Below are 72,089 nucleotides of genomic sequence, written 5' to 3' on the forward strand. Positions count from 1 at the left end.
TCCTTGGGACATGCCTTATTTAAGTCGGTATAGTCGACACACATTCTCCATTTGCCATTTTGTTTTTTGACTAGCACTACATTGGCTAGCCATGTTGGGTACTTGACTTCTCTGATGAAGCCAGCTTCCAGGAGCGCCTGTACTTGTTCTTCTACTATTAGGGCTCGTTCTGGGCCGAGCTTGCGTCTTCTTTGCTGTACAGGTCGGGATCCCGGATAAACCGAGAGTTTGTGGGACATGAGCTCGGGGTCTATCCCAGGCATGTCAGAGGCCTTCCAGGCGAAGAGGTCAGAGTTATCTCTTAGGAGCTTAGTCAATCCTTGTTTTAGAGTTTCCCCTAGGTTGGCTCCTATATGAGTATTTTTCCCTTCCTCTTTACCGACCTGTATCTCCTCGGTTTTTCCTCCCGGTTGTGGTCGTAGCTCTTCTCTGGCCCTTACACCGCCGAGCTCTATTGTGTGGACTTCTCTGCCCTTTCCCCTCAGATTTAGGCTTTCATTGTAGCATTTCCTTGCCAACTTTTGATCTCCTCTTACCGTTGCTATTCCTGCTGAGGTCGGGAATTTCATGCAAAGGTGGGGAGTGGATACCACGGCTCCGAGTCGATTAAGGGTAGCTCTGCCGATTAAAGCATTATATGCTGACCCCACATCAATGACTATGAAGTCTATACTCAGAGTCTTTGATTTTTCCCCTTTTCCAAAAGTGGTGTGGAGGGGCAAAAATTCCAGTGGTTTTATTGGTGTGTCCCCTAATCCGTATAGGGTGTCGGGGTAGGCTCTTAATTCTTTCTCATCCAACCCTAGCTTGTCAAAAGCAGGCTTAAAAAGGATGTCCGCTGAGCTTCCTTGGTCTGCTAGGGTTCTGTGGAGATGGGCATTTGCCAGGATCATAGTTATTACTACTGGATCATCATGTCCAGGGATTATTCCTTGCCCATCTTCTTTTGTGAATGAAATGGTAGGGAGGTCGGATGACTCCTCTCCGACCTGGTAGACTCTTTTGAGATGTCTTTTGCGAGAAGATTTGGTGAGTCCTCCTCCCGCGAACCCTCCTGAGATCATATGGATATGTCTCTCCGGAGTCTGCGGCGGTGGGTCCCTTTTATCCATATCATCTCGCTTTCTTCTTCCCATGACCGTCCGACCTTTCTATGAGATACCTATCAAGCCGACCTTCTCTAGCCAGCCTTTCTATCACATTTTTAAGGTCGTAACAGTCGTTTGTGGAGTGACCATATATTTTATGGTACTCACAGTAATCGCTGCGGCTCCCCCCTTTTTTATTTTTAATGGGTCTAGGGGGTGGCAGTCTTTCAGTGTTACAAATCTCTCTGTATACATCCACTATAGAAGCTTTCAGAGGAGTATAAGAGTGGTATTTTCTTGGTCTCTCGAGATCGAGTTCTTCCTTTTTCTTGGTTTTCCTTTCCCTCTCTTTTGTTGAGGGAGGGAGCCCAGGTCGCCAACTCAGGTCTCTCAACTTAGCGTTTTCCTCCATATTGATGTACTTTTTAGCTCTTTCCTGTACATCACTTAGAGAACCTAGGAGGGATTCTCCGACCTCCTATTTTATTCCCAGGAGGCTCGGTGCATGTTTCACTTTGTCTTTCTGGATAGAGAACCTCATCAAAAACTTCCTTGAGAGGTCTTCAAAACTAGTAACCGACCTCGGGGGGAGGCTATCGAACCACTTCATCGCTGCTTTCGATAGAGTGGTCGGGAAAGCTTTGCATCGCGTAGCGTCGGAAGCATCAGCTAGGTACATCCGACTTTTGAAGTTGCTTAGGTGATGCTTTGGATCCGTCGTTCCGTCATAGAGGTCCATATCAGGGCTTTTGAAGTTCCTCGGAACTTTTGCCCTCATTATGTCCTCGCTGAAAGGATCCTCCCCTCCTAAGGGCGGCTCTTCTCTTTCGTCACAGGAGTTGCGACCTTTGAGGGAGGATTCTAACTTTAAGAGTTTTCTTTCTAACTCTTTTTGTCGTTCTATCTCCTCTTTTAGGTTCTTTTCAGTTTCCTTTTGTCGCTCCCGTTCTTGTTCTAACTGTTCTAGGCGACTGTGGACTAATCCCATGAGTTCAGTTACATGGGATGGTCCCTCTTTCTCTGATTCACGCCCTTCTGAAGAGTTTACCTTCGGGTTTTTTACTCCGGAGGTACCTTCCCTGTGTTGATCATTAATTTCCTGGTGGAGGGTGAAATCCGCATCGTTATTGCCTGTGTCCAGGTTCTCTTGCTCAGAATCTGTCTCCACATGACCTTCTTCGTGGGATCTGTCCGCCATCAGTGGTTGAACTCTCGGGTCCCCGGCAACGGCGCCAATGTTACGGTGGGTAACCGAATATTGATGGGCTAAACGGCGTTGATTGGCCCAAATGTGTGAAGGAGGAGGATTCCGAATGGGTCTGCAACTCGGGGGTCTCCGTCCGACTTGTTCGTGCGAGGAGATGGGGGTGGTACCTGCAAAGACACTCCGATGCCTAAGTTAGCAAGAGTGTGAGCAGATCTAGAGAGTATTGGACTTAGAGATACCTGAGGGGTGTCAGTGTATTTATAGTGGTGAACCAATAACCACCGTTGGAGTAGTGCCATATTTTTAGGGTGTTAACCGTCCCATTGTCTTAGGGAGGTTAAGATATGACTCGTGGAAGTGGTTAGAGAGATTCTAGGGGCAGTTACTCATTTGAATGAGTGTTTATCCGCCAGCTAATCTCGTGCCTGACTTCTATAGAACAGGTCGTGGTGGGTACCGACTTCATAGGATGAGGATTGGTACTGGTGAGGCCCAACCCTTTGGATTAGGTCTTTTCCTTGATCCTGAGCCTTTATTATTGGGCCAGAGTATGAACAAGTATCTAAAATATGCACAAAATCCATCTTTCCTCCAACAGAATTGGTTTTCATCCATTTAGAATATCAGAAAGAGTTTAACTTGGCCTAAAAAACAAAAAATATTTTTAACGAAATGAATAATATTATACATTTAATTTTTTTTATAAGCTAAATTTAATTAAATTAGTCTAATATAATAATTTTTTATGATTAGCATTATTGCAAGTTTTATTATTTAACTTGATAAAATTTAGTTCATAAAAAAATTTAAATATATAACATTACTCTAACAAAACACTAATCTGAATTATTAGTGTATATTCACTAAATAGTTTAAATTTGTCTTATTTAACATTCATTAATTATAATAAATACTAAATAAGATTTTTAACTATTTTTTATTTTTTTTGTTACCAAACATTTTGCTAACTAATTTGGTAGTCATCAATAATAAATAATAACATTTGAAAAACAATAAACAAATAGTAAAAAATTAAATGATCTTATTATTTAATATTTATTAATTATTATTAAAATTATTATATAAATTTATATATAATAAATATATAATTACAAATATTATGTATATAAAATTATAAATATATTTATGTTATATAAAATATAACTTTAGAAGTCTCTTTCAGACATTATCGAACGATAAATTTAGTGTCTTTCTCTATTTATAACCTAATCCTAGGAAGGCCTTAATTAATTGTTCCCTCATTAATTGGTAAAAAAACAACATATCCATTTCCCTTCTTATATATTATATATTATGCTCACACACACCTCTATTGAAGAGTCATGCATAATAATTAATATAGCTAGCTAGGACTACTAATTTTATACATAACAACAAATTTCAAAGGTTAAATTGGTCAATTAAAATTCAGAGCATCAAATTAAGTTTTACTAGACTATTTTACTATGCTAATTAAATTAATATATAGAGTAGTAATAATATTGTATCCTACTAATCTTCTGGATATTCTTTGAAAACCTTTCAGATAAATTACTAATTTCTCAAATATATATATATATATATATATATATATATATATATATATATATATATATAATAAATAAGAAAGCTCAAGGACATTTATATATTATTTAATAACTACAACTTAATTTGGCGTTTCAAACTGCACCAAAACACACATACCCATTCATCTTGTTCAGAAGCTTCTGCATGGTAGTGAATAATGGAAATATTATTTGGATTATTCCAATGAGCATATTTATTATTTTCTCTACAAAACTTTATTTTTATCTTTTATAAATCATATACTTGAGGCTTTTCAATTCCTTTTCAATTTCCATGGTTGGTTGGTATGTAACTATGAATGTTTAGCCGTAAATTATTGAGTGCCTAATTAATATTTAATAGTAGTGAAATCTAAAGGAGCTCAAGATCAAGTCTTAAGCATTGAGCAATGTCCATACATTTGTCAAAGAGATAATATTATTGTAAAATTCAACAATATACATATACATATTTATTATTGCTAAACTCACAATGAAATTTTGATCAATTTTGTTACAAAATAATGGATGCATTTTCATTTTTAAAGTATGAAAATTTGAATAAATTGCTAAATTCGTCTCTAAAAAATTACTCTTTCTTTAAATTGATTTTCAAAATTTTTTTTTAATCAAATTCGTCTTTCGAAGATTTTAAATTAGTCATGTTAGTCTTTTCGTCACTTCTATTGCTAACAACGTCAAAAATTATTTATGTGACACGTTAAATAATACCACACATATTACAATACATATTTGACATTCTTAATTAGCTACTAACATAATAAATTTATACAATTAGATTAAATCAATCTTAGATTAATGAGTAATGACATATATTTTGAGGGCATTAAAATTTTTTAATTTAAAATTAATTTGTTCTAATTTCATAAGTTTATAATATTAACAGTTAATAATTAGGATAGTCAAGTACATAATATATATGGTGTCACTTAATGTCTCGTATCAACAAATTTTAATACCGTAAATAACAAAAATGACAAAAAGAATAATCTGATCATCAACTTAAATTTTTAAAGACAAAATTTAATTAAAAAAATTTTTAGAAAATCAATATGAAAAATGAATGATTTTTTAAAAATAAATTTAATTATTTACTCATGAAAGTTTAGATTTGTATTCGTATAAAACTTTTGTTTGTTAAATATGTAAATTAATCTGAAGTGCGTTGTTGCGTCCAATAGTGTGTTGTTTTAGACTTTTGGAGAATAGTTTGTGTGTCATTATTTTATTTGTAGCTTCAACATACTAATTGTGTCATTATCTCTCAAATCTCTCTTTCAAATATTTTAGTATAATGGAAGAACACGTGTCCTAATACTCTTTAACATCTCTTTTACTATGAGGGTTGCAAATCTAGAGTAATATAATTGAAAAATATTATATAATTTGTCAATTATAAGTTAAATAAAAATTTAGTTTGTTGAGTTATTTATCTATTAAATTTTTTCTGTTAGCTTAAGTTTTAAAATAAAAAAGTTTATAATATAGTATTAAAATTTTTATGATTAAAAAAAATCTAAAATTTGATTCTTCTTAAACTATAAAAAAATTTAATATAAAACAAATAAAAACTAAAGCGAGAAATAAATTTTATGCAAATTTTATTAAGAAAAATTATTTCATTGTTATCATTTAAAATATATCTATGAGGAAAAGTTTGAATTTTCCCCCTGAAATTATTAGTTATAAGTTTTATTTTATTTGTTTTTGATTTGCTATTCCTTATATCTTAAGGATATATACTGCTGTAAAAAGATGCATTTGATTTACTAGTCCTGTTTTTATTATTATTAATAATGCTCCACATTCATATAATTTCCGTAATCAAGTCAATCAAATTATTTTTTATTTATGCGCTCTCTTTCTATTAACGTAAAGCTTTTTTTTTCAACATAGAGCTTTTTTTTCTTAACGTAAACCTTCTCTTCGTTCTTCTATCTCAACGTAAACCTTCTCTTCCTCAACGTAGAGCTTTCGTGTTCTTCTCTACTTTGATTTCTATAACATAAAATTTCGTATTATTCTTCGATTTCTTCTTCATTTTCTTCTTCGACTTGTATTGCATTTAACTTCTTTCTATTCTTCTTTGTTTTTTTTTTTCGATCTGCATTGCATTTATCTTCGTTTTCAGATTTTAGATTTTTTCTTTATTTTCAGATTTCAATAGCATATCAAAATATTGAATGATTCTACTTCAAATCAATTGAATGAGAGCGACTTTGATTATTCTTCTAAATCGAATCAAGCGAACAAGGTTCGAATTATTCAATTTTGAATTGAATTGAATGGAATGCAATCGCTAAATCCAGTTGTTTATGAACACAATTTTCTGTTCATTTAGTATTGTACATTGGTTTTATGTTGATGGTATTTCTCGGTTCATTCTAGACACAGATGTTCTGAATTTGAATTTATATAATGAACAATATTCAGTTTATTTAGTATTATACAGTGGTTTCACTTTGATAATATTTTCGGTTTATTCTAAACGCATGGTGTTTCTGAATTCGAATTTATATAATGGACAAATGTTCGGTTCATTTGGTATTATACAATAGTTTCGCTTTAATAATATTTTTGGTTCATTTGCAGTTTAAGTATGTTGTCGATGAATAATTTGTCCCAATGGTTAGAATGACTTTCAAGACAAATTGAATGGAATGGAATGAAATCTAATACAATTGAATAAAGTGATAATAAATAATTTCATTCTTTTTGGTTAAAAAAAGGCTCAATCATCAACAAAAACACATTAAATTTATTTTTAGACCCAAATGAATTTCAATTAAACTAATGAATGAACCGAAATTACTTAAAGAATAAAAAATTTAGTCAATACTTATCAACAGCATCAACTGAACCTCAATTATTACACAAATAAACCGAAATAAATTAAGAAGAAGAGGAGGAGAAGAGAAGAAAAACCTGCATGTACGAAGAAGAAGAAGAACGGTTTTCATATTAAAGCGCAAAAAGTAACGTTGGAGATATTGAGCACGTGTACACGCTCTTTTAACTAGTGTGATTTTTGTTGATGTTGGACATGCTTAATTCAACTTGAATGACAAAAAAATTTGGATGTGTATCTGATCCGTTTCCTTATATATCAAGAGATTTAAGGCTTCATTAAACTAATTAAAAAAAGAAAAAATAAATAAATGTCAAATTATTTATAAAATATTTGTCTCTATCTTTCTTAAATTGATCTTTAAATTTTATAGTCATATTACACACACATGAAAAATCAACAATCAATAATTAATTATATATATATATATATATATATTATAAATATGTATAAATACATGATAATTAATTTAATAATTCACTCTTTGTTATGCGTAGAAAACATTAAAAAAAAAACCTTCAGGGGAAGCAGACATCATGACGATGCTTTAATAGTATTTCAACATACATACATAAACAGATAAACATATATATATATATATATATATATATATATATATATATATATATATATATATATATATTTCAAAGATAAAAGAAATGTTTTATATATAAATATGGGGAGGGAAAAAAATCAATGCAAAAAGACAATAAGGATTCCTGTTTAGTGATTGAGTTATTGGGGTCTAAAAACTGTTCAAACATGGTGGCCAGAAATTAAAGCAGTGTTGCTCATTGTTTTTTATTAAACCCCACCAAGAAAAATGACGGAAAGTGAATAATTGACGAAGGTGATGATGCCTCTTGTTTTATACAAAAAGGATAATACATAAAATCAACAACTTTATTATGATTATAAAAGCAAAGATTCCACATCAAAATGGAAGGTAGAGATAGCGTACAACTTAATGAAATGATGTATCTATAATATATATTTTTTTCATTTTCTTTTTTAAAAATTCTTTTAAGGGTGTGATTAATTATGACCTTTTTCTGTTGTTATTAAGCCTTTTGAAGAATTTGAACGATAGTGCTACTTTACTTATATACTAGAGAATTTGCTTATTGTTTATTAAGATAGTTTTCATAAATTTTATATTTTTATTTATTTTTTATATATAGAAGATAGGTATAGTATTGTGTTTAAGTTAGACTTTCATTCCTAGTGACATATTAATTTAATTTGAGTCACTCTAATAATTAGTTTATTCATCAATTTAAATAAATATAAAAAGTTTAAATTTTGTTTTGTATATATAATAATTATTAATCAATAATAAAATTTTTAAATAAAATTCAGATCTACATAAGTTCTTTATCTATATAATAATAATAATAATAATAATAATAATAATAATAATAATAATAGTAGTAGTAGTAGTAGTAGTAGTAGTAGTAGTAGTAGTAGTAGTAGTAGTTTTATTTATGTTAAAGTTGTATCATTGATTTGGGACTTGATGACAACCCTTTCAAGTTTTTAGCAAGATTTAAAAAATCTCCGCCTTTGAACTTGCTCAATAATAGTGTGAGTTCTTGATTAAAATACAAATATATAGAAGTTTACGTGACTCATAATATCTATCAAAATATGTGTATGATATAATATATACAAAATTCATTGCGTCTTCTCCCAAAGAAAACGTCAATTTTTGTCATGTCATTTTCTTTGGTGCATGCTTGTGCATGATCGACCATGTCCTTTATATATGTGTGGGTAGGATTGGAAGAAGAAATTTGTTGTAGAGTTATATGAGATTGTAAAAAATATAAATGTGATTAAATTTATGATTAGTATTAAGAATTCTTTGTGTAGTAATATATTAGTATTTTTATTCGTAATAATATTACGAAAATATAATTTTTTTAAAATTATATTACTCTTGATATTATAGATTATGATACAAAAAATTTATAGCATTAAATTATTTTTATAAAAAAATCGTAAGGGACAAAAGTTTTCGTCGACTAAGAAGACCAAAATTTCTGTAGATAAAAAAATTGAACAATAAATTTTTTAGTTATTATTTTCATATGAAAGAGTTTAAATTTTTTTACTAATAATTAATTTTAATATTCGTTATCTAAAATTTAAAATAATTTAATATATATACTTTTATATTTGATTAGGTGTTAAATTTGTTGCACAAATAAAAATAATTAATTTTTATACTTGCTATTTAAAAATAATATTTTTTACTCTCTATATATAAAAATATAATTAGATATTAACATAAAAAAATTATATTGATAGTTACAAAATTAATTCAAATTTATTTTTTAAAAAACAATTGAATCTTAATTCTAACTTTTAATAACAATATTAGTATTTTCTCCAAATTATATGTAATAAATATTTGAAAAAGAAAGAATTGAAAATACAGATTAGAAAGATAAGTAATACAAATTTAAAACTAAATAAAAAAATACATATAATAATATTTTTTATTTAAATTATATTATATTATTAATTTTATTTTTTGTAGAACAAAAATGTAGAGAAAAATAGAGAATGAGAGAAAAAAGAGAGAAAGATAAAGAAGAAGAATGAGAGAGGGAGTTTGTTAATTTTAAAAGTAAAAAAAATATTTTAATTATAATAAAAAAATATCTGGTGACATATTTTAATTTGTCATATTACAAATATAAAATATAAAATTTTAATTATATATAGAGTGGGAATGATAGATAGAAATAGAAAAAAGAGAGAGATAGATAAGAAAATGTAACAAGGAGGTTTATTAATTTTAAAGAGAAATATTTTCTCTAAATTTTAATAAGAGAGTGTCATGTGATACATTTTAGTTATTACATTAGTTAATAATGTATAATATAGCTATATTTGAATTTTAACATTTTAATTTTAATTTTAATTTAATTTAAATATAATTAAAAATGCTATATTATTTATTTTAATTGTTAAATTTATAATTAGTAATTGATAATGATATATAAGAGAAATAGAATGAGTGAAGGAATGAGAGAAATAAAAAAAAAAGAAAAAAGAAAAGATGAAGAATTTTTTAATTTTAAAAAAATATTTTAATTACAATAAAAAATAACATATAATATATTATTAATTATAAATTAATAATATATAATAAATATTTGTCCTTTTATTTTTTTTTTTTTGAGTGTTGGATGTATAGTGTTTATTTAGTCTCCAAAGTAAAAGTCAGTTTTGAAGGCAATAGCCTCTCTATTGGAAATCTGTTTCCAACGTTGTGGGCTATATGCTGTGAAGAAGAAAAAAACATGGCCCAAAAGGAATAATGGTATGCAAAAAAAAAAACGTAATAAATCCATCCTGACCCAAAAGAAAAAAAAATCCACCAAATAACTTAAAGGGCGACAAATATTAAATAAAACTGCATTTAAAAGAGAAATTAAGATTAAGATATAGAGACTAAAAGATAAAGATTAAGAGATAGAAATTAAATTAAGTATTTGTATTGTATTTTATATAAAATCTATTGAACTGAGTTACAGTTTAGTATTATATTTAATTTAACATAAATTAAATATAGAGATTAAAGGGTTGATTTGAAATTTAAAAAGTTAAATGAGAGTATTTTTAAAAAATATTATTTAAGTTTTAGTTACCATTTTTAAATATTTTAGTTCTCTGTGTCTCTACTTTTTAAAAGTATTGAAGAGACTGTAATTTTTGTGTCTCAAAACTAAAATTTTAATTTTAATCTCTAATCATCAAACACAATACTCAATCTTAATCTCCTAATTTTAGTTCTAATACCAAAAAACAAACGCAACATAAATGCCTTTAAACACTGGTAAGAGAAAATAAATGCTTTCTCCATACAAATTAGAATGTCAAAATACAACACATTTACAGGAAAAAAAATAATAAACCATAATATAGGCTAGTTAGGTAAAAAAAGCTTAAAAGTAAATTTGAGATTCTATTTTTTTGATAGCAAAAATTTACATATAATTATTTTTATATAAAATTGATAGTTGAAAATTATTAAAAGATAATTTAATTAAATATATTAAATTATTTAACAATTTTTAACTATCAATTTTTATTAAGACAACTATAATTTAGTGTCTGTTGATAATTATAGAGAGGCGTTATTTCTCTTTTTTTTGTGAGATTATTACCCCTGTTATTTTTACTTTGTAGTATATTTAGTTTTTTTTTTGGGCTTTTAGATAAAAAATTAGTGAAAGAATTAGCCGAATTAATAGTTAACCGATAAACCTTCTAAACTAGTCGGTTTATTTAAGGATTTTCAGTTTGGTATCAACCTTCTCAAAATAGTGCCGTTTAACCTAAAAAAAACTGTAATATTCCAAACGCAGCCTCTCAGTTCCATTTCTCTCTTTCTCCTTGAAAATTGAATTTTTTTTTTTTGTTGTATCGACTAAAAAATTGCTGCATGTATAAGATGAAATTTAAATTTTTAGTACTTATTTAAGCGAAAGAGTGAATTGACCACTCTATCAATCTATATTAATTAAATAATATTGATGTTGTTGCTCATATATTATTGGCTTGTTGCTGATAATTACTGATGAGTAATAATTAAATTAAAAATTATTGAATTTAAATATTTAAAATTATATATTAAATTTTTAATTAATATTTAATTAAACCGATCGAATTTGGATTGAATTTTGATTAACTATTAAACTAGTGAACTAATTATTTTACTGGTTCAGTGATGGGTTTGGTTCTTGCAACCTTCCAACCCTAACAAACTCAGCCACCGTCCCATCGCCGAGCTCTTTTGCTCTGGTAGAGGGTGCTGTTGCCGCCAACTAGAACAGACTGTGGGTGCCATTGTTGCCTGTGGAAGGTCTGTTCGCTTCTCCTCAATCCTCTTCTCGTCGACGTCGCACGAAGGCTTGCTCGGAGTTGTTGGAGTTGCCGCCACAAAAGGCTGCTCTGTCGTCCCCTCTGCTCGCCTTTCCGTTCTCCATCGCGAGCAACGTCTGCTTGCTTCTTCGAGTGACGTTGCCGTTCTGTTCGTCTCTCTACTACGATTCTACTTGTTTTACTCTATTCTTTATCACTGTTTTTACTTTTCTTTTTTTTTATGATTTCATTTATTTTATTTTTAAAATTATAGGTTAAACTAAACTCAAATAAATTCGTAATCTTCATTAGTTCGGTTCTCGCAACCTTAATTTTTGTCTCCTTATTTATGATCTATTGTTTTTTTCTTACTAAAATTGGTTTTTGGTTAAAGCATTTTTTCTTTAGCTTGACTGGTTTGATGCCTGGTCCTGTTTTCAAAACCTTGTTGCTGATACAACCTCTGTGATGAAGGTCGAGGAGACCGCAGTACAAGAACAAGAAGTTGCTGCATTCACCAAATAAACAAGAGGACGACAAGTGTAGAGGAAAACGAAAACCCTGATATTGGTACACCTCACCACCAGACGAACCTAATTGCGTTAAATCTAAATTGAAAATGAAGAATAAGAAGACTATGGAAGTTGCAGTGAAAGAAGAAAATGCCGAGAATGAACCTAATGGCTCAGAATCAAAATTGAAAGATAAGAAGAAGAGATTGTTGAAGGAAGCAGAGAAGGCGGACAAGCGAGGTGTTTGCTATCTGAGTCGGATCCCCCCTCACATGGACCACGTCAAGCTTCGTCACATTCTCTCTCAATTCGGAGATATACAACGCATCTTTCTTGCCCCTGAAGGTCTTCTTTAATTCATGTTTTCACTTGTTTTTCTCAATTTTTGAAATAATGAAATTAAAGCACTCTAATACTTGAAGCGTTTTTATTTTGATTTTGCAGATTCTAGTGCTCCAGTCTCAACTAAACGGTCGCGGGGTGCACGAGACCAAGCGTACTCAGAAGGGTATTTGTTTTCTTTTTGGCAAAATAGCAAAAAACCCTGCACTTATAGATTTTGGGAAGATATAAATAGCTCATAACATACTAACGGCTCTTTGGTTTAAGAAAATGGTGAAGACCATACCAAACAGCCTTGAAAAGTAGCATATTTTGACGAGCTTAGTTTTGTTGAGTTCAAATGTTTGTGTAGATAGTTTTCAAATTGTAGTGAGATTTTCTGTGCATCATTTGTGGTCTGAGCCTCTGGGAGAATTTCTTTTCTCTCACGTGTACCTTTTTTCAGAACTGAAAATTGGTATATAAAATGTTAATGGTTTTATGTTGGTAGGAATTGATCATTGGTAGGAATTGATCATTGGATCTTTCTCTGTAACTGCGTAGGTGGGTTGAATTCAAGAATAAACGTCTAGCAAAGAGGGTTGCCAATATGTTGAATGGTGAACAGATAGGTATGCATGTATGAATTTGAGTTGTGCTGGCTCTTTGTTCTTGATTCTCAAATGGAAAATCATAATGACTTCTCATTGATTCTATAATATCAGATTCTTTACCTCACATCCATTGCTATTATATGATGTGGTGTTTAGTTTTGCTTATAGTAGATAGTAGTGGAATTATTATATACTTCTATGGAAATAGGAATTTTGTCCGATCAATGCATGTCTTATCAACCTTTCAGTGATAAGCTTAATATGGTGGAAAAAGAAAGGAGGTCAAGATTCAATTATACATATGCTTAGACCATGCTGAGATCAGAGTCCTTAGGTTTTTGGACTCTGTCTGGTGCTCAGTTCATGGTTTCTTAAAGGACTTTACTATTTCTAATTTATCTAGAAATTGGGCTTCTGTTATCCACTTTATGGAGGACATCTTATCCTCCTGCCTTTATAAGTCTCTTCTTTATAATTAAATTTCTTCAGTAAAAATATACAGGAAATAAATAGTATGCGATGTGTTTATTCTGGTGTTCACTTGTAGTAGCAGGACTATTCATTGAGTGGTTTGTTCCTCATAGATTTGGTTGTCAAGTTTCAATTTTCTGATTTGCATAACTTCATGTTCTTTGTCCAGGGGGAAAGAAGAGGTCATCGTTCTACTATGATCTTTGGAATATTAAATACCTAAGTAAATTCAAGTGGGATGATCTCACTGAAGAACTAGGTAGGACTATACAATCCGTATCTTGTTTTCATTTTTTGATTAACATATCTTGTTTTTATTTAGTTAAAGCTTAAACGAGTCTTGTTACAACAGCATTAAAGAAAGCTATTCGGGAGCAAAAGATAGCTTTAGAACTTTCTGCTGCCAAGAGAGAGAGGGACTTATATCTTTCCAAAGTCGATAAGTCACGTGCTTTGAATGCAATAGAGGAGAGGCTAAAGAAGGTACTCTATCCAGTCCAAATTCTATTGAATACAATTTTGAAGGTTGCATTTGGAGAAAATTTCATGTATTAATATGTCAGACAAGAAACTTATGTGCTGGTTAAAAACTGATTGGTGAACAATCTCACTAGCAAAAAAGAGGATAAAATAAAAGTAAAAAAGAAATATGCTGCTGTCTCTAATCTTCATTTTATAAAAGACTCACACCTTTGCCTTACTTAGTTTGTCCTATACTATTTTCTAGTAGAAGAGTAACTGAAGATTTCCATGAGGAAATAAGTTAAAATATATATTGAAATGGTTGTCCAATAGTTGGTGCTTTAAATTGAGCAAGCAATGAAGTTTACAACCAGGACTAATTTGAAAGTGTCATGCTGCAACAACAACAACACAACAACGACAACAAAGTTTTGTCTTATTAGGTGGGGTCGGCTACATGAATCAAACGACGTCATTGAGCTCTGTCACGTATCATGTCTACAGAGAGACCGTTTATATGTAGATCTCGTTTGACCACCTCATGGACGATCTTCTTAGGTCTTCCTCTATCTTTCACCTTTGTCTATCTTCCATCTCGTCCACCCTCCGGATTGGGTGTTCTGTCGGTCTTCTTCTCACATGTCCAAACCACGTGAAACGCGCTTTTACCATCTTTTCTACAATGGGTGCTATTCCAACTCTCTTATATCTTCGTTCCTTATTTTATCCAATTGCGTATGACCACTCATCCATCTCAACATCTTCATCTCTGCCACACCCAACTTATGTTCGTACTCCCCTTTGGCCGCCCAACACTTCATACCATAAAGCGTAGCCAGTCTTATAGCCGAACTTACATTTTATATATTCCATCTTGCTACGGCTTATGCGCAGACCATACACTTCTAGAGTTTCTCTCCATAAGTCCAATTTCTTATTTAGGTTTTCCTTTGACTTTTCCATAAAGACGATATCATCGGCAAAAAGCATGTACCATGGCACAGGCTCTTGGATGTGCTCTGTGAGTACTTCCAAGATTAATGTAAAAAGATATGGACTTAAGGATGATCCCTGGTGTAATCTTATACCAATAGAAAATTCATCTGTCACACTACCTTGAGTCTTCACATTTGTTGTGACCCTATCATACATGTTTTTAATTGTACGAATATATGCAATTCTTACTTTCCTCTTTTCTAAAACCTTCCATAAGATCTCCCTTGGCACTCTATCTATCGTATGATTTTTCCAAATCAATAAACACCATATGTAGATCCCTTTTATTACTACGATACCTCTCCATCCCTTGAAAGTATCATGCTGCATAGTAAGAAAAATAAGAAAACCGACTCAATGAATGTTGGCTAAAACCTATTGGTCACTTAGATTTTCCCAATTTGTGATGTCACGTATGCTTTACTCATTTGGCTTGTAATTAAAGTTCCTTGCAAGTTCTGATATTTACTACTTGCCTAAGTTGCCTTTAGTGCTATGCCTATGATTATCAAAGTATTTTCAAACAAATTTCAGACAATTTATGCTTTTTAATTAATTCAAATTCAGATGAATTAAAATATTTTACAAGTATGGAATTCCAATGCTTATATCTCTGTTATTCACAGTAAACTATTTTTTGGATCCGTTGGATTGCTTTGAATTTTGGCTTTTATAACTTATCTTTACGGGGACTATTTAGCTCCATAAAACTAGGGTAGATTTACATGCTGGCTATGATTTTCATTTGTAATGTAAGATCATATTTTGGATTATTGATGTATCTAGTTAGTTTCCTTATCCTTCATCTGTATTTGTGAAGAACAATGTACTTGTGGAAGTTTGTTATTTTCATTGCCATACACCCCATGATCTATAATTTCAAAGGGTAATACTATGGTGAAGATTGTTTTCGAATGAAGAGGGAAGATAGTTCTTTTTACAGGAGTAAAGGTCAAAAACAAAATAAAGATCATGTGCAATGCACATGTCCTCTATTAATTTAGTGAGAATCTCTACTCTTGGCCCAATTCTCCTCTTCACCAAAGAAATTTTCAATTTCAAATTCACATTATGATTATATATGGAGGTTAATTTCTGATGCCATTTCAATTGGTCTCAACAGAAGCAGAAGATTCAACAAGACTCTGGACAAGTCGCAAAAGTGATTCGCCATTTCCCCCAAACGAAGCCAATAACCGCTACTGCTAAAGAAAGTAAACCTGGACTCTCTGATGATATACTGGATGCTGTAAGAATCAATGTGATTTTGATTTATAACTAAATAATTCATGTTTTGGTGTATCTCTTTCATTTATTTAGGCCGTAGCTTAATGTATTACACCCTTTACAGGTATTTGGTGGTTCGTAATCCATGTATTGATACTTCAACATCAGGAGTTCAGAACCCAAAGAATAGCACTGCCAATTTTGTAACATGCATATAGCAATTTTCTGTATTCAACTTTTTTTTGGGTAATATCTAGAAGATATTGTTCTTAGTGATTGAAGGTTTTTGACGTGGAAAATTGAAGTAATCTAGAAATATAATAGTGTGTTTTTGTATGCAGTGAATTTTGTTATATTGCTATACGCCTTCTAACTTTTAGTTTTAGCCTTGTAGGCTCCAATTATATTAACCGAAGTTCGATATTTGGATTAATTGTTGGTGGAAATTTAGGTGCAGTTAATTTCAAGTGAAGTGACATTGATAATTGAGGGTCGTTAGATGAAAATTTAGTTAAATTATTCAAATCATTTAATAATTTTTAGCTATCAATTTCACATGAAGTTGATTGTATATGAGTTTTCACCTTAATTGTTATATTGAATTTTGTTGTGTCATGATTCACATTTTATATGTATACTTTAATTTTATCCTCAATTAATAAACATATCAAATTTGCTTGCTAACATTTGCCGAATGAGTTACCAGTAGCTTCTAAATTTCTAAATTTGTTAATAATAAAAAATATTTTAAAACGTGACTACAGTATAGACACTAAAAAAAACTGTGACTACAATATCAAATTATTAACAATATTAAACTATTAAATATATATTTTCACAACGATTTTAGAAACCAGATTTTAATGTGATGTTTTATAAGTATAAATAAAAAAAAATTTAGAGAACCAATTTCATATTCAATAACTTGAACAACTTTTTAAATTTTGAAAAAAATTCTTGTAAAAATAAAAAAATACCTAAAGAACCAATCTAATCTAATGTTCATACATATTCACAGTACGCGCTGAAAATAAAAAGCGCACAAACTCTTGTTTCGCTTTAGCCACGTCTGTGCCCTATCTAGCGTTGGCGTTTGCCGCAACACGTAGTGCCATCCATTCCCAAAATGTGATTACAGTATCAAACTATTAAAAATTATATTTTCACAACAGTTTTAGAAATCATATTTTAATGTGATGTTTTATAAGTATAAATACAAAAAAAAGAGAAAGTTTAGAAAACTAATTACATGTTCAGCCAACTTGAACAACTTTTTAAATTTTGAAAAAAAAATCAATAAAAATAAAAAATCCTAAAAAACAAATCTAATTTAATGTTCACACACATTCATAGTACGCACCGGAAAAAATAACCACACAAACCCTTGTCTTTTTCTCTCTAGCCACGTCTGTGCCTTACCCAGTGTAGCCGTCTGCTGCCGCACGTAGTGTCATCTATTCCTAAAACCAGTGCCGCCGACCCTGCCGCTAACCACCACCACGTTCATGTAGCACCCTCCCTTCGCGAACGTAATGCCACTGACCACTGCCGCGTAGCACCGCCGCAGGATCCTCTCGCGAACACATCACATCCGCCATCGAGGAGACCGCCACATGTCCACTATTGTTGTTGTGTTGAGGTCGCGTCGTTTCTTCTTCTTCTTAGTTTTGGATGCTCCTTTTTACAAATTTTGGATGTTTTTTCTGCTAAATTTTGGATGTTTTTTTTATCTTGTTCTGGATATTTCTTTTGTGCTTTAGTGGATGTTTCTTTTTTGTATTGGGAGATTTTTTTTATATTATATTTTTTATTTTTCTTTTGTGCTTTTAGTGGATTTTTTTTTAGCTCGTTCCGATCTTTCTTTTCTGCATTGGGGGATGTTTCTTTTGTAGGGGCTTATGAATGGCTCAGTTCGCAAGTCAAATGGTTAGTCGCGATCGACATCAAGTGTCCGGTGGTGCGACGAAAGGTGTGGCATGGAGCGCCATGCGTGTCACGATGGGAGAAGTCGCTCTACAGATTGGTTTTTTTGCTGGCGCGTGTAATCCTAATTTTTAAAACTTAAAAAAAAAACTGAATGGTTTTGAAAACTTGTTCAAGTTAGCAGGTACCCTAGTTGGTTACTCAGATGCATCGATGAAAAAAAGATACTTTATATATACAACTTAGTAATTTTATGTCAAGTAGACAATTTTAAAACAAGGTCAGGAGCGTTAAGGTTGCATTTGTGACAGTTTTCCGCATAGAGCAAAAGTTTGGTTTTGGGCAGGGAGGAGTTGGTCACGTTCATAATAGAGACTGTATAAGCAAAAACTTGCTTGCTGTTTTGTAATCCTATTTTTAATGAAACAATCCTCTCTAATGAGTTTGTAAAGATTTGTAACATTCACTTTCAGTTTAAGAAAACCATTATAGGCTGTAAATTGGTTGAAAAAGGATTCTAGTGAGTTATTGATAGATAAATTTTTTTTCAATGATCATGATTAAAGACTTTAGAAAAGAATGTGAATTTCGTCCTACTTGCGTAATGATATTGATTATGTTTAAGTTTGGCATTTTGGCAAGGATGACGATTTCATCACGCTTGCTCAATACTATAAACGATGTGTGGATATGATTGTTTTGTTTCGTTCATATTCTTTCTTGATGTAAGGTATGGTTAGACATTTATACCTGGATCAGTTGACCTCTATGAGATTGTGACAAGATATCTTTCCTCCTATGGTAGACTTTTGGTAGGGCTAGCAAAACAGACCAAATTTACCGGGCCGATTTGCCAAAATCGCCAAAAAAGTGGGCCGAGTGAGATTTTAAACTCGCAGATTTTGGTGGCTAGGCAGATTGGCTCAACAAGCTTGCTATATTATTTTTTTAAGGACATTCTAATAGTTAACCTCAATCATATAAATGTTTAAATGGGAGAAAATTAGGATTTCAGTTTCACAATCTCAAAGTTTCACTGCTTAACCACACTCTTTCTCGGACACACAATCTCACTCACGGTAGGAATAGATTCCCTCGATTTTCTTTTTCAGTTGAGAGAAAAAAGTACGATTTTTAACCTTTTTATGTTTTCTCTCTCGTATTTTCTCTTGATCCCACATATAAAATATTTGGTGAGAGATCAAATTTACTCTCAAGTGAAAAAAAATTGAGAAGATCTAATCCTACTTACAGCCTTGTACCCTTACTCACGCTCTCATTCAGCCATTGTCATGCTCTCTTCCATGGCGGTCGGCCACTCCGGATCTCCCATACGGCTCCCGCTCTCCAGTTGTCGCAGTTCTCCAGCGATGTGGTGTGCTCTGTCGGATCTCCTTTGTGTCTCTCTTTGCTCCGTCTCTCTCTGTCTCCATCTCTCTCACTCTAGGATTTCTTCTCTATGGCGACGTCTCCCCTTCTCATTTGTCAAGCACGCACCAGATCTCTCCTTCGTAATCTCGCCGTCAGAATTAGATTCTCCACCCTAAAGTCACAGCCCATTGCTCAAAGTCACAAAGTTGCAAATTCGTCGTTGCAAATTCACCGTTGCAGATGTGCCCCCTTTTCTGCAATAATGTCACGCCTCTTCCTTTACGGCGACATCAAAGCAATTGCAATTCACCATCGATTTTTTCTGCTCCTGCTTCCTCATCCTCATTTGTTTTGTTTCTTGTTTCAGTTGCGTTTTGTTCATTGATTATACTAAAAAAATTTGATTGTGCAAGAAATTTCAAATTGAGTAAAATACTAAAATAGTACTCGAAAGCTTACGACGTTAACAAAAATAATTCAAAAAGATACTAACAATTTCTGAAAGATTTAAAACTGCGACAGAAAGTAGATATTAAAAATATATTTTAAAAAAGATTTTAGAGATCATATTTTGATACAATTTTTTACAAATATCATTAAAAAAAGTTATTTCCATCCTTAAAATTTGGTTAATTTATATCAAGTGAATTTTTTAAAAAAAAAATTAATTGTAAATGACCAAATTTTTTTTTTGAAAAAATAAAAAATCTAGAGATTAAATTTTACTTTAAATTTTTTGTGCATTTTATAAATATTTATTCAAATATTATCACAAAAATTCAGAATAAATAGATAAATTATTTATTAAATACGAAAATTTTTTTTATCACTTATAAAAAAATAAATATTTAATTATTATTTTTGTCATATTTTTAAATCATTAAAAAACTATTTTATTGATAATATTTTTTTAAGAATTTTTTTGTCAACGTCTAAATTTTTTCGATACTGAATTAGTAGTTAACTCTTTCTTTCTAATGATGTGTTCTGATGATGTGTTTCGATAGTGCAAAAAAAAAACTAATCATACCAAACTGTTCGCTGTTAATTACCAAACTTCATAAATGATCCATGTGACTTTATTTTGTCAACAAACACTTTCCATGCGGGAGAAAATACTGTTAAATAAAATGGATTTTTTTTAAAATTTTTATAAAAAGAACACTTTATTTACAACATGTGTAAATGTTTCTCACCATGTGTAAAGAAACTATATAGAAAGTCATGTACACATAAAATATTTGATGGAATAAAAATTAGTGTAAAATAGTTTAAGATTATTTTATTTTATATTTTTAATTATTGTTTTTCTTTTGTATTAATTAATTACTACTAAAATAATTGAATAATATTAAATGTAATGAATATGTAATTATAAATAATACAATAATGACGAAATTTAGCGTGGATAATGGAGAGTCATGATCCCCAATATTTTTTTTTTAAATTTAGTAATAAAATTACATAGAACATAATTAGACTTCAGTTGGTTAAAGTCCTATATAACCATCCTAAATACACTCTGTTCAAGTATAGTTCTTCCATTTAGTTACTATTTTTTCTTCGAATTGCTTGGACTAATATTAATGGGCTAATTAGAATGATTATGAGATTTATTTAGATTCATACGCAATAATTAGAATACCAATACAATATTAATATAGATAGATAACAATGAGTATATGCCGGAGGAGCTTAAGTTGATCATATGATTTTAGTTGTGAAATATATAAATGCATGAATGTTGGTATTTGAAAACACACTTTCTGTTTAATTTCTTACACGCGATAGATTTATTAGTTATCAAGAGAATTAAATTATGATCATATTTTAACCATAAAAAACTCAAATAAAAAAATATACATTATTATCGATCTCATCTTATTATATACACTAACCATAAAATTTACGACTCAATAATTTATAGTGACATTTAAAATTTAAAATAAATCACTCAATTATTTATAAATTTATAAGAATGTCAAAAACTCAAAATAAAATACTCAACCAGTTTTATCAATGACAAAAATCAATAATTAATAAGAATCCACCACCCTATAGAAAATTCTAACAATAATATCATATTATTAATTAAGATTCCGTTAAGGAGCCAATAGAGTATTTGTATAATGTGTACAATAAGCTATTTATTTGGTTCAATATGAGTTAAAAAATGAACATTCAGGATAAAATATTACTAATTTCTCAAACACAATACACCCATACTATCCAGAATAACCATTCGGATACCCAAAAATAATAAACATCTGATATCCTATTGAATCGAACATTCCTAAATCCCTATTGTACATATCGTACATATATTCCATTGGCTCCCTATACTTCCGCCGTTAATTATTTAACATGCATCAATATCAATGAAAACATTAAAAACTTAACAATTGGAACCAAGAACTAATTTGTTCATGGTTTGCAAATTGCAACTTGACATACTATAATAATAAAATAATGATTAAAAAAATTAAAGTAAAAATTTTAAGAAATTAAAATAAATCAGGCATGTAATAATTTGAAGGATTAAAATAAAAAAACTTTGCTGTTTTTTATTCCCCTAAATTATAGTCCCAATCTTATAAGCTACTGGTCGAAAATTTTCATTCATTCAATTTTAATTATATTAGTAAAATTTAAAATGTATTCCCCTATATAATAATGTAAATCATCGAAACATCATAAAATTATTCAACATAAATCAATAATATATACCCACAAAAATCTTTCAAATATCTTCTACTACGAAAATTCCAATAATATTTAAATACAACAAATATATGAACGAACAATTAACCAAGAATATTAGATACATATACAAGTGGACAATATAAAAAGCCAAACAAACCCCAATCATAATGTCCACGGTCCTCTGAAAGAAGACACATCTTGAAGTATTTCACGTGTTTGGGCAAATATTATTATCACATCCCAAATTTTTGGCAATATATTTTCATATCATACATTAATTTGATAATAATAGCAATATATATTAATATGTACCTTTTGTGTTTTTTTCTTCAATCTGGTGTATTCACCAGCCTGTAGTTCTGGACACTTGACTGGATGTATAGTGAAAATCACAATGTTTTGGGACCTAGCTACATATATAGCTTTACATCAATTATTAATTTATTATTGTGTACAATTTTGCCTTTCTCTTAGAAAAGACAAATAGAAAAGACATTAAAAAATCTTAAAATATTATAAAAGAAAATGCTTGTATGGAGACACACAAATTAAATTATAATCATCATTAATCATTGTCAGAAGTTCGTTAATGTTAGGAGAAAAAAATTTAAAATTATTTTATTTAACTCAGCATTTTATGTAGGTGCGGTCTCTGGTGGCCCTTTATGTTCGGTGACTATGCTGGCTATAAGCCAGAGACCAATCAAAAAGTGACAGGTAAAAGATGGAATTGCAACTGACCAAGGATTTGACTTGGTTAAAGACAGGGTAAATTTTCTAATGAAGCATGGTAAATGAGTTAGAGAAGAGTTAATTACCAGCTGATTCTTTTATTTTTGGACAATATCCGGACTGGGCAGCCCAATCCGAACCAGATTTGGATCCATGACCTGTTTCCTACCCAAACCCACATTGGCAACTCTCTTCTTCTTCGACTTTCTTCATCTTCCTCCTCAAGGTTCCATCACGCTGGCGCCCTGCATGGAGTTCCGCGCTGCCACCTGTCCTTGTACGAAGCTCTTCCACGTCGTCGCCCGTCCCTAGCCGCTGCTGTGCTGCTGCAAGATCGGATGAATTGGCACACGTTCCTCACCTGTTGTGGTCTTTCCATGGCCGTCCAGAGCTAACTCCAAGACATATCCGTTGTTTTAATATTATATATTTTCGGAATAAACTAATATGTTAGAAGGTCTAAAATCCACACTGAACTCAAAAAATTAAAGCCCAAACAAACCCAACATATTATCCTTTTCAATCTCTTCCTCCCAACTAAGGAGAGGATCACCACCAAAGTGCCCTGCATCCTCCTCCTCAAGTCTTAGCCAAATTCAGAACCGTACTGTTTCATCCCTTCAGGGAACTGTTCAGCGCAGACTCTCAAACTACAACCGTACGTTAACTCCTTTTCGTTTCTCAGATCTAGAGATCAGAGTCATAGTAACCTCGTTCAAAGTGAAGTTCGAAGATAGAGAGTTGTTGATTTGTTAGAGAAGGATGAGACTTTATGATAAGACCCATTGCTAGCGGAAGTTAGATTAAATTTCTAGTACTCTATAACAACTGAATTTGGTGGATTGCTTCTTTGGCTTGGGGTTTGACTTGCCCAAAAAAAAAAGGCTATCCAAGATGAAGGTGGCAATGCAGATCGGTGGCAGTAGCCACGAAAGAATTGGCTATGGAAGGCGATAAAGGGACAACTATAATGACCTTTTTAACCTTTGGTCATTCATAAATTTTTAAATTATTTTTAGTAAAAATATTTTAGTTACCTGTCTTGCATTAGTGATGATGATTAATTTTATAACTACAAACCTATCCATTTTTATAATATAACAAGTGTCATTTTATTATTGGCAGGTCAATACCTAGCCATCCTTAGCCACCACTAACCAAGGCACGAGAGACATCACCTTTTATGTATATAATATTTATAATTACACATTTATTATATTTATAATTATTTAATTATTTCAACTGCAATTAATAAATATAAAATAAAATAAACAATAATTAAAAAAATACAAAATAAAATAATTTAAAACTGTATGTTTTCGATTAATTTTCTATTATCTTCTAAACAGTTTTGAAATTTTTATTATAATATAGAATATATAAAGCAGCACTTTCCACTTAATACCATAAAAATGAATTTTTGATATATTATATATTATTATTTAATTATTTCTTATGGAATAATTCATCACCCATAATGTGGAAAGTGGATGCCAAAATAGGACTACTGTATATATAATGCCATAATACATACATATCAATAGAATAAGAAATTAAACCATATACACTATGGCCATCTTTCTCTATGTATCAATAATTGTATCATCATTTTGCTACATATATTATTTCTTCCATAGGAGATTATGTAAGACTCCTCTCCTAATAGATTGGCCTATCCTTGGCATGTTACCAAAAGTGTTGTGGAACTTGTATCGGATACATGATTTCGTAACCGATATTTTGAAACAACATGGGAGAACCGGTGAATTCATGGGACCTTGGTTCACCAACATGAACTATTTGGTCACTAGTGACCCCATGAATGTTCATCACATAATGAGCAAGAGTTTTGACAACTATGTCAAGGGCTCCGAATTCCGCGAGATTTTCCAAGTATTTGGACTTGGAATTTTCACGGCGGATTCGGAGACCTGGAGGTACCATAGATCTTTGCTTCTCTCGTTGTTCAAGAATAGAAGATTCGAGATGTTTCTAGAAAAGACAATCAAGAAGAAGGTGGAATGTAGCTTAATTCCCACATTGGAAGATATGAGACAACATGGGATTGAGGTTGATCTACAAGATGTCTTCAATAGGTTCACATTTGATAATATATGTTCTATTGTTTTAGGGTATGATCCTAATTGTCTTTCTATTGAGTTCCCTGAAGTTGCATGTGAGAAGGCTTTTAATGAAGCTGAAGAGTCGTTATTCTATAGGCATGCTGTTCCAAAGAGTGTTTGGAAGCTTCTAGAAAGGCTTCAAATAGGTCAAGAGAGAAAGATGAGTGAAGCTTGCAAGGTGTTTGACCAATTCATATACTCTTGCATAGCATCAAAGAGAGAAGAGATAAGCAAGTACAACAAAAGTAGTCAAATAGATGAAGCTCAAGTTGACTTGCTTAGTGCTTTGATGATGATGAGAGAACAAGAACAAGAAAAGGGTCAAAGTCAAACATTATTAGTCAACGATGACAAGTTTTTAAGAGACTCAGCTTTTAATCTTTTTGTGGCTGGAAGAGATACCATAACTTCAGCTCTTACTTGGTTCTTTTGGCTTGTAGCTACAAACCCATTAGTTGAAACCAAAATTCTTGATGAAATCAAAGAAAATTTTGGATCAAATAATGATGAAATGAAGCACAAAGTTTTAGGCATAGAAGAGGTGAAAAAGCTAGTTTATCTACATGGAGCTCTTTGTGAATCTTTGAGGCTATTTCCTCCTATTCCTTTTGAGAGGAAGCAACCAATCAAAAGTGAAATACTCCCAAGTGGACATCATGTGAATCCAAATACAATGATCTTACTTTCTTTGTATGCAATGGGAAGATATGAAGAGATATGGGGAAAAGATTGCTTGGAGTTCAAGCCAGAGAGATGGATATCTGAAAAAGGAGGAATAATTCATGTGCCTTCTTACAAGTTTATTAGTTTTAATGCGGGGCCAAGAACTTGCTTGGGAAAAGACTTGTCTTTTATGCAAATTAAGATGGTGGCAGCTTCCATTTTGTGCAATTATCATATTCATGTGGTGGAAGGTCATCAAGCTATCCCAAGTCATTCAATTGTGCTTCTAATGAAGGATGGTTTGAAGGTTAGGATAACCAAAAGAGAAGGCTTTTAATTATTTCAAATGTATGAAGTGTGGTAATTATAAAGCTATAATACACACGAGTAAATGGATCACTTAATAATTTTAGAAAATATGTAAGTGTGGTGGGTATATATACATATATTTGGTGTGAAGAAATAATGGAAATAAATGTTTTTTATTGTTTCAAGAATTATTTTATTTTATAAATAAATCTTACATTATTTATCAGAGAATCAGATTTTATTTTGTTTAGTTATTCGTGATAGAAATATATAATTGTGTTTTTTTATATTAACTTAAGTTTCTAATAAGATAAGTGGTTCATGATATAATATTAAATTAAAGTTTGTCCCTATAATTTAAAAACTTAGAGGTTGATCCTTATTAACAAAAAATTTTAGTTTAACACAAATATAAAAGAAGTTTATGTAAATTTTGAATTTAAATTTTCTAAAGTGAAGAGATTAATAAAGTGAGGATTTAATTACTATGTGTAACACCCTAACTTTTAGCACGTCATGATCGTATCAAAAGCAAGGCGTTACTGACCTGTTTTCCTTATTTACTATTTAATATTGAGTTTTTAGTTTAATACCGCGTTTCGATTTTTAAGAAAATGCCGGAAAATATTGTTTCTCATTAATCAAAATAATTCATCAAAGAACACACAGGTAATAGTAATCACTTAATTAGTAATAATGATAAATATTATACAAAAGAATTCAAAAGAAATTCAAATACAATTCCTATCTTTCGGTATAAAATAAAAGAAGGCCACTCAGATAAAAACGTCTAAAACATCTTTTTTTAAAGATATTTTTATGTTGTATTTTAATTGGTTTCTATATAATTTATTCGGTATTCCTTATCACATATTATTAAATTTCTCAAAACATTTTCTTTCCAAAAATAATAAAAAATATTTAATTTGGACTAAAATAAAAAAGTGATAGATTAACTATTAATTTTTTTTAAAAGATTATTTACATAAAAAAATATATCACATTCATATATATATATATATATATATATATATATATATATATATATATATATATATATATAACAAGCTCAAGCTCTTAAAATTTTTATAAATAAAAAAATAATTAATTTATATTCGTACAATATATAAAATAATTACTATATTATTATTATATTATAGATTAAGATTCACTAATTTAAATTTTTTTATTTTTAATATAAGTATTAAAAATAAATAAAATTTTTATAACTAAATATAGTGTAACAAAATATATATCATATTAATTAGTTCTTAAAAAATTCTAAAAAAATAGTTTCTTTCATTTTAGTAAAATAATTATTTATTAAAGTAGACAAATTAATTATTTTCTTCTCATATACAGTTTTTTTAAGACATAAAAGTAATTAATTAGGACATTGGTTAAGATAATTAAAGTCACAATTTTATTAAATTTTTAATTTAAAGAAAAATCCTAGTTAATTTTGGTATAGAAATTTTGAATTTGAAAACATTGATAAAAATTATGTTGAATTTTTATTTATTTGATTCTCATTTAAATTAATCACTACATAAGTTAAAGTTATGTTTTGAAGTTATATTCGAGCTTTAATCTGATTTTTAAAGTTTCAATTTACTTAGTTTGATTTTTTAACTTAGGTATCCGTGACTCATATTAGGGTTTTAAGTGTTTAGTTGAAAAAAAAATAAGATAAAAAAATTTCAATTGTCACATCAAATAGTCGTTAGAATGTATAATGTAGCAGTCGTTAGTCCATCTCAGTATGTCGTTAACGAATTTTGTGAGACAGTGACAAAAATAAGATTAGGAACCAATGTGAGTCATAACTATTAAGTTGGGAGACTAAATTGAGTAAATCGAAATTTTTGAAATTAGATTGAAACATAGTTGTTAGAACCGAACCAGTGATCAAACCGGTCAAACTATCGGTTCACTGGTTTATTGGTTCAACCGATAAATTACTGGTTAAACCGATAAAACCGGTCTCACGTAAATATAAATATAAAATAGTTAAAAACTTAAAATTAAAATTTGAAATACATATCTTCACTAACATTTTATGAAGAATCAAGTCTCAACTTCTAAAAATAACTAATATAAAAAAACAATAAAATTTTAATACTACAATAGTATCTTATTTTGACACAATAAAAAAAATAATTAATTCACAAAACTTATCATCTAACTATAATATCAGTAGATTTTAACACTAACATCAAAACAAATAACCTTAATCACAATACTAGCAATAAAATAGATCAAGTAAATTAATAATGGTATATAATTAAAATATAATTAATTTTAAAAATAAAAAAAAAAACAAAAATTAAATTAAATTAGATATTTATGTATACTATATAATTAGTATTTGTCAAATATATTACTAAGAAGGGCAATAGCTAAGTGGCAAGTAGAGGTTGCTCTTACTTCAAGGTTCTTGGTTCGAGACATTGTGGAGACATTTTAAAAAATTTTTCAATCAGACCAGTTTGGTTAGATCGGTTTGCACCGGTTCTTAACGGTTCACACCGGTTTTATTCTTTAAACGGTCCAAGGAGTAAACCGATCTAGTCCGGTTCACTAGTTTTTCGAACAATTAAGTTGTTTTAATGATAATTAAGATCTAATAATGGTTTATAATAAAAGAAGCATTCTTTTGCAACAATGAACCTATAGTAGTAGTTAGGGGTGTTCGTAGATTAGATCATATCCATATAAATCTACAGTATTTATCCGTATTTGATATGTAATTTAAGGATATGATCTGATCTGTAAGATGATCGGATTGAATCGAATCGGATCCACACTCTAATCAGATAGAAGTAAATATGTTTAAAAAAGTAAACAAAAAAATTTATTGACTTTTTTATAAAAATAATATTTTTTTAATATTTTTTGTTTTATTGATATATTTGATATCTGATCCAAACATAAAAAGTGCGAATATCAGTGGCGGAGCCACGTTATAAAGAAGGAGGCAATGGCCCCCCAAAATAAATAATATGTATGTATAAGTTTCAATTTTTTAATTTAGTTTTTTTTTATTTTTAATTTTTCTTTCTTCTTAACTTATATTTTTCATGTTGGCCCCTCCCAAAAAAATTTCTAACTCCGCCCCTGACGAATATCGAATTTGATCTAATGAGTTTAGTGTAGATTGAATCGAAATTTCAGCCATATTCCATCTGTAAACACCCCTAGCAATAATAACTAAAAAATTATAATGATTATATTTTTAACTAAGAGGAAGTGCAAAAAAAAAAGTACTAAATACAAGAACATTTAATCAAATATTAAAAATTTTTTTACTTTAAAACAGTTAGAATTTTTTTGCTCATATATATATATAATGTAATAATAATAATAATATGATAATTGTTTTATATATCACACAAATATAAATATTTTTTTTCTATGATCTTAAGAAAGGTTTTGTAAGTCTCTAACCTTGTTATCGATTTTTGTAGTGTTAGCCCTCGTATTATCAATTTGATTCATATATAATTCGGATGATAAATTATTTGGTGACGTGCTTTTTTTTTACTGTGATATACTTGTTTATTATTATTATTATTATTATTATTATTATTATTATTATTATTATAATTATAATTATAATTATTATTATTATTATTATTATTATTATTATTATTATTATTATTATTATTATTATTATTATTATTATTATGTACATTAAAAAATAACAGGTCAAATTATTGCCATAACATAATAGAAGTATCCTCTCTAATGGAGGAAACAAAATTCTTTTCAATAATTTATTTAACGTTTAGTAGAATAAAAATAAATTTTATTAGAATAAATTTTAGTACGAGTTTAATATTTTTATTTATCATAAAATATTTATACAATTACTTATAGATAAATTTTGGAAAAAAGAAAAAAAACATGATTTTTAATTTTTTTTTAAATAAACTTTATTTTTAATTTTAAAATAAATTTTATTTTTATTTTTTAATAATATTAATTTTTTACCGTATATAATTATTCAATTATTTTTTAATCATATATAAATAAATTACTTTTAATAAGACTTTTTTGTGTTATTCAATTATCTTTTCTAAAAAATAATTAATTATTAAAATAATTAAACTTTTCACAACAAAAATAATAAAAAAATTATGAACAAAAAAATTAACCATCCTGATAATTTTTTGTATTTTTATTCATATTTTAATTATAAACATAAATATAATTTAATTATATTATTTATGAAATGCGACTATAAATGTAGATAAAATTTAGTTATATTACTTTTATATAGTTTCATTATATTGTATTGCTTATAAAGTTAAACTAAAATTATGACAATAGAATTGTTCTTGTATTTTTATATGTGTGACTAATTGGTGGTGTTAAAACATTACTCTTAATTATAAATAAGGTTTATAATTTAAAAAATCAAAGACTCAATTAAAAAGATATGAAAAAAATAATGTTAAAATATTCTAACTCTTTAAAATAAAAATATTCAAAATTCAATTAAAAATTATTTAAAATTTAAACTCAATAAAAATTTGTATTCAATGTGTTTTGTATTAAATATATTTAATAACCTATTATATCATATTGGTTGAAATTAGTTTTTATAATGTTAATTTTTTAATAACACTTTATTAAAAAAAAACCATCTTTTCAGAATTTTTTAAAAACTAATTAATATTATATATATTTTGTTACATTACATCTTGTTATAAAAAAATTATTTATTTCTAATGCTTATATTAAAAATAAAAACAAAATTTAAATTAATAAATTTTAATCTATAATATAATAATAATATAGTAATTATTTTATATATTATACGAATAAAAATTAATTATTTTTTTATTTATAAAAATTTTAAGAGCTTGTTATATATATATATATATATATATATATATATATATATATTGATGAATGTGATATATTTTTTTATGTAAATAATCTTTTAAAAAAATCTAATAGTTAATCTATTACCTTTTTAGTTTTAGTCTAAATTAAATATTTTTTATTATTTTTGGAAAGAAAATCTTTTGAGGAATTTAATAATATGTGATGAGAAACACCGAATAAATTATACAGAAACCAATTAAAACACAATATAAAAACATCTTTAAAAAAAGACGTTTTAGGCGTCTTTATCTAAATGGCCTCCAAAATAAAATCTTAAATAACAAAGGCGAGGGAATTCTATGAAAATAACTTAACACATAAACTTAACTTAAATAAAACTCCTAATCGTCCGCGGCTTCAAACTGAATGCTTATTATTAAATAGTAAATAAAGAAAACAGGTCAATAATGCCTTACTTTTGGTACGATCATGACGTGTTAAAAGTTAGGGTGTTACACTATGTATTTTTAATTAATTTTTATCATATATGAGTCTTATTATCTTAATTTAAAAGTGATTAATTTTTTACTTTATCATTTTACTAATTTTTTCGTTCACTCTTGAGGAGTTTGATCTGCAAATTTCATCCAAACTCAAAATAAAATAAATTGGAAGTTAGGACTGAATTAGTTTTAATTTAAAACTTTAAAAAATATTAAGGATATAAAAATATTTTATATTCTAAAGCGGTTAGAAATGAACGCGAATCGAATCGGATATGACAAAAATTTTTGTTCGATTCGCACTAAAATAATCAGATTGGTTCGGATCTCAAATATATCCACAAATATAAAAATATTTTAAAAAGTTTATTGTTATTAAAAAAATATCAATAAGTCTATTTTTTTTTACTTTTTAAACATGTTTACTCTTAAAATATTATTAAACACTTCTTAAATAATAAAAATTAAATAATACAACATATATGATAATTATTAGATGAAATAAAATATAAAAAGAATATTTACTTGTTTATTTATTTATTTTTGCGGATCTGCAGATATACGAATACCTACATGAAATCCGCATCCGATCCTATTAGTATACGGATCGGATCAATATCCATAATTTTTCGAATCAGATTCGAATAAATATCGTGGATACAGATCGAATTCGATCCATAAATACTCCTAAATATCTTGTCATGTGGCTACATTTACTAAACTTAAAGATGGGCTAAATTAGGAGAAATAAGGGAAGGTTTTATGTAGCTGCTTTTTTTTTATGTTTACTTAATAAAAAAGATGGTCTTCAAATTGAATTTTAGTATTATGCACTATAACATAAAAAAATAGAAAGCAGATTAAAAATATAAAAGCCCCAACATGATCAATGTATAGTTACGTAGCTACATATTTATGGATACTAATGCAAGTTGTGGGTCCAACACCAAAGCCAATCTGTAGTCAGTACTACAATGTCATACTTCATATAGTCTTGAGAAGTAGAACCAAAAGGACCATCTATACATAATTTTGGACAATAAACTGATCTCTTTACGGTATAATGAAAATATATCACATTCTTAAAGTCCATTCTCAGCTTGAAAATAATATTTGACTTTATAATTTTTTACAATTGAGTAAAAAAATATACACATGAAAATATAAAAATAAAAAGTACGAAAACAGAAAGAACAATAATCATCAACACTATGTAAGCAAGCATCTTGACAATAATATGACATAAGGTAGATATCTAACCAAAAGAAAATTTTGAGAAAGACAAAGAATATAGTGTTAATAAAAGTGTGTTCAAAGTCAACCCTAAACAAGTTAGTCTTTTCTTAATGAAAAAGTCACTAAATTTTTTTCCAGAAAAACCATAGTGTTTCTTCAAAATCATTGAAGTTTGTGGCACATTTAGTTAGAAAATTACACCAAATTTTCTTCAAAATCCTAATAATAGCTATTGTTCAAATATAGATTTTCTTGTTTTAAGGGGCAAAGCAAATTTTCATAAAAAATTACTTAATAGATACTTCCTAGGAACACCAAAATGTAGGAATAATTAAGGAAATGGAATGCCTACTTTTACATTTTACCTCGCCTATGTATTTGCTTTTAAAGGCTGGAAATGATTTCAAAGTGACTTTCAATTAATCAATCTATATATTTCTTCACATCTTCTATCCACTCTCATTCTATCTTCTTCAACAGACACAACTTGGATGTCATCTACTTTTAAAAGTTAAACGGAAAAATTTTAGAAAATCAAAAGATAATAATAAACCCGAGAATGAAATCATTTTGGCAGGCACATTAATACCAAAAATGGTGATATATCAGAAATAGATGCATTACATTGATCATAATAAACATCTCATATCCTAATTTAATATGTACTGATCTAGATGATTAAAATGGAGATTCAGGTTCAAAAGCATTTATAAGTTTATGAGGACTCTCAAGCATTTATAAGCAAGCTGCCCTGAAATTTTCTCTCTAATCCCTAAAATAGAGGATTCAATTGTATCAATTGCTAAAATTCAAAACATACCTTATAGTACAAAGATAGATCACTACAACAGAAACGGTTAATGGCGGCGGTTCTTTTCATGATTAGCGGCGGTTTTAAACCGCCACAAAATCAAATACCGGTAACTTAGTGAACCGCCTTGAATATTGGTACGGGGAAATGATTGTGCGACAGTTTCCAGAAACTACTGGCATAACTGCCGCTAAATTCGTATTTTGCGGCAATTAATTTAGCGGCAATTTTTAACCGCTGCGATATGCAAGTATTAGGATTTCTGTCATTTTTACCGGCAGTTACAAACCGCCGCGATGATTTGTGAATGATTTTTTTTATCACTACCTTTACATCATGAACTTTTACATTCATGAAAGGTAAAATGATACAATCAATTTCTTGGTACAACTAAAAAATACTTAAGAGATTTGAAATTTGGAATTACAGAGCAAAACATTTAGAAATTTGAAATCCTCTTAAGAATAGATATAAGGATGTATAGTGATCTACTTTAAATTTACATGAGATGTAAAAAAAGAGCAGGCTAAGAACCAAATTAGCTGCTAGAGAAAAATTGATAAAAAAATTTACATAGCTTAAACAAAAGTGAGCATGCATATTAATTAAAAGTTTTCAAAATACAAACTCTAAAATCACAATGAAACTATCTCGTCAAAGCATCATATGGTTAAGCCGCAAACAAAAAATAAACTGCTCCATGTTCATCAAAATTCAATTTAATTAAACCAAAATCTTTTCTAGTTCTTATCAATTCTTTTAAATTATGAAACATATATTTTTCAAGTTGATTGAATGACAGAAAAATGTCGGCAATTGAGATTTTAATAAAAAGAAATGCATTATACTTAAAAGAATGTTAAAATCCAGTAAAAATCTCAGGAAGAATTGCATACACCTTCCTCAAGCCACTCTAATCCATCAAATATAAAGTCTAAAAAAATTAATAAAAATAGAAGCACTTTTGTTCAATTAATAGATAATGAAAAATAAATATTAATATTCTTTTGGTTTTTAATAAGATAAGTTTCAAAAAACCAATTTATAAATAAAGAAGATTTTTTTTTTCAATAAAATTTACTTAAACGAAGTCATAACATATAAACATATGAAGACAAAAGAATTATTTTATAGAAGATCATACTAATTGCCTCATTTACTTAATTCCATTGGCAACAATGAAATAGTCTATAGTTTCCAAATCTATGAAAAGTTACCACTCCCCAAAGTACTTCTTTTGATCAATGCAAAAAATTAAACTTTATATCTTCCTCTGTTCCCTTGCTGAAATTGTGTCAAATTAATTAGTTACATATATATATGAAGAACAAAATTACGGTAGATACGGCGGCAACACTAATAATATAACTATATAACTAGGATGGCTACAAATATTAATGTGCGGTAAGAAAAGTTTAGAAAATATGTGAAGTGACATGTATAAATTAAATTAAATATATATAAATATGTAGTGCTAATTTTTAATGTGAACAAAAACTTTTGCAAAACCTAATCTAATTCCAAAATCTCAGCTTTAAAAAGCTTGACAATATTGGGCTGAGATTTAATTTTCTTGGTCATCATGATGAATCATAGACCTAACTCTTCATAATTACATGTCAAGGGCTACTTCCAATGCAACACTTTCGCCTTCTCAACTTTAGAAAAAACTTGACAATATTGGGCTGAGATTTAATTTTCTTGGTCACCATGATGAGTCATATAGGCCTAACTCCTTAATTATATAACAATCCTGCTAAAAAATTAATAGGAGTTTAACTAACAACAAATCAACAAATATTTTTAAAGTGTATTTTATATTAATTAATTAATTAAAAATTATTTTTAAATTACACTCTATACTTAAAGTGATAATTCCAAAGTTGATTAATTCATCTCAGCGTACTTTTATTTCATGGAGACAAAGTGCGAACATTATAATGGCCCAAGAAATTATTCATACTATAAAAGTAAAAAGGGCCTGTTAGTTATATGGCGGTGAAAATTAATTTTGAGAAGGTTTATGATCACCTTAACTGAAACTATATCACGTCTGTTTTGCTGATGATATTGTGTTTTTTGGTGAGACATCCATAGAGCAGGTGGGTCTAACTGGAGATAATAACGCACTCTTAATGCTTATTGGTTCGTAGTACATACAATAATTGATTTTAATTACATCTCTATCACGCAGTTAGGATAAATATCGTTTGTGACTTTGTGGACTCGATGAATTGCCTAGTAAACACATCATCTTTATATGGACCACCTCTACAATAATTGATAGTGATTAGTAAAAAAAAATTGACATATATATATGACATGCGAGAATATATAAGAACACAAAACATACAACCAACTCATCAAAAGACACTTATCTTTGTTGATTTTATGATGATAACAGCAATCTTTTGCTATGTAGCAATAATTGCATCAATATTTTGCTACTTATTATATTATTTTTTCCATAGGAGATTATCTTGCAAGAGTCCTCTCCTAATAGATTGGCCTGTCCTTGGAATGTTACCACAACTATTGTGGAATTTGTATCGGATCCATGATTTCTTAACCGATATTTTGAGACAACATGGGAGAACCGGTGAATTCATGGGACCTTGGTTCACCAAAATGAACTATATGATCACTAGTGACCCCATGAATGTTCATCACATAATGAGCAAGAGTTTCGATAACTATGTCAAGGGCCCTGAATTTCGCCAGATCTTCCAAGTCTTTGGGGATGGTATTTTCGCCACAGATTCCGAGAGATGGAGATACCACAGACTGTTGCTCCACTCTGTTTTCAAGAATAGAAGTTTCGAGATGTTTCTAGAGAAAACGATTCAAAAGAAAGTGGCAAATGATTTGATTCCTGTATTAGAACATGTGGTACACCAACATGTTGAGGTGGATCTACAAGATGTGTTCAATCGCTTCACATTCGACAACATTTGCAACATCATTTTGGGGTATGATCCTCATTGTCTTGCTATTGATCTCCCTCAAGTTATTGCATATGAGAAGGCTTTTAATGAAGCTGAAGAATCCATATTCTATAGACATGTAGTGCCTAAAGGTGTTTGGAAGCTACAAAAATTGCTTCAAATTGGTCAAGAGAGAAAGATGACACAAGCTTGCAAAATATTTGACCAATTCTTATATTCATGCATAGCAACTAAGCGAAAAGAGTTAAGTAAGTATACAAAAATTGATGAGTCTCATGATCATGTTGACTTGCTCACTTCTTTAATGAGAGAAGAACAAGATCAATTACATGATGATAAATTCTTAAGAGACTTAGCATTTAATCTTTTTGTAGCCGGAAGAGATACTATAACTTCAGCTCTTACTTGGTTCTTTTGGCTTGTTGCTACACACCCATTAGTAGAAGCTAAGATTCTTGATGAAATTAAAGAAAATTTTGGGTTCAATAATGATGATGAAATGAAGCACAAAGTTTTAGGCATAGAGGAGGTGAAAAAGCTAGTTTATCTCCATGGTGCTTTTTGTGAGTCTTTGAGACTTTTTCCTCCTATTCCTTTTGAGAGGAAGCAACCAATCAAATGTGACACACTCCCAAGTGGACATCATGTGAATCCAAGTACAATGATCTTACTTTCTTTGTTTGCAATGGGAAGATTTGAAGAGATATGGGGAAAAGATTGCTTGGAGTTCAAGCCAGAGAGATGGATCTCTAATAAAGGTAGTGTTGTTCATGTGCCATCTTATAAGTTCATTAGTTTTAATGCGGGTCCTAGAACTTGTTTGGGAAAGGACATATCTTTTATTCAATTGAAGATGGTGGCAGCTTCTATTTTGTGCAATTATCATATTCATGTGGTGGAAGATCATCAAGCTATTCCTAGTCTTTCAATTGTACTTCTAATGAAGCATGGTTTGAAAGTTAGGATAACTAAAAGACGGTGCAAGTAATTAGATGAATATAAGTTTTAATTTGTGATGTTTAATTTTAAGAGTTGTAAAAGCTGCTAGATTGTTACTATATAAATGTGTTAATTAGATAATAATTTCTAAAATCCTTACATATTTATAGAGTATCTATCTAGTTCATGTTTGGAGAATATGTAGGATAATTTATTCTGAATTTCTATTTAATTTCTCATGAATTCACAACATGTTCAAAAGTTCTAGAGAGTAATCAAAGTTAGTATTCAGAGCACGAATTAAAACAACGAATAATTGAGTTCATATTATCATATACTGTACATGGAGTTTATTGATTTGATATTAAATATAACAAAAATATTTGATAACAAAACAAAAATTAATTAAAAATAGTCAAAATTTATCTTATTTAAAATGTATTAATTATTACAATAATTAATATATTTTAAATAAGGCAAGTTTTATTTTTTTTTCTCTAATATTACCGTATATATAATCGAAAGTCAAATTAGGTGGGCTAACATACCAGACCAAAAAGCCAAGAAGGGAAGTGAGCATTAGATGATTTTTTTTTTGTTTTATGTTACTAGAAATTAATTCAATATTGAAGGGATAGGGTGCTTTTCAATTTCTCTTTGTTTTTTCCCTTTAAAATATATAGCTGCCTTGCTTTCATGTTTTTGAGGTTTTACAAAATATATTTTCTTTTATTTTTTTAGTTTTACATTATTTTTCAACTCAATAAGATAAAGATGAATCTATTATAGATTAAAATTCAATTTAAAAATTTATAGTTAATTAATAAATTACTATATATATAAAAAAGAAAAATTTAAACTCTCAATACTATACTAAAAATGAATTTGAAATTTTGACACTTGTTTAAACAGATAAGTGAGTTGACCAATTGACTAATCTAAATTGATTAATATTTTTTTTCTTTTATTAAATTAACTGATAATTGAAAATTTTGAAAATCAGGACTGAGTCTGCAGAAATGGGCCTGATGGGATTGTAGAAAAAAATCTGGTAAGTCCCTTGGATTGAAGCCTCATCATAATGGGAGACTCGCAGTGGAAAGAGTTGCATTATTTGCCAAGTCATTAATAAGGTTCCAATTATACCATTTTTCTTAAAAGTTGAAGCGGATAAGAAGAAATAATATTATAATTATATTTTAAATATATATTTTTAAGTAATAGTTTTTATTTTAAGATTTGTTTGATTATTCTTTTTGCGTATATATTTTTTTATTTGTCTTATACTATTTTTTTTAATTAATCAAGAATCAAAATTTATATATTTTAAATACAAAATTCTAATACTATGCCATAAAATTATACTGGCTACTACAAGCGACGATAGAGTTGGGATATGAGTGGAATGACACTGGTTACTACAGGTGACGATAAAACGGTCAAACTATGGCAATTTAACCTTCAGTTTATAGTCGGTCAGTTTTGCACTAATTTTTTATATCTATAAAATTTAAGTTGATGGGAGAATGTACATAAATGGTTGGTAGTATGCAATCTAAAACTCGAGTATGTAAGTTGTAAAGTATTATTCGTTAAATGTTGAATAGGATGATTGATGTGTATCTGGTGGAGAAGATTCTTGTGTTACATGAAAGCTATGATGGAAGATGGCACATGATTGTACAAACCTTTTACTGTGACTGAATTCACCCTATATATGACATCTCAACAAATGTTTAGAATGGAAAAAGTTAAGAACCAAGTACACTAATGAGTGAAAATTGAACTGCAACAAAAACCAACAATAACTCACTAACCCCCTTATCCCTACACACCCCACTTAACTAAGTCACATTATATTCATTCGCTGTTTGATCATCAAAACAGGCACATGGTTATTACACCAACAATAAATTGAATTTGGCGGTTCCTCTAAGCTCCACAAGATTTTATAATAAACCGACACAATAAAAATTAAAATTGTAGAAACAAATTAAATCAATAATTTCATGCATGCATCCATCCGTCCTTCTCTCCCACCAACCATCTTATTACAATACATGCTTATTTCGTGGTATAGCTCTTCTCCAAGTAAGAACAAATTATGTAAATTTATTTGTATGTATCTTCTTTGAGATCTTACTATTTAAATATAACAATTGACCAATCATAAACATGGGTCCTGAGGATAATATGAATTACCAATTTACAAGCAATCCAAATTACTTAGTGTTCTGAACAAATAATGGTATCTGTAATAATAGTTAAATGAGAATACGATGTTATAAGATAACGGCGGCAGGTACAAGAAAAAAAATTCGACTGATAAACTCTAATCTAAAATAACACCTAAAAAATATTATTGACTTAAATATCAGAGTGTTTTATAACTTGTTTCCGACTTAATTATGATTTTATCAAAATTAAAATTTCCGATCTTTTTAACTCACCAATTAGTAATCTCTACGCCTAATATGAACACTTAGATCATTCATAATTGCTAGGTAATACAGTAGTATATTATACCTGTTCTTACCTGATTATAGCCGAACTATAGATCGTTCCCGAGCAGTGGTAGGCCGAGCTTATCCTCGAGTTGTAGTATTCCACCACCAGCCAGCAGAGCCAAAGGGACAAAAAAGGGGGGGGGGGGAAGTACCTGCAAAAGTACTCCGACGCTCAAGTTAGTTTTGTAGAATTATTCTTAAGAATTGTTTAGTCAAGAAAAGTCTACCTTTACCGATTCTCCTTGATTGCTTTTTATAATCGGAATATCATAACAGTCATATTCCTAGACCTGCCGTTTAAGGCGTAACGGACGTAACCGATCATAAGGTCAGTTATTGCCATAAACTCGGCTCAAGTAATTTGTCGGTTACCAAGACGTTTTCCGAGCTATAACTCGTAACCGATGTATAACAGTCGTATCACAGCCCCCAAGCTTGGCCTGGATTTAGATGAGGCAGGTTGAGCTTTGAAATTAGATTTTGACCGAGTTATAGCTCGGCGTAAGGAGCCCCCAGTTCAACTTGACTTATCTAGTGGGGTGTATTTATTACAGTATAGCAAAAGTTACTGGGACAGTTAATGATGATACCTGTCCCTTCAATGCAGGTGTGAGTTCCAAGGTGTAATTTATACCATTGAATGTGGTTTTAAATGAAGGGTCAAGATTAAAACTTTGGAATTGAAAACGGTTTCTGAAATGAGTGGCTTAGAAAGTGACGCTTAGGTACTTCCGTGTGGGGGTTCGAGAGCTTTAGTCTCTTTGTCTTCTGAAAGCGGTTTTTAACTATGAGCAAAAGAGGTTAGAAGTTCTGCTCTCTCCCTTCTCTTCATTTCTTCTTTTCTCCGTCTGATAAGTAAAATGGGTGATTCGAAAGTAAAGCTACTGCCTAAGGTAGAAGACGATGGATCGTATGGTTGGGTTGGTGAGGATGTGAAAATAAGGGCCTCTCTGTTCTTTGATGAAGAAAGTGTTAGAGCAATATCTTTAGAGAAAGTAACGAGGCCCGGTTTTCACATCGAACTGATTCCGTGTAACCGTGTGGATAGGGTTTATCACAGAAAAAAGGATTTTGAAAGTTTTTATTTGTATAGTTGTATCCTTGAAGAGTTGTTTGTGAAATTACCGTTTTCAAAATTTGAATGTAATATATTGAAACAGATGAACTGTGCTCCGTCCCAGGTTCATCCTAACGGATGGGCTTTTATAAAGTGTTTTGAGGTATTAATGGAGTTCTTGGGTATTGAACCTGAGGTAGAGCTTTTTTTCTCACTTTTTCAAGCAAAAGGTGTTTGGAAAGGTGTCTGGGTAAATTTGAACAGTACACCCGGATTTGCTGTTTTTAAATTATACAAATCCTCTTTCAAAGACTTTAAAGAGATGTTTTTTAAAGTGAGGTCGGTGGAGAAGGAATTTCCGTTCTATTTGGACGAGAATCTCGGCGAACAGTTTCCTCTTTTCTGGTGTTGTCATCCTAATCACATTTTGGGCCCTGAACTAATTTGGCCGCGAAATGAATGTATTATCAATTTTTTAATGGAGATGGTTGATCTGGGCGGGTTGATATCTGTCTCTAACTTGTTGCCTTGGGAGGAAAATAGGGCTTCGGTAGTTGAATATTTGGGTAAGGGTTTGTTGATTATATGTTCTGTGTTAAACTCTGATTGCTAAGAGTTTTGTTTTGTTGTTTTCAGGTGGTAGATATCCTGGGGTCTCAGCGTCGAGTATGAGGGCTCGTTTTAAGTTAAAAAACTTTGAAGGTTCCTCCTCTAACCTGGAAAAAGTGGAAGGGGAGGTTGAGGTGAATCAACCGATTCCGAGAAAGAAAGGTATCGTGTTTAAGAAGAGAAAGTCCGAAAACTTGGAGGAGGGGAAAAAAATGGTTGAGCTTGACGAATTGGCGAATTTTATCGTGAAGCAAGAGAAGCTCCACTCGTTTGAGGAAGAGGGTGATGGTTCGTCACTGTAGGACAAGAATTTTCCTTTTAATGTGGTGGCGGACGAAGTTGTGCAGTCTGCTTCTGATGTTACTCGTATTGATGAAGTAGGAGATCTTGGAATAGACCAATTCATGCAGGTCTGCTGTGTTGTAAAATTTTATTATATATATATATATATATATATATATTTAAGCAATTAATTGGTTTTGCAATAATGCAGGTTTTGGGCTTTCGGCTGGCCAGCATTGGTCGGAGCCAGGAAAAGAGACATAGAAAAATGTTACAATGTGCATCTGAGAGCACAGAGTTAAAAGGTCAGCTTGAGACGAAAGAGAATATGCTTTCCGAGCTTGAGAAGGAGTTAGCTGCTGTGAAAGAGAAATTGAAGGTCGAGAAGGAAGAGCATCAAAGTGTTTCTGAGGCTTTAGAGAAGAAGAAGGGTGAATTGAGTACTATGAGTGAATAAATCGTCGAGGTTACGATGAAATTGAAGCAAATGGAATCTAGTCGGCAGACTGATGTCCTAGATGCTTTTGCAGAAGGTTTTGAACGTGCGGTAATTCAGGCTAAGTTTTTGTTTCCTGGCAGCGATTTTACTGCCATGGATCCGAGTAAAGTAGTTCGGAATGGTGAGTTAGTTGACGATGAAGATGAAGCTGAAGAAGGTGACGATAATTTGGCTGACTAAGATATTAGGCTGCATTTTGGGTTATCTTTTTGTTTGTTTTAAAGTGGAATGATGTTATTCCTGTAAGAACTGTTTTTTTGTTTGATGATTTACGTATAGCTGTTTTGGCCATTATGGTTTTGGCGTTGCTTATTTTGTTATCTGATATATCCGTTGGATTAGGATGTGGTTAATCCTACTTTTATGTATTCCCGTCTGAGGGTCTGATTAATTTGACATGCTGATTAAGGTTTTATCAGCGGCGGTTTGCGCATGAGTTATCAATGCGACTTAAGGTTTGGCCGATGATATATAGATGTGTATATTGCCAGATCGTAATGAGAGACAATGGATACGAAATATGTAGAATTATATATAGATATGCTAAAACAAATTTTATTTAGTGCAGTACCTTTACAATTGAGATAGGTAAGCTAGCCTCGTTAAAACCTTCTTGAGCAAAACCATATATGGAAAAATCTCAAGTTAGGAAAAAGAGTACTAGCGTGCTGCACCTTTGTTAGCTGTAGTATTTCTTCAATGAGGTAACATTCCAAGTGCTAGGAAGTGTTGTTCCATCTAGTTCCTCTAGCTGATAGGCACCTTTACCGATCACTTGACGTACTCTATAAGGTCCGTCCCATGTTGCGGCGAGCTTGCCGTGGGAAGGTGGCTTGCGGGCTGTTTCAGTTTTTCGTAATACCAAATCGCCTTGGTGGAATGATCGTGGCCTGACAGTCTTGTTATGACGTTGAGCTATTCGTTGTTGCAATGCTTTTTGCCGAATTGTGGCTATAGCGCGGACTTCCTCGATCAAGTCAAGCTCGGCCCGGCGTGCTTCATCATGGGCTTTATGTTGTGTTCTCAAGGAGCTTTGTGATATCTCAATCGGAATCATTGCCTCTGATCCATACACCAAACGAAATGGTGTTTCCTTTGTTGTTGAATGTACCGAAGTATTGTATCCCCATAAGATCTCCGGAACAAGCTCGGCCTAAAGGCCTTTAGCGTTGTCGAGCTTCTTCCTTAGAGCTTGGAGGAGGACCTTGTTGGCAGCTTCTGCTAAACCATTGGATTGAGGATGTTCTACTGAAGAAAAGTGTTGTTTAACTTTTAAATTCTGCAAAAAAGTCTGAAAATTATAGTCTATGAACTGGCGACCATTATCAGTCACAATATGTTGAGGTATACCGAATCTACAGATTATGTGCTGCCAAACAAATGATATCATTTGTACCGATGTAATTCTGGCTAGAGGTTGAGCTTCAATCCATTTGGAAAAGTAATCGATTGCCACAACTAAAAATTTTACCTGTCTGGGTACCGTGGGGAAAGGTCCGAGGATATCAATTCCCCATTTATGAAATGGCCAGCTTACCGTTGACTGGTGTAGCTCTTCGGCTGGAATATTAAGTACCGGGGCGTGCTTTTGGCAGTGCTCACAAGCTCGGACTTTTTTCTGGCTATCTTCCCATATGGTCGGCCAATAAAAACCTGCACGGAGAATTTTGCGTGCTAAGCTTCTGGCGCCTGAGTGTATTCCACAGATGCCCTCGTGGACTTCGGCTAGGGCTATTTCGGCCTCGGATCTGTCTAAGCATTTTAATAATGGTCGAGAGTAGCCTCGCCTGTATAATTCGTCATTCAATAATGTAAAAAATGATGCTTGTCGTTTAAACTTTTTAATGTCTTTTACTTCTAGCGAAAATTTAGCATTTTTGAGATATTGGATATATGGCTTTTGCCAAGAATCATCGGATTGAAGGTTGCCGATCATATTTATGCTCGGCTCCTGTAAAGTTGACTGCAAAAGTGAAGCGTTATGCGACTGACTAGTAGCTAACTTAGATAGTATATCTGCCCTGTGATTCTGATCTCTTTCTATGTGGGTAATTTCGATGTTGGAAAAACGAGTAATCAGTTTATTAACAATTTCAAGATATTTTAGTAGAATAGGATCTTTTGTCTGGAAATGCTGATTTACTTGTTGAACGACTAACAAAGAATCACAATAAACATGTAAGTTAGTGACTTGCAATTCAATTGCTAACCTGAGCCCTGCAATGAGGGCTTCGTATTCAGCCTGATTGTTACTGGCTTTGAAGGAAAACCGAAGAGAATGTTCAAATATGACTCCCTCAGGGTTTTCCAGAAGTATCCCTGCACCTGCTCCTTGTGGGTTTGATGCTCCATCCACGAATAGCACCCATTTCTCGGAATCCTCATTTTGGGTAGGTCCTGTAAATTCAGCAACAAAGTCAGCTAAATACTGTGACTTTATGGACGACCTAGGTTGGTAGTGGATATCGAACTCGGAGAGTTCGATGGACCATTTGATCAATCGTCCGGCAAGCTCGGGTCTGGCGAGTATTTGGCGTAATGGCTGAGACGTCCTAACATTGATCGTGTGACTCTGAAAATAGGGACGAAGCCTTCTTGCTGAAAAAACGAGGGCGTAAGCCAGTTTTTCTAACTTCGGGTAACGAAGCTCGGCGTTCTGGAGTGATTTGCTCACAAAGTAGACTGGCTGTTGAGTCTTATTGTTTTCTGCAACAAGGACAGCACTAACTGATATGTCAGTGATAGATAAATACAAATATAAGGGCTCACCGACTTTGGGCTTTTGTAAAACAGGTGGTTTAGAAAGGAATTGTTTTAAGCTTTGAAACGCCAATTCACAGTTTTCATCCCAGTGAAAAACTGTGTTTTTTCGTAAGCAGTGGAAAAAACTCGCCGATTTGGATGCTAAACATGGCAAGAATCTGGACAGTGCTGCTAGTCGTCCTGTCAGTCTCTGCACTTCCTTTATGTTTGTTGGGCTGCTCATATCTAGAATCGCCTGACATTTCTCCGGGTTGGCCTCAATTCCTCGGCTGGTCAGAATAAATCCGAGGAATTTTCCACCTTGGACACCAAAGGCACATTTTTCTGGATTAAGTCTCATGTTGTAAACTCGAATTTGACCGAATATCTCAGTAAGATCGTCGACATGGCTCTCTCCGATTTTTGTCTTGGCGACCATGTCATCAACATACACCTCAAGATTTCTGCCGATCTGTTGGTTGAAGACTTTATTCATCAGCCGCTGGTATGTTGCTCCTGCATTCTTTAAGCCAAAGGGCATGACGTTATAGCAATAGTTACCATATTCAGTAATAAAAGCGATTTTTTCTTGGTCTGATGGATGCATAAAGATCTGGTTGTAACCAGAATATGCATCCATGAAACTCAATGTACCATAACCACAAGAGTTATCTACTAAAGTGTCAATTGAAGGTAAAGGATATGCGTCCTTTGGACATGCTTTGTTTAAGTCAGTGAAATCAACACACATACGCCATTTACCGTTATGTTTTTTTACCATTACTATGTTGGCTAGCCAAGTCGTGAATCTGATTTCTCGTATGAAGTTCGCATCTATTAGCTTTTTAGCCTCGTCCATGGATGCCAGTCTTTTTTCTGTGCCGAGGTTTCTTTTTTTCTGGGCTACTGGTCGGGCTGCCGGATTAATGGCGAGCTTATGCGTGATAACAGAAGGGTTAATTCCTGGCATGTCCTCTGACGTCCAGGCAAATAGGTCGGCATTCCGTCGTAGGAAGTTGATTAGTTTGTCTTTCTCTTCGCCCTGCATGGTTGTGCCAATAAAGGTGAATTTGGTTGGATCATCTGTCAAGGTAAGCTTTATCAGCTCTTCATTTGGTAGAGGGCGATCTTGAAGGTCGGCTCGAAGATCCAGCTTGGTAAGCATTGGCTGTTCTGCGCCTATGGAGTTTACACGTGTGTCGCTATTTCTCTTGATGGGCTTTAAACTAGTGTTGTAACAATGCCGAGCATCTTGCAGGTCGCCATGGACGATGGCTACTGTATCATCCTGCAGAGGAAACTTGATACAAAGATGGACAGTAGATACAATTGCGGCAAACCTGTTTAAAAAGGGTCGCCCTAAAATAAGGTTGTAAGGGCTGAAACTGTCAACCACCAGGTATTGAATATCATGTGTTCTAGATACAGGTTGTTCACCCAATGTGGTTTGTAACCATACTGAACCCATGACTGGGACTCGTTCCCCTGAGAAGCCGACCAGGTCTCCTACAGATGGTTGTAGAATGTTAGTACTTAATTTCATTTTTTCAAATGTAGTAAAGAATAAAACGTCGGCGCTGCTGCCTGGGTCCAGCAGTACTTTCCGAACTATTAAATCTCCCAGTTGGATGGAGATGACGACAGGGTCATCAAGATTCGTGTCATGAGCATGATAATCGGTTGGAGAAAACGTTATCTCAGGTGCTTTTTGTGTCAGCCGAGGATTGTTGGTCGTATCCGCCAGGGCGAGTATGGCTCTGTATGTGCGTTTTCGTGCCGAGCTTGTGTGTCCTCCTCCTGCATAGCCCCCGGAGATGCAATTAATCACGCCCCGGGGTTGAGTGGGAACTTTCTCCTTGTCTTTCGATGGAGTTGTTACCGAGGATGGTTCCGCGGCAGAAGTTGATCTCTTTTGCATGTGACCTGCAATGAATTTGTCAAGGTGTCCCTGCCTCGCTAAACGTTCGAGGAGATCTTTAGCGATCACGCATTCATCGGTTGTATGACCGAACTTCTGATGGAACGTACAATACTTGGATTTATCAACATTTTTTGGCTCTGGATAACTCCCGGCTTTCCGTGGAGGTTTGATCAGCTTGGAGTTTAATATCTCCTTGATAATGTCGTCTCGTTTGGTGTTGAACTGTGTGTATGACTCGTATCGGGGTACTGGCTTAAAGTTCTTTCTACTTTCTCGGGGCCTCTCGTCGTCTTTGGCAGTTGCCGACTTTTCTGACTTCCGAGCTTGACGGAGTTCTTCGATGTCTATCTGTCCTTTGGCTTTCTCACGAAACTCGGCCAGGGTTCTTGGTTTAGCTACCGCGATAGCTTCCTGGAATTTTCCTGGGCGGAGCCCACTCTTGATGGCATGTAGGTGGACCTCAGGATGAAGGTCGGGGATCCTCATCGCTATCTTCGTAAAACGGGGGATGTAGTCCTTCAGGCTTTCTTGAGGGCCTTGTTTAACAGTTGTCAAATAGTCCGAGTCATGTAGGTAAATAGCGGATGCTGCAAAGTGATCCTCAAATTGCTTTGCCAGTTCCTGAAATCGGGAAATAGAATCTGCAGGCAAAGAGCAAAACCAGTCAAGTGCAGGACCATCTAAAAAAGAAGGAAAACAACGGCATAGAATAGGATCAGATGCACCGTTAACAATCATAATTGATCGGAATTTCTTAATGTGTTGTTTTGGGTCTCCCAATCCATCATAAGGAGTTAACGTTGTTGGTAGAGTAAACTGCCTAGGTAGCTGGAAATTCATGATGTCCGCCGTAAATGGTCCTGTGGAATTGTCAAGCTCGTCCCTATCGGTTTCGGCTCTTTTTTCGCTGTCATGTGAACCGCCGCCTTCCTCATCCTGAGGTGTCTCCGAAACATGTGTGCGGTGTTCCTCGTCATTATTCCGCTCATTATGATCGTTACCATGTTCAATGCGGGCGTTGATTAATTGCTCGATCTGTTGTTGCATCTGTTGATTCTCGTTTCTCATGTGCTCGTTGGCCTCAGCCATGCGCTGATTTGCCTGCTGAAGCTCAGTCACCATACGAAGCAGCTCGGATGGGGTGGGAGGAGGTGCGTCAGCCATCGTCGAGGTATTTGGGGCCTGAGAGAAAGGGACTTCAAGCTTCGGGCCCCACGGTGGGCGCCAAATGTTCTTGCCTGATTATAGCCGAACTATAGATCGTTCCCGAGCAGTGGTAGGCCGAGCTTATCCTCGAGTTGTAGTATTCCACCACCAGCCAGCAGAGCCAAAGGGACAAAAAAGGGGGGGAAGTACCTGCAAAAGTACTCCGACGCTCAAGTTAGTTTTGTAGAATTATTCTTAAGAATTGTTTAGTCAAGAAAAGTCTACCTTTACCGATTCTCCTTGATTGCTTTTTATAATCGGAATATCATAACAGTCATATTCCTAGACCTGCCGTTTAAGGCGTAACGGACGTAACCGATCATAAGGCCAGTTATTGCCATAAACTCGGCTCAAGTAATTTGTCGGTTACCAAGACGTTTTCCGAGCTATAACTCGTAACCGATGTATAACGGTCGTATCAATACCAAATAGAGTAACGTAGGTGATCCAAGTAATTTAATTGAAGATAACCAATAATTTAGGTCTCTGTATTAAATGCTGGACTCTTTGAATGTTCCAGCGAATGACTTTTCTTTCTCCTTTTTCTAATCATAGGCCTCACTACCAAGGTATCTATCGATCAATTAATAAAATCGATTAATTTTTTTCGTTACAAAAGGTTTTTTTAAAGAGATAAGAGAAACATGCCAAAACACTTACAGTGTGTTTGGTAACCACCGTTTGAAGGAAAAAAACACGTTATAACTTTTTGAAAGTTTCACTTTTTTGTTGGCTAATTTTTTTCTCTACAAATACAGAAGTGATTTTGTTTATAAAATCACGTTTACAAAAACCAATAATTTCTAGTTTCTTCGTTGCACTAACGTGCTTTTAGTCAATACCTTCAATATTTATTTTTCTTTTACCAACTTTATCCTTTATATGTATTATTGCATTATTTATAAAATTCTTATCATTTCTCTCTATATGAACTCTTTTTTTTTATTATTTATTATTTATATTTTTTATTAATTTTTTATTTGACATTATATATTTTTATAGTTATAATTTTTGTGTATTATATTTATTATTATCTTTTTATAATAGAATTTATTGATTCTATTGGGTAAAATAAATTAAATAAAAAAATTAATTATAAATAATAATAGTTAAAAATTATAATATACTAAAAAAGAGTACTAAGAATATTAAAAATATACTATATAAAAAATATATTTAAAAAAAGTATAAAAAAATTAAACATGTATATAAAAATAATATTATAATTTAATGTCATGTCCTTTTAAGTAATTATCTATCTAAAAGTGATTTTAACTAATATTATCCAAACAATATTTATTTTATCAAAATCAATTTTGGTAAAAAATTGCCAAACATAAATCATGTTAACACAAACTTACTTTTATCCAAAATCAATTTTATAAAATAGCTTTTATTCAAACTCCAATTTGACCAACCACAATCCAAACACACACTTAATCATAAAATGTACTTCACTTCCACAAATAAACAAAAATTGAACTCCTAACCGTTCCTTAATAAAATAAAATAAAATTGAATTAATCACATAATATAATAATTAACCTAAGGCACAAGATTAAGTAATATAGTATTTAACTATTTATCATATATGTCTAGTCACCAAAAATTTATCATATATGTCTCACTTAAAACATCATTTGTGGACAAGATCAATTGTCTAGTAAACATCGCACTTTTAATTCATAGGGCCAGTATAGTACACTTAACGATTTAGATTTGTTTTCCAATAAATCAAATCCAACAATAACGAGTTTTGCCAAGCCACATCATCATATGAAGTAGGGGTGCATATGGACTGGTCCAGCCCGAAGATCTAGTTCGGTCTCAAATATTTTAGAGACTAATTTAGTGTGATTTCACTGAATTTAGGGTCAGGTAAAGATTGTAAAAATAGACTCGGTCATTATTTTGAGTCGGGTCCGAAGCATAACTCGGGTTACTCGAAGTTGGCCTGGTAATTCGGTCATCATGCACAATTAATATTTTGTGTTATTAGTAATCGATCATGGCTATTCTTATGTGGAATTTAAGTATTGTAAATTTTAATATTTTGTGTTATTAGTTATTATAAGATTATAAGTTAATGTTTTATATTTAGAATGCATAAGATTTTAGACTAATGCATAATATTGTATTATTTGTATTGATTTAAATATTTGGTATTATTAGATAATTATTAGTATTAATTGTGATTATACTTTAGTATTGGTTGTGGTTATGCTTTAATTTTAAAGAAGGGTTGGTTCTTATTATATTTTTCTAAGTAAATTTTACCTTGTCAATTAATGGTTGAAGTCTTGAAAATTTAGATTTTTTTACATGCTAGTTAACAAGAAGATATCAACGTAATGTAATGTTACTGATCCGATTTTTACCCAGTTTTTATCCGGTATAATTGTGGCCCGAAAGTGTGTTGGTTTCATCGGGTTTAGGGTCGGATTCGAATATAATAAATAGACCCGTGTATATTTCGGGTCGGATCTGGATCACATCAAACCCGACTTCACCCAACCCATATGCACCCCTAATATGAAGGAATGTGGAAGCTTTTCCAATATCCAATATATTTAATCTAACGTGTGCTTTAAAATTACAAAAATGTTATATGCAAAAAAAAAATTTGCCAGGTAAAGAATGACTTTTTAAATAATATGAATAATGAATTTTAAAATTAACCCAATAAAATAAAAAAATATTCTACCTAAAATTATCTCTTAAACCTTAATATTAAGATAACCATCTGTATATCTAGTGAACTAAACATTCAATCATTATTAATTGTGCATGAGTAAATCGAATTAAATGAGAATAGGTAGACAATGAGAATATTATACAATGTGAACAATTGATATGTCGAATATTTAATTTAATATATATTTTATATTTTATTTAATATTTTACAGCATAATTGATTTGATAAAAACTTTAAAGCACACATTAGATTAAAACTAAGTCTCAAGCAGCTTCTTTTGCCGAATTCAATATAATATCCATCATTTTTAATCAAAAATGTTATTTATTTTTTAGAATTTTGTCTTTTGGTCAATTTTTAAAAAAATTTATTATTATTTAATTAATTCAAAATATTTATTTTTACGTATGAGTTATTTAAAAAATTAAAAAATTATTATCTTTTCTAAAAATTAAATAAAAGACAATTTAAAAAATATGTAATTGGACTGTTTTTGAATACCCTAGAATATTATCATTATATTCTTTATATATAGGGATACAAGAATAACAACACTACTACAAAGACAAACACAAACATCAAACAACATAAACATTCTCAAATTATTTTGTGATGGCCATATTTTTCTATTTAGCAACAATGGCAGCACTACTTTGCTTCCTCTTACACTTCTTTCATAGGAGACTATGTTGCAAGAGCCCCCTCTTAATAGATTGGCCTATTGTTGGCATGTTACCAATAGTGTTATGGAACTTGTTCCGGATCCATGATTTCATAACCGATGTCTTGAAACAAGAAGGCAAAACCGGCGAGTTCATGGGACCATGGTTCACCAACATGAACTATTTGGTCACTAGTGACCCCATGAATGTTCATCACATAATGAGCAAGAGTTTTGACAACTATGTCAAGGGTTCTGAATTTCGTGACATCTTCCAAATTTTTGGAGATGGTATTTTTACCACGGATTCGGAGACTTGGAGGTACCATAGATCTTTGCTTCTTTCTTTGGTTAAGAATAGGAGCTTCGAGATCTTTCTAGAGAAAACGATTCAGAAGAAGGTGGAAGCTAGCTTGATTCCTGTATTAGAACACGTGCTACAACAACGTGTTGAGGTTGATCTACAAGATGTCTTCAATCGCTTCACATTCGACAACATTTGCAACATTGTTTTAGGGTATGATCCTAATTGTCTTTCTATTGAGTTCCCTGAAGTTGCATGTGAGAAGGCTTTTAATGAAGCTGAAGAGTCGTTATTCTATAGGCATGCTGTTCCAAAGAGTGTTTGGAAGCTTCTAGAAAGGCTTCAAATAGGTCAAGAGAGAAAGATGAGTGAAGCTTGCAAGGTGTTTGACCAATTCATATACTCTTGCATAGCATCAAAGAGAGAAGAGATAAGCAAGTACAACAAAAGTAGTCAAATAGATGAAGCTCAAGTTGACTTGCTTAGTGCTTTGATGATGATGAGAGAACAAGAACAAGAAAAGGGTCAAAGTCAAACATTATTAGTCAACGATGACAAGTTTCTAAGAGACTCAACTTTCAATATTTTTGTGGCCGGAAGAGATACTATAACTTCAGCTCTTACTTGGTTCTTTTGGCTTGTTGCTACAAACCCATTAGTAGAAGCTAAGATTCTTGATGAGATCAAAGAAAATTTTGGATCCAATAATGATGAAATGGAACACAGTTTTTGGCATGGAGGAGGGTAAAAGGCTAGTTTATCTCCATGGAGCTCTTTGTGAATCTTTGAGGCTATTTCCTCCTATTCCTTTTGAGAGGAAGCAACCAATCAAAAGTGACATACTCCCAAGTGGACATCATGTGAATCCAGGTACAATGATCTTACTTTCTTTGTTTGCAATGGGAAGATTTGAAGAGGTATGGGGAAAAGATTGCTTGGAGTTCAAGCCAGAGAGATGGATCTCTAATAAGGGTAGTATTGTTCATATGCCATCTTATAAGTTTATTAGTTTTAATGCGGGTCCAAGAACTTGTTTGGGAAAGGACATATCTTTTATTCAATTGAAGATGGTGGCAGCTTCTATTTTGTGCAATTATCATATTCATGTGGTGGAAGGTCATCAAGCTATTCCTAGTCACTCAATTGTTCTTTTAATGAAGGATGGCTTGAAGGTTAGGGTAACTAGAAGATGCTTGTTTTGATGTATGATCTATTTGTTTTTTATTTTTGTTAAATTTTATTTCTACATAAATAATAAAAAGTATCTTAAGATATTTTTAACTCAGTAATCTTAGAAAGATAAAAACAATTAACTTAAATAATTTTATTTTAGTATTTATTTATTGTAACGTACATTAAATAAAATAAAAATAATAAATTTTAATAATTGTTTATTAATATTTTTGTGTTACTTATCGATATAATTAATTATCTTTGTAACTTTCACGTCAAGTTAAAACTCCATTATGGAACTTATTTGGCTTATTTATTGTAGTGTGGGACTGCCCTAAGTTAAAAGTTGAATTTAGTTATTTAGGTATTGTGTACCCTAGAAGGAAGTGTTACAATAATTGGTGTACATTTTGATACTATTTATTAATATCTAGCTAGCTACCTTTAATAAGAAAATAAAGGTAATTCTCAAGTATTTATTGCTTTTAAACGACATGAAAAATTGATGGAAAAGTTGAAACTTGAATGACATTACATCATTGTATATTTCCTACATCAAATTACATGGTATACTCTTAGCACTCGTTACTATTTTACTTAGGTGAATTCTTCCAAACTCATGGTAATTTTATGGATAAGTTACTTTTGTACATGTGTCTTCATCTCAGTCATTGATCAAAAAAATTTTCAATCTTTCATTAATTGATGCATTAAATGTTTTCACACTACATTGTATTTTATATTATTTACATTATACCCCATAACTTATTTATACTTGATGCAATACGCAAATAGTTAATTTTACAAATCTCTCCCCAAATACCATACAAATCAAAACCTTCCCCAAATACCATTTCAATGTGTACAACTTCTTCTTCTACCTCTCAAAAGACACTTCAAAAGAACTGCTTCATTCTTCAACCTCACTGCTTCTTTTACCCTTCTACGATCTCACTTCTTCTTTTTCTCTACCCTTCGTGTGGGTGATGGGTTTGATTTTTCCGGCGACCCACTCCTAAAACCTTCCCCAGATACTCCTGTAGTATCCACAGCTCCTTCATCTACCTCAGTGCTTCTTCTACCCTCCCCTTAACTTAAGCATTTGATTTTTTCGACGACCCACTCGCAAAACCTTCCCCAAATACCGCTGTAATGTCCACAGTCTCTTTTGCTACCTCGTTCCTCTGAGTCAGTCATCGTCAGGGACAGATTTTTCCGAACCCCGTGGAAGACCCTGCCTTCTGCGTCTTCGTCCAGGATTACGCGGGTGTCATTTTCTGTGATTTACCGTCAAAGAACGTAAGTCATCCCCTTGCTAGCAAGGTTCCGGTGACCCACGTGCAGAACGCTCTCAGAAAACCCTTGTAAGCCCTACTGCTTCTTCATCTAGGTCATTCGTTCGTTTTTTTGTTTTTTTAGCCAATTTGCGTGATTTATTCTGTTAATCACTTTCTGTAATCACCGTTCATCGAAGAAGATTGATTCAATTTGGAATGTAATAGATTATGTTAGTTGTCCATGGTGGTGTTAAATGTTAATCAGATCGATGGCCAGTGATGCATGCTCCTCAAACACGAGACGAGGCATAGGGGGAGCCGGCGGACAACAGGAACTGAGATCTGGAAATGCAACCTCAAGTTCGCTGCAACCTTAGGATGTAATAGATGGTGTGTCCCCAAAATGCTTCTGTGAAAAATATGCCATCAGTTACATGTCGAAGACAGACACCAACCCAAATAGGTTATTTTTTGGATGCCCATTATTAAAGGTAACCACGCAATTCTTTATGTTTGAGAACTAAGATTATGCTAAAATTTGATTAAAATTTGAATTTTCTGGAATGGAGCTTTAGACTCTATATTTTGGTTATTATCCACCTTGCTCAAGTTGTTGTGGATGTGATTTTGAATTGTTGGGAATTGCATGCCTATTGGTTATGAAAATGATTTGACTTTGTTATTGATTTGATGTTAAATTGGGTTGATTTTGTATATGATTTGATATTGGTGCTGGTTAATTTTGATGAATGACTGAGAATTGGGAAAAAGTTGATTTATTCAAAATAGATCTACCTAGATTAAAAATCATGATTGTGACAACAATTGACATGGTACCTGATCTGATATTAAAAATGGATGCTAAAATTTGAAAGGATTTTATAGATGTAGAATTTAGGGATTAATTACAGTGACGTACATGGATTAGATTGAATTGGAGTATTTTGTAACCCCTTACATTAATTGTGTTCTATTCGTTGTAGGTGACAGAAGCACATTGCAAGTTCTTTCTCTGGGTTGATGACTACATTGTTAGGGTCAGAGCGGGGGAGGCTACAAGGGGATCGGGTGACGGGAAGCAGAGTGATGTTGGAAAACATTTGAGAATGGATAACTTGATAGACCATGTAGAGGAAAGAATAGCAAAACTAGAGAAGCTGCTGAACAAGAAAAGTAGAGAAGCAGAGTTGAGGAAAAAGGCTAGAGAAGCAGCTGCAAGAGACATGGAGGCTTCATCAACAACGTCTATTGATTAGCTGCAAACCAGAACCCGAAGCACCTCGATTAGGTTCAGAAACTTAAGAATAATTTCCTTCTTTGCTGAAAATTGCTACTAGAATGTAGAGACACAAATGTTTGAAGCTTTAAAAGTAAAAATTGTCGAAGACGTTCATCTGATTTGGGCAACATGGTTGGAATTTGTTTATGTTTCTAGTTACGTGTTTTTGTTTTACCTATAGATACATATATATTTTATGGTATTTATTTTTGTGACTTAGTTACCAAAGTTTCCTACTCATTTCAATAGCGTATGAAGGCTAATATGTTGTAGTAAGTCAGCCTGAATACCAGAAAATAGCAACCTTTTTATTAGTGAAACGAATGCTTAAGATTGCAGTCATATTATAACTCAATCTTCGGCAATTCTGTAAGAGTAGGAAGGAGAAGGGCATGACAATATACACCGATGATTTGGTGACTTCCATGACAAATCATGCAGCCAACACAATAGATAATTGACAAGATCTGTTTTTCTTCTTATATACTAGTGTGCAGCATAAATTTTAAGTTGTGATAGAATGAAGAAGCTGAAAGTAAACTAGAATGTTATGTTAGGCTTTGGAAATTTGTTGAATTGCAACTTGTTGGTCAAGTTTAATTGCTTTCCTTTCAGAAAATTTCCTGCATAGGTTTCGAAATTCCTAATCCCTTGAACCTAAATAAATCTTAACACTTGTAGTTTATTTGATCATGATGAATGGCCACTGCTTTGTTCTAATACACATAAATTGTTCAGCAAGCTATGATGCTTGAAATAAGGTAGCCTGTCTGTTAACATAATGGGTTTTAAAGGCTTCATCTCATTAGGTATTGAAGTTGTAGATCATCATCTTTATACCCTTGCACATGATGTATAATACTCCAATTGAAAGATCTGACTTTTTAAAATACCATAACTTCCCATTATTGCTGAATCCTTTGTTTGCTCAATTTGTTTGACTTTATTCACCCCTTCATGCACTTGATTGAATTGCTATTAGTCTATAATCCAAAGTAAATGAACGAGTGCTAATGGGTTGATCATTTCAGCGACGTGGCCGTGGAGGTAGAGTGCAAGCTGGAGTTTGTTCATGGAGTGCTAATGGCTTATTGCAGGTCTTACCAGGTTACCATGTACTGGGTTGCTCTTTTTTTCTTTTTATAAAATAATATTCAACGAGTATATGGCTTATTGCAGGTTTTACCGTGCACTGGGCTAGGTTCTGTCATCGTCCAACAAAGCACTGGTGTATACAAATGTTCTCTTAAAACCAGGGCCATCATGTAAGTTTCTCTTGTAACATTGCCCGTTTATATGTCCGTTTATATGTCATCTTTTTTGGTCGAATCGTGTTACATAGGAAAACTTTGGTCGAATTATAGGTTGAATTGTCTCGATTCACGATTATCCCGGATCAGTTCTGGTTAGGTATTAAGGTGTAACATAGTATATGATCAAAGGTCATCGAATTTTTTTCCCCAGCGTTTGTTACTTTAATTAACTGAATATTTAGTCTTTATGTCATACTTGGGATTGGGCTCGGTCAACTAACCTGGAAAGACGTTTATTTTTTTTGGTAGTTCAAGTCTATCTAAAAGTAAAGTGGGCTATCTATCAACTTGGGCCAGCTACAAAAAACAATTAGTGGATAATTCAAGTCAGGATTAATGCAGCAACTGGCTTGAAACCTGTTAAGCCCAACTCTCTCCAGAATTTTAAAAGAAAACCAAGTTTTTCCAGGTAAATATTTATTCCATTTATGTTTGTGTTAACCGTTAATTTGATCAATGTTTTTTTGGAATAGCATTTCTTGATTGAATATTCGCGTAAAATGTTAGTAGGTTAACTGTTATTTCTCACATAATCCCTATACTAGGATGGTTAGAAACAGAATAACACCATTATAAATCTCCTGTACATGAGGAAGACTACACGACACATCGAATTAGATAGATTGAGGTTGTTATGCAACCATTTCTCTTAATTTTGGCTCTTTCAAACCAATGTAAAACATACAATTGTAAAGACATGCTGAAAGAAAAAACACTAGAAATTAACCATTGTCATAACAGTTCTACGGATTCCATTAACAAAAAAAAAAGCATAATTAACATCAACTGGAATAGTAAACAAAGAGTTTCAACCAAGTTTCACAATACATGTAGTCAGAGTATATCTAAATGTCAATTATTTCTAGACAGGAAACATCCCTGCAAAATACTTGAGTGTAGACCTTACTATGATCGGGTGTGGTATTTCTGGGTATCGCCATGCTCTCCTCACCAATAGATTTCTAGTGCCATGTTCGATGTCATATTCTGTCAACACAAGCTCTCTGTACCTGTAATTGACGAGTAACTCTCTTTCCTTTGAATTGTTCACCAACAAAAGTAGGTTATCATCCACGAATAGTATTGGATTTTCTCTGATGCTTCGACTCGCAAACCTGCAGTATTGCTCTAATATTCTGTTTCCATCCGCGTCTTCATTCAAGTGCCAAATTGCTGCGACATAACCAAATTAGTTGTGTGTATGAGCGAGGAGTGCAACTTTTTCCTTGTGGGTTAGTAAATTGTGAACGGTATATATTGCACCTATAGGGATAGACACCTCGCTAAATGATTCATCTTCAACACTGTAACATAAAACAGACTTGGGTGTAGCATAGCTATCTCCTGTGCCAGTTATCCAATACGCCTGACCATTATTAAAAACAGAGTTAGGGTCAATTTTTTCTACACCAGGGAGACAATCAATGCAGTGAAACCATGTAGAACGCCTTGAACAATATCTAGAGAAAAAAACGTAGGCATCAGCTATGTCCCTTTTGCACATATGTATGACTGTGTATGCATCTGAGTTTGGAACATGACCGAAACCATATACTGGGAAAAACGATCTACCGTGGTCCCTGTGGGGGTCGGAAATTTCTCTAGAGCATTGTGTTATCGGATTCCATACCAAAAGTCTTGTGTCGTCTCGTTCACGAGAGAACTTGAAACATATGTTCCCGTTTGACACTCCCACAAAACGAAACCACCCATGGATGCCAACTCCGAAAGGATGCTGAACATTTACTTCTTCTCCAGAAGCAGCATTCACTATATATAGTGAATCTGAACCCATTAACAGTAGTGAGTATCCAACATGAAACAAAACATGTTGATCTAACACTTTCTGCCTTCGCATGTGGTGTATGCATGTCTTTGGTTGGCGGAGCTGTCGGTGCCAGAATTTATTCAAGCACATACATCTCCCTACAGCTTTGGCACTACTACGCAGGAAAATTTCTTGTAGCAGTTCATCCGGAATAATCGGCAAGGGAAGTTGGAATTTAGCCATTTTACTAGACGCGCGTTTCGTAGTCTTGGTTTTAGGTTGTGTTTACTTTGTAGTTTTTGAATTGTTGAAGTCTGTTGCTTTCTTTTAAGTAATGAAGCTAAATTAGTCTAACTTATTAATTGTGTGAGATGCAGCATCCAACGAGAATTGATGAGGCAGAATATTGTATTTACCGGTGTTATCATAACCTGTTTGAACTAGGTGTTTAGTACCATTAAATTTGACTCGTCTACCCAAGTTTTTGCCTACCCTAGTAAATAAATTCAGTTGGAATTCCAACATACTCCAATAAGCTTATCTTTGATTTTTTGTTTTTCTATTTTGCTTTTAGATGCAGCCGCAAATTTTTCCTATTAAGTTTTAATTTGCTGATATACTCACTAATCTGTTTACTTGATTTCCAATTTTTTTTGCCTTATCACAACATTACAACCCCTCATCCTAAAGAAAACCATGTTACTCCCAAATTAATCATTTTCGCAGATTCGGCACAAAGTATTTCCAATACCTAATTAGGATGTTACCAGCTACCACTGGCACACCCTCATCCATGCAGCCACAGGTAAACAACATTCAAGTTTTTCCCATGATAAAAAAGTCGTTACCAAATTTTCTTACAAATAATGACCGGAATAAAAAAATACTTCTGATGGTAGACTTGTGTGAGACTTGATAAAAAATAAACCCATAGATGTATATACATTAACAAAATAACGAAGTCCAACACCATAATTTACATTCAGAAAATAAATTCTATTACACAGAATACTAATCGAAGATTTCCACAAAAGTAAACATGTACATATAGACATGGCAACTGAAGAACTACTACAAAACATTATTTCACCAATAAACCTTAAACAAATTAATCTGTCATCTTTTGTCCTACGATGATGGTGTTATTTGGTTCACAGACGAGTCGGAAGAGTCAGATGGCGAATTTCTTCCATACCTCCTACTAGGTCCTGCGATTGCCCTCCTACTAGGTCCTCCCACTGCACCTCCCCCCTGTTGACGGCGGTTGAACCTGTAGTAATTTTGGAAAATTTATTATACAACAATGAATATAATAAAGTATGTAGACTTACTTTCCTAAGTAAACAAGTTATTGTTACCTTGACTCGTGAGGACGCGGTGGTGAACCTTCTTGCCTCCGATGCTGCCGGCGTAATAACCTTTCAGTCTCAAACGCAGCCACCTGTTCATCCTTGTTGAAGTGTACGTTGCATCTGTCCGCCAGCCAGTGTTTAATTTGGTCCGGCAATACGTTGGAGGCATATATCTCATCAACGGCTCTGGGCATTTCTACCGAACGAGTATGGTCCCATGCAAGCATGTGGAAGATACCCCAACCTACGTAACTGAGTTCCAGCATAAGCCGTGGAGTTGGTCGAAAGAGAGATCTTATCCTCCCCATGTCGGCTGCATTGATCCAGTAGTTATCACCGTCTCTAGTTGGGTGGATATGGAGACAGTTGTCTTGTCTGTCTATTAAGTACAGATCAGTGGTTGTGAAGAACGAAAAGTGCCATACAATGTGCGTTGGAATCCTTACATCTTCCTATAGTCAGAGAAACAAAAGTAGATGTTAAACAGATTTTGAAAAAAATTAGATAAAAAAACCGTAAAGAGAAGTGGTGTCTGCGGCGCCGGAAGTAAGCTTACATCTGTTGGGAATAGGTTTAGGACAAAAGTCTGTTCAGGGCATCTTCTCATGTTCCTTAAGGCACTGACGTAACTAGCCGGTAGCCACCACGAACTAAATGTTGAAAAGTCAGTATTGTTAAGAATAAGAAACCATGGAAGGACAGAACTGAAACTTGAGAAGTAATCAATGTTAAAAAAGAACAAACCATACAAGGACAGATGGTCATGCGTGTGGAAAAAACAGTTAACAAAATGAAAAAAATAGTTATCTGCTTACCGGAATTCTGGCTCCATCTTTGTTTGCTAATATTAGTGACTAGTCTCTGAAGTTGATAGCCGCAGTGAGTGAATTAGGAGAGGGTTTACAATGGTGTTGTCAAATGATTTTCTCTAGGAAGTCAAGTTTTACTTTTAAAGAGGGTAAAACCAGAGGTCACACCGGTTGGAAATGAAGTTGAAGGGATATATTGAAGCCATCAATTAGAATTCAAACCTCATCACTAATCATACCTTTTCGTAAATCTAAACTAAATAATAAATACACATAATAAACTCTATTTGAATTGTATTACTCATGTTTTGGTAAAGGTAAATGTAGTTTAATAACCATTCATTGGTATACGTATCACTAGATGAATAAACATAACGAAGGTTACACATAATAAAATTAAAAAATATAATAAGTTTATTATTGTGTTCATATTTACGTAAATTATTGAAATCATGTTTACTAAATTGTTTGACAAAATATACGAAATGATGCAAACCTTTCATTATTAACATATCAGAATGTGCTGTTCCATTCATAAATTAACATACAGTACTTCAAATAACATAATCATATTTTTACGACCCAGTAGCTTTTTCAATTTCAGTAAGCGCAACAGAAAACGTCAATCAAAAATTAACCAAACGTACTTAAAATAACATAACCAGAATAACTTATTGCACGCATTATAGTATTAAAAGTCTATGCAATGGACACAATTATTTTAATGCCTTAGGTATAAATAACTCAGAGCATACTTCCTAACTCCTTAACCAATCGCTCTTCCTTTTTAGATATTTCGTTGTAGTATTTTTTTGATGCTTCAAGGACTTCTTGGGATTTCAAATTGAACAGATTCATCACCAGATCAATAGCCAGCCGTAATCTAGTGCTATCATTTACCTAGGAGAAAAAACAAAACAATTCAGACGCATAGGTTACATTAAAATTTTGAGATAATATATGAAACCACGAAACGAATTTTATTTTATAACTACCTTAATATTGTAGTTACTCCTCCATTGGCACTCCCTCATCCAGGTTGTCACCCAAACTCCACAATCATTCCTTGTATATGTAAAAAAGTTTATTGAAGTCTATTACCAACTTAATTCCTAAGGGAAAAAAATCATAGCAGACGAAATGGTACTGTAAAAAAATATTATCTTCCGTAACCAAAGCTGGCCGGAAAAGCAATGTATAGCACTATTACAAGGTCAATAAATATGTTAGCGGTCTCTTTTACTTGTGCAGAAGGAAAATGTATTCATCACACGTTAGCAAATTCATTGATGCATCTCAGTAATTGAGAACTCAACAATCAATAATAACTTGTAAGGTTTCTTACGAATCATCGTTCTGCTCGCCAATTTCTGCAGGGTGTATTATAGGATACTCCGAAATTACTGGTCTGTGTGTTGTTTGGTTAGCATAGAAGGTCAAGTCATCAAGCATCTCCTCAATAAACAGTGCCTGTAATCAAAGTAAAATTTAATTCAGTTGTCAACTCTGGTGTCTGTTGAATCAACTTAGAATTTACTTCCGACTATTAGAAATTTTTAAACACTACCATTAGCTTCGCACAACGACGGTGCCTGGTTCTGCTTGAGACGCATGGTTTAGAATCCAGTAATATTAGATGTCTTTTTTCAATGTCAATTACAAGCAGGTACCAGTGCATGTTATCCTCATTCATCGGAACAAAAATCTACCAAAAATATACAAAAACAAGTTATATTGGAATAAGATTTTTTTACTTACATTATCATATATTACGAGAATTAAATTACATAGTTACCTTGCATAACGATTCAAACTCTCCCATGTATTCCTCAGCGTAATAGCGTTTCAAAGTCTTAGGGGAGTGAGTCCAATTAAGGGCAAATTGCTGAAATATGATTTTTCATAAACATGTATAAGATCAATTGAAACTAGGAGATGGAGATTCTCTTAATGGTTTTCACTCACCGAAAACGTAGTGGGTAAAAACCATAAGCAGGGAAAACCGGTGTCCTTGCGTGCATCACACATGAGCATGCTAGATGTGAGGTTTATGATCTGCTTCAGCGTTCGTTGATTGACGGCCAATAAGAAAAAATATAAACATATATTCCCTTGTTAAAATTATTTTATACGTTAGGAATTTCATTTAAGAAATTAACGAATGCTAATGACTGAAAAATCCATACCTCGTCCACCAATGGTTTGTTTGGCAGTAGAGTATACATGACTCTCCTATTAGCGTGCCACAAGTTTGTCTGTGAGATTATCTCCGAATTCAATTCTTCATCCTCCAGATCTGAACCGAAGACGTAGGCTACGACTGAAACTTCGTCCTTGCACAGTGCCATATCAGCTGGGGGACGGAACAGAACAGGCTTCCACTGATACAACGAAAACTAAGCCGTTAGTTATTAATATTTAACTAGCATAACAAATCTCTAACACTTACTTAACAAGATATAACCCACCGCAGGTATCTTTGCGGTTTCCTTCGCTAGTGGCAATTTTCTGTCAGCGGGGTTGAAGTAGCTAACATATACAGCCTTGTCTAAGCTACTCGTTATAACTGGTTCTGTAGCTGTCTTCTTTCCAGTACCATCATCACTGAATAAACTTCGGCAAATAACATAATCATCTGGCGGTGTCTGTTCACACTTCAGAGACATTGAACAACACTTTGTAGCCATATGCGATATTGAATCTGCGGCTTGATGAATGCTGGACATGTTGGATCTAATCTTCTTGGAGGAATCCAGATTCCTCTCAAGAGTACCGGATGGCATGCTGAATCCGCTCATGATCACATGCATGACTGTAGGGTTGAAGGTATCGGGCGGACCATTCCGAAGATTAATCGTTTGTGGCATAGTTCCAAACACAGGATAACACGTCTTGGTCTGGGAAGCAATCAGGTTTGAAAGTGTATTCATCATCGTGGACATTTGCGTTACAACTTCTTTTAGGGAAGGTTCTACGACTGTAGTTTTACCGAAGTCGTCGCCTATCTCTTTGCTGGCTCCACCGTTAAAATTTACATGTAGTCGCTGGTCATGCATGGTGCTTCCTCGGAGACTGTGAGAAACAAAACTTAAAAATATGAATACTTTATATTCGGGATCGTTTTAAAAGAACTTCACTAGTTTGTCGAAATGTAATTTAATTCTAACCTTGATGACAGTTATATCACTTCCTTGTCGACAACTTTTCTTGATATTTTTCTACCTTGTTCCTTTTTGGCTTCGTCGTCTCCGTTTTCTATTTTTTGTGTTGAGCGTCGCTTTCCTTTGGCAGCCATTGGGTGTTTTAGCTGTTTATTTTTTTTTATTAAAAAAAACATGAAAAATACTGCAACATGTTCAGTTAATGAGTTGCACTCCACTAGCAAGCACAATTTCTTAAAAGAATAACAAACATGGTAGGTTGTCCCTACTATTCAAAGGAGTTTTGACAGTTGAGTGATATTTGGCTATAGACCTCTAATATATGAGGCAGTTTACGTTTCCAGTTTATATTCATAAATTATTGAAAAAAAATAATTTACATAAAAATCTTTTTTTTGATTGGTAAAAGATAAGGCTCCAACCAAACACCTTTTTTTTAAATTATTTCCGTTTAGTCAAGGTATCGATCATTTGGATCTATTTAAAGTTATTCAGCTCAATACATTTGTTTAATTTCCTGTGCTGTAGTCAAAGCTATTAAACATTTTCTGGTCACCGTCTATTTTTTTTCTTTAACCAATCCGTTTCTGGAAGATTTGTATTAATTTTCGTAATGAATGCTTGTCTCCATTAAGTTGCTCATAAAGTAATATGGTCATATAACAGAATTGTGTTTGTTGTTATCTCTTATTATCACACACTTGGTCAAAGATTTAGTCCGCAACAAAGTTTAATGCGACGGCTAAACACTCGAAAAGGTTAGCATGAAAATAATACACGTATTTGCTGCTAGCTCGAGAAAAGGGAAATTTTTTTTCCATTTCCTATGAGTTACATTCCTTTTCATTAACTATGTGTATACCATTACCTGTCTCCCACACAGATCTTTGATTTTTCGTTTGTCATGGTCACTCATCATCTAACTTATGGTGCATCCTAATTTATTGCGTAATGACTTTTTTGCTCTCCACCTTTAGGCCCGTTGCCTATCACTTATAGGAGACTGAACTTCGCATCCCTCATCGCAAAGCACTTCCTTCCCCGGAAGATATTAACGAAACTTAAAACTAACTATTAGTAATGTGTTTGGAACTTTTTTAGTAGCATAACATTGGGGTGACATTGGATATACTCACTATAAAACTCGAACCATTAACTCGAAGACATTAAAACTAGTCAGTAGTGTGTGTTTGGATTACATTTTACAAATGGGAGTTTGATTAAAATTGATTCTGCAACAAATGTTATTAAAATAAATCCAACAAATGTTTATGATATTTTTTATCTGGTATATTTTTATTACACTTAGTACTATGTTTTAGTATGCTATTATTGATTTTTTTTATTATTTACAATTTATTTTTTGTTTAATTTACTTTACCTACTAGAATCAACAAATCATATCATAAAAAGATAATAAAAATAATACAAAAAATTACAATTATAAAAGTGTATAATATCAAATAAATAATAATAAAAAAATAGTTAATGTAAACAAAAATAATAAGAATTCCATAAATTACATAATAACATTGAACCGTACACACTTGACCGTTGCAAATTGAACCAGAAACCGGCAACCAATAAACAATATACACGAAGCCGTTAACTAAAAGACCTAGCGATCAAACTGCGAACCCTAAACCGTTAAAATTGAACCGGAAACCGCCAAACGAAAAACCATAGGCACAGAACCATTCATGATAAGACCTAACGACCAACCCGTGAACCCTAAACCGAACACATCGAACGGGAAACCGCCAAACAATAAACCTTGGGCACGAAGACCATTCAGTCTGAGATCTAGTCACTTGACCTGACACATTGATCCGTGCGCATTGAACTGGAAATCGGCATACAATAAACAATATACATGAAGCCGTTCACTAAAAGACCAAGCGATCAAACTGCGAACCCTAAACCGTACACGATGAACCGAAAACCGCCAAATGATAAACCATAGACACAGAACCATTCATGATAAGACCTAACGACCAACCCATGAACCATAAACTGTACACGATAAACCGGAAACCGCCAAACGATAAACCGTAGACACAGGACCAGTCATGATAAGACCTACTGACCAACTCGTACACATTGAACCGTCGCATTGAACCGTAAACCACCTAACGAAAAACCAGAGACACAGAACCATTCACTCTAAGACCTAACGACCAAACCGCGAACCCTAAACCGTTCACGATGAACCAGAAAATACCATTCGATAAACTATTAGCACGAAACCGTTCAATCTAAGGCCTATTCACTAAAACTGTAGACACTGGACCGTGCGAATTGAACCTAACGAAAAACCGGCATACAATAAACAATATAGATGAATCCGTTCACTAAAAGACCTGGCGATCAACCCGTGAACCCTAAACCGTAAACATTGAACCGGAAACCGCCAAACGAAAAACCAGAGGCACAGAACCATTCATGATAAGACCTAACGACCAACCCGTGAACCATAAACCGTACACGATGAACCAGAAACCGTTAAACGATAAACCGTAGACACAGGAGCATTCACGATAAGACCTACTGACCAACTCGTACACATTGAACCGTACGCATTGAACCGTAAACCACCAAACGATAAACCACATGCACAGAACCATTCACCCTAAGACCTAACGACCAAACCGTGAACCCTTAATCGTTCCCGATGAACCAGCAACAGCCATTCGATAAACCATTAGCTCGAAACCGTTCACTCTAAGGCCTATTCCCTAAAACCGTACACACTGGACCGTACGAATTGAACCTAACAAAAAATCGGCATACAATAAACAATATAGACGAATCCGTTCACTAAAAGACCTGGCGATCAACCCGTGAACCCTAAACCGTAAACATTGAACCGAAAACCGCCAAACAAAAAACCAGAGGCACAGAACCATTCATGATAAGACCTAACGACCAACCCGTGAACCATAAACCGTACACGATGAACCAGAAACCGTTAGACGATAAACCGTATACACAGGAGCATTCATGATAAGACCTACTGACCAACTCGTACACATTAAACCGTACGCATTGAACCGTAAACCACCAAACGATAAACCACATGCACAGAACCATTCACCCTAAGACCTAACGACCAAACCGCGAACCCTTAATCGTTCCCGATGAACCAGCAACAGCCATTCGATAAACCATTAGCTCGAAACCGTTCACTCTAAGGCCTATTCACTAAAACCGTACACACTGGACCGTGCGAATTGAACCTAACGAAAAACCGGCATACAATAAACAATTTAGACGAATCCGTTCACTAAAAGACCTGGCGATCAACCCGTGAACCCTAAACCGTAAACATTGAACCGAAAACCGCCAAACAAAAAACCAGAGGCACAGAACCATTCATGATAAGACCTAACGACCAACCCGTGAGCCATAAACCGTACACGATGAACCAGAAACCGTTAAACGATAAACCGTATACACAGGAGCATTCACGATAAGACCTACTGACCAACTCGTACACATTGAACCGTACGCATTGAACCGTAAACCACCAAACGATAAACCACATGCACAGAACCATTCACCCTAAGACCTAACGACCAAACCGCGAACCCTAAACCGTTCCCGATGAACCAGCAACAGCCATTCGATAAACCATTAGCTCGAAACCGTTCACTCTAAGGCCTATTCACTAAAACCGTACACACTGGACCGTGCGAATTGAACCTAACGAAAAACCGGCATACAATAAACAATATAGACGAATCCGTTCACTAAAAGACCTGGCGATCAACCCGTGAACCCTAAATCGTAAACATTGAACCGGAAACCGCCAAACGAAAAACCAGAGGCACAGAACCATTCATGATAAGACCTAACGACCAACCCGTGAGCCATAAACCGTACACGATGAACCAGAAACCGTTAAACGATAAACCGTATACACAGGAGCATTCACGATAAGACCTACTGACCAACTCGTACACATTGAATCGTACGCATTGAACCGTAAACCACCAAACGATAAACCACATGCACAGAACCATTCACCCTAAGACCTAACGACCAAACCGCGAACCCTAAACCGTTCCCGATGAACCAGCAACAGCCATTCGATAAACCATTAGCACGAAACCGTTCACTCTAAGGCCTATTCACTAAAACCGTACACACTAGACAATAAACAATATACACGAATCCGTTCACTAAAAGACCAAACGATCAAATATTAATTAGTAAGATCTATTCAGCAATGTAAATTAAAATGATAATATTGTATACAAAAATTATTATTGCTTACCCAATTTAATTTCAATTTCGCCGTACTAGATAAAGTTATCACATGTTCTTTTTCAAGAAGAAACTATAAACCGCACCTAGTGGTATCAATAAAATCATATACATGTATACAACGTAATTAAGACCATTAAATAATATTCCATTTAGGTAGGTGATGGTTAGTCTAGGACTACGAGCAAGAAGATGGTGCAATAAAGTGGAGACCATACTGCATGACTACAAGAAGGAGGAAATGAGTTGGTGGTCTAAGCATAGAAAACTACAACTACAAACTATATGCTTACAAATTCTAACCCATACAACATGGATACTAGAAGGAAGCCCTCAACCATGGCAATCGAATGTTTGGAAATGTTCCATGGAATTGATCGAACTGCATTCAGGATCCTGACGCAAGTCCTTCACCGTGAAGTTAAACAGTCCCTGATGGTCATGGCATTTCTACTGTCAATGGAGACAATGGGACTGAATGGTATTGTGCAAACAACCATAAAAAATGAAGGCTGGTTTATGAACAGTCTTGCCGATGAATGTGTCATCTGTTTGCAATGCCTACTATCTCAGGAGTTCTCTGGGGTTGTGGAGAAGTCTAGAAAACTCGAAACTCTCGGGCACGTGCTGAAAACTGAGCTCACGTTATACCAGGTTCATAGGATGAGATCCGTCCTCCTAACTCTAATTCCCGATACCCTATCAACCATTTGCGCTAGAATTCTAGGCGACATAACGATGGATGCGGTGTGGTTGGAGTACCAGAGGACTCCTAAAGAACTACTGGGTTTCAACACACAGGACCAGTGCATATCGGTTGCACCATATGCATTGAGTAGACATAACAATGGCCGAGGATTGCATATGCAACAAGGAGGAAGGCAAACTGAGCAAGATAAGGGAAAGCATAAGTACGTCTGCAAGGACCTAGATGACGCGGAACGTCCAAAGACATTGACCGTATGCTTCGGTCGAGAGTCCATGCCCACTGCAGATGGCATTGCCGAGTTTTTCTGCAACATGTTTGGTCATGTGGTTCAAAGGGTGACAGTCATGCCTCGGAGGGACAAAGACTCGGGTGATTTTGCTTTCGTTCTTTTCAACGACGCATCAATCCCGCGCATTATCATGGGGGACAAAAATGTCGTTCATCATACCATACAAGGCATGAAATGTTAGATCAGATGGTGGACAGGAACACATTATCGCTGTGTGAATTAGTCATACAATATACGATAAAGGTTAGTGTCTTTTTTTAAAAATAATATACTTCCAACAGAATCTTTACTTGTTAAGGGAGATGAAATGTACGTTATAGGCTCATTTTTTTTCCAAGTTAGATTATCTTTCCATGTTACTTGATTCTGTTAATAGAATCTAGATCAATCCGTTTCCTTATTCGACTGTGGTCATGAAGTTAAAATTGGAAATAACAAACCCTACGACCATTAATTAAGTTAATGTCGTTTGGAGTCCTTCACCATCTACCTCCCAAACACAAGATATTATTATGTACTTGAACTTGCTGGGACTAACGTAGGAGACATATCAGGAATGTTTTTTGGAAATATATTACTTGAAGTTCAGCTTTTTTTGTTGGTCATTTTAAATTCGGACCGGTGTATGTGGCAGACAATTTGTGTATAAGTTTTAATTTTATACGTGGGCACTAAAGCTGTTGTTAGGAAAAAAAACCTTTCTAAAACGTCAAGGATTATACACTATGACCAAAAATTCTAAATGACATTTAAGTTGGGCCAGTGACAATGTACTTGTTTTGGAAATCTAGTACGTTTCTTTTTTTTCTTAACTTTTTTCAAAACCCAAAACCGGGAGAGTGCTCCAACTAAAGAATAACAAAGTTAAGAAATCAAATAAACCCAGCATTCTTGATGGAATACAATATTGTGACAATGATTTTGTTATGGCCATAAACAAATCTTAAACAAGAAGAATAGTTAAACCTATATTTTCATGGTAAAACTGATTGTTTAACATGTTAATGGGAAATTTTATTCATCTGTAATGCTTACCATAATCCATTATTTTCCCACATACTAATGTTATCATATATGATACGTGCGAAAAGTATCATTTGCATTAAGTAGCATTGTATTTGCATGCAGTAGTAGTCAGTATCTGGTCGATACACTGCTGATAACCAAACGTAGTCGCAATAAAATAGAAAGCAACATATGCACCATAAATACAAACCATAGTATATCACAACTGATCACCAAATGTCAAACACATTACATCACATACAAAATAACACAGTAAGGATAACATTTTGATTAATTACACTACACAGAAAAGTTTATAGGTCTGCATAAATTTGTTAATTTGACCCCTGGTTGACAGACGATTCATGAGAGGTCTGGGGTCGCTGTCGCTTACTAGGACCTGCCTCAGCCCCCCCACCATGTTGCCTCTTGTTTACACTGTAGTTGAGTTAAAAAAATTTAAGCATAAAACATGAAAACGTGAGAAATTAGACCAGAAAATAATGATCCATTGTTACTCACCCTGACTGTTGAGTATCGAAATATTGCTGTTGTTGGATCCGGCGGTGATTCCTAAGGAACATCTCGGTCTGGTAGACTCTAAGTTGGGCTTCTTTGTTGAAGTAAGCCCCGCACACCGAAGCTAAGCGTTGAACGATATAGTCAGGCAAAACCTTCGCCGCATACAGTTCATCAACAACACACGGAGGTTCATCTTTCCGGTTAATGTCCCGGACGAGCATGTAGAATACTCCCCAGCCGACGTACCTAAGCTCCACACTCAGCAAAGAGCTTCGTCTGTACATGCGCCGTATCCTCCCTAAATCAGCTCCCTTTATCCAGAACCTGTTACCTTCTTGCTTGGGTGTGATGTGGAGGCAATTGTCTTGAGTGTCAACCAAATAAAGATCAGTGGTACTGTACCACTTGAAAAGATTCACAATATTAGGTGGAAATTCAACATCATCCTGTGGTGGAACAAGACAAAACCATGGCAACTTAGTTTTCCAAACGTTTTTTAACAGAATCATAACAACAAAAGAAGGCAAAATTGTGGATATACGTACATCTGTTGCAAAGAGCCCAAACACATAGTACTGGTTGTACGATTATTGAATGTTCCTTAATGCATTAACATACCTAAACCAACATGTAGAAACAACAACGAATAAAACAGAGTGGTCCGAAACCATTAAAGAAGGGAGTAGCCAAACATTTTGTGACTCTTTATTTAATTAATCAATGCATGCAGTTATTTTAATATGCTCCATTTTATTCTTTACGGATACGGCTGCTATCAAACTAAGTGGTAAAAATTGAAGAAGATGGTTACCGGAATCCAGACTCCATTCTTGATTAATTACTTCAACGATGGCTGTGGTTGAAGGGAGGGAGATGCCAAGGAAGTTTTCAGACGAACAATAGTTGATTAATGAACTTGACTTTTTTTCTTCTTCAGTTGTTTTGCTATGTGACTATGTTAGTTGAGAATTTATTAATCATTTTAATGTAAAATTAATCCAAACGTCAAATCAGTGGTAGAGGGTACTTAATATTAGCCAACTCTGTGTTATCCGAAATTTTGGAAAACGCAAAATAAACTTTAATTCATTGAATTTATATAAAATGTTTTGGAAATGTGTCGTTTATAAATGTGCAAAGATTTTTTTTAGTTTTATGTAGTTAATAATTTTCATTGAAGAATCTAAATATAAACAATAATAGTTATCAAATAGATAGTCACAGGCATTTTAAAAAAGAAAAACCATAAACCCAATAATCAGATTATTTAAAAAATTGAATTGAATTTTAAAAATTTAAAACGTTTGTTTCGAGTTTCTAGCGATTTTAATTTAATCTAGCATTAATTTTGATAGTAACAATTGTTGAAGAATTTAAATTTCAAA

At 32.9% G+C, this 72,089-nt stretch overlaps 6 protein-coding genes and 1 pseudogene across 6 annotated transcripts; 5 read left to right on the top strand and 2 right to left on the bottom strand.

Annotated features, from left to right (window-relative positions):
- Positions 1-11,097: 11,097 nt before the first annotated feature.
- On the top strand, positions 11,098-16,547 carry LOC112801924 (pre-rRNA-processing protein ESF2). Its single transcript, XM_025844873.3, has 8 exons — positions 11,098-11,773; positions 12,079-12,461; positions 12,561-12,624; positions 13,002-13,069; positions 13,692-13,781; positions 13,875-14,005; positions 16,104-16,229; positions 16,332-16,547. Exons 2-8 carry the CDS (start codon positions 12,224-12,226, stop codon positions 16,347-16,349), a joined length of 735 nt encoding a protein of 244 aa, XP_025700658.1. The 5' UTR covers positions 11,098-11,773; positions 12,079-12,223; the 3' UTR covers positions 16,350-16,547.
- Positions 16,548-24,494: 7,947 nt separating this feature from the next.
- LOC112801925 (alkane hydroxylase MAH1) lies at positions 24,495-26,262 on the top strand. Its single transcript, XM_025844876.2, has one exon. It carries the CDS (start codon positions 24,506-24,508, stop codon positions 26,057-26,059), a length of 1,554 nt encoding a protein of 517 aa, XP_025700661.1. The 5' UTR covers positions 24,495-24,505; the 3' UTR covers positions 26,060-26,262.
- Positions 26,263-35,760: 9,498 nt separating this feature from the next.
- LOC112801926 (alkane hydroxylase MAH1) lies at positions 35,761-38,514 on the top strand. Its single transcript, XM_029298729.2, has 2 exons — positions 35,761-37,117; positions 38,302-38,514. Exons 1-2 carry the CDS (start codon positions 35,806-35,808, stop codon positions 38,325-38,327), a joined length of 1,338 nt encoding a protein of 445 aa, XP_029154562.2. The 5' UTR covers positions 35,761-35,805; the 3' UTR covers positions 38,328-38,514.
- A 4,417-nt stretch (positions 38,515-42,931) lies between these two features.
- Positions 42,932-43,309, bottom strand: LOC140173238 (uncharacterized). The gene has a single exon (XM_072196027.1). The coding sequence runs from the start codon at positions 43,307-43,309 to the stop codon at positions 42,932-42,934; it is 378 nt and encodes a 125-aa protein (XP_072052128.1).
- An 8,083-nt stretch (positions 43,310-51,392) lies between these two features.
- LOC112803747 (alkane hydroxylase MAH1-like) lies at positions 51,393-52,995 on the top strand (annotated as a pseudogene).
- Positions 52,996-58,012: 5,017 nt separating this feature from the next.
- LOC112803748 (F-box/kelch-repeat protein At3g06240-like) lies at positions 58,013-58,834 on the bottom strand. Its single transcript, XM_025847218.3, has one exon. It carries the CDS (start codon positions 58,832-58,834, stop codon positions 58,013-58,015), a length of 822 nt encoding a protein of 273 aa, XP_025703003.3.
- Positions 58,835-68,491: 9,657 nt separating this feature from the next.
- Positions 68,492-69,358, top strand: LOC112803749 (uncharacterized). The gene has a single exon (XM_025847220.1). It carries the CDS (start codon positions 68,492-68,494, stop codon positions 69,356-69,358), a length of 867 nt encoding a protein of 288 aa, XP_025703005.1.
- Positions 69,359-72,089: the final 2,731 nt, after the last annotated feature.

Source organism: Arachis hypogaea, chromosome 5 (genome assembly GCF_003086295.3).
Source record: "Arachis hypogaea cultivar Tifrunner chromosome 5, arahy.Tifrunner.gnm2.J5K5, whole genome shotgun sequence".
Classification (NCBI taxonomy): Eukaryota; Viridiplantae; Streptophyta; class Magnoliopsida; order Fabales; family Fabaceae; genus Arachis; species Arachis hypogaea.

Excerpts from the sequence above, each read along its gene's own strand:
- LOC112801924 (XM_025844873.3), top strand. The coding sequence starts at position 12,224 with ATGAAGAATAAGAAGACTATGGAAGTTGCAGTGAAAGAAGAAAATGCC. Across the intron at positions 13,782-13,874 it reads TGATCTCACTGAAGAACTAG|CATTAAAGAAAGCTATTCGG; the intron begins GTAGGACTATAC and ends TTGTTACAACAG. Across the intron at positions 14,006-16,103 it reads TAGAGGAGAGGCTAAAGAAG|AAGCAGAAGATTCAACAAGA; the intron begins GTACTCTATCCA and ends TGGTCTCAACAG.
- LOC112801925 (XM_025844876.2), top strand. The coding sequence starts at position 24,506 with ATGGCCATCTTTCTCTATGTATCAATAATTGTATCATCATTTTGCTAC.
- LOC112801926 (XM_029298729.2), top strand. The coding sequence starts at position 35,806 with ATGATGATAACAGCAATCTTTTGCTATGTAGCAATAATTGCATCAATA. Across the intron at positions 37,118-38,301 it reads GAGATGGATCTCTAATAAAG|GACTGAGTCTGCAGAAATGG; the intron begins GTAGTGTTGTTC and ends TTTGAAAATCAG.
- LOC140173238 (XM_072196027.1), bottom strand. The coding sequence starts at position 43,309 with ATGATTCCGATTGAGATATCACAAAGCTCCTTGAGAACACAACATAAA.
- LOC112803748 (XM_025847218.3), bottom strand. The coding sequence starts at position 58,834 with ATGGCTAAATTCCAACTTCCCTTGCCGATTATTCCGGATGAACTGCTA.
- LOC112803749 (XM_025847220.1), top strand. The coding sequence starts at position 68,492 with ATGGATACTAGAAGGAAGCCCTCAACCATGGCAATCGAATGTTTGGAA.